The 72089-nt window shown below is 35.4% G+C and overlaps 3 protein-coding genes across 3 annotated transcripts; 2 read left to right on the forward strand and 1 right to left on the reverse strand.

Annotated features, from left to right (window-relative positions):
* The first annotated feature begins 4811 nt into the window (after positions 1-4811).
* On the forward strand, positions 4812-8339 carry LOC128246063 (P-selectin-like). Its single transcript, XM_052964269.1, has 3 exons — positions 4812-4909; positions 5197-5382; positions 8020-8339. The coding sequence occupies exons 1-3, from the start codon at positions 4825-4827 to the stop codon at positions 8337-8339; spliced, it is 591 nt and encodes a 196-aa protein (XP_052820229.1). The 5' UTR covers positions 4812-4824.
* Positions 8340-26198: 17859 nt separating this feature from the next.
* Positions 26199-30328, reverse strand: LOC128203525 (tenascin-R-like). The gene is made up of 2 exons (XM_052904971.1): positions 30032-30328; positions 26199-26887 (listed from the first exon to the last, which is right to left on the reverse strand). Exons 1-2 carry the CDS (start codon positions 30231-30233, stop codon positions 26739-26741), a joined length of 351 nt encoding a protein of 116 aa, XP_052760931.1. The 5' UTR covers positions 30234-30328; the 3' UTR covers positions 26199-26738.
* A 5712-nt stretch (positions 30329-36040) lies between these two features.
* Positions 36041-58462, forward strand: LOC128245657 (paired box protein Pax-7-like). The gene is made up of 7 exons (XM_052963866.1): positions 36041-36496; positions 41694-42221; positions 54775-54962; positions 55305-55461; positions 55968-56110; positions 56413-56602; positions 57190-58462. Exons 1-7 carry the CDS (start codon positions 36361-36363, stop codon positions 57315-57317), a joined length of 1470 nt encoding a protein of 489 aa, XP_052819826.1. The 5' UTR covers positions 36041-36360; the 3' UTR covers positions 57318-58462.
* The last annotated feature ends 13627 nt before the right edge of the window (positions 58463-72089 follow it).

A 72089-nucleotide genomic window follows, 5' to 3' on the forward strand; every position in this document is an offset into this window, starting at 1 on the left:
TATACTTTTTAATGAGTTTTAAATAACCATGATTGTTTGGAATGAACCTGACAATGCCTAGCTGAACATGAGCCAAAGGAGCGTTAAGCGAAGAATGTTCAACATTACACTTTTCGCTAAAGTTCCCTCAGTCGAATTTTCGGGTTCTATTTTCGCCTACTCAGGACAAAAGCTCCAACTATCGAAATAGCACACATTGTAGGGCTCGTGGCCTAGTTCATCCCTGCACTTTTCGTTATGGTCCCCTTACTCGAATTTTCGGGTCAGTGCGTCCCCAAAATGGCTTTTACAGCAGCAAATTTCGATTTTCGAGCTCTATTTTCGCCTACTCAGGACAAAAGCTCCAACTATCGAAATAGCACACATTGTAGGGCTCGTGGCCTAGTTCATCCCTGCACTTTTCGTTATGGTCCCCTTACTCGAATTTTCGGGTCAGTGCGTCCCCAAAATGGCTTTTACAGCAGCAAATTTCGATTTTCGAGCTCTATTTTCGCCTACTCAGGACAAAAGCTCCAACTATCGAAATAGCACACATTGTAGGGCTCGTGGCCTAGTTCATCCCTGCACTTTTTGTTATGGTCCCCTTACTCGAATTTTCGGGTCAGTGCGTCCCCAAAATGGCTTTTACAGCAGCAAATTTCGATTTTCGAGCTCTATTTTCGCCTACTCAGGACAAAAGCTCCAACTATCGAAATAGCACACATTGTAGGGCTCGTGGCCTAGTTCATCCCTGCACTTTTCGTTATGGTCCCCTTACTCGAATTTTCGGGTCAGTGCGTCCCCAAAATGGCTTTTACAGCAGCAAATTTCGATTTTCGAGCTCTATTTTCGCCTACTCAGGACAAAAGCTCCAACTATCGAAATAGCACACATTGTAGGGCTCGTGGCCTAGTTCATCCCTGCACTTTTCGTCCGCATGGTATTTGAACATTTATCATACCTACTCGTAATGGTAGTCAAATCTTAGGCATTGTAGTTTCCTTACTATCAATAAAGATTACGTTTAGTTGGTATGGTCCCGTTGGCCCGAGAAATTGTTCTTTCGCAAGAAAATAACTGTGTTGGTGGACCGCTTATCAAAAAGACCAGAAGTAATCAAAAGTTTACCAAACATTAAGCTAAAACAGTAAAATCTCATTTTTTCTTACCACTATTTATATTCCTACAAACAGCTGGAAAGCATACAATGATTAACTAAAGTAGTATATAGTTCATATAAATCATTATATTCATATTTAAAAAATGTAGCAGCTAGCTGCCTGCAGCTAGCTGCCAGCAGCATATCAACTTGCTGCTGGCAGCTTGCTGCTATGCTGTTGTGCTGCTAACTTCACGCACATAAGAAGGAAGTATATCATGGCTCTGACTCGCACTTGTAAGAGAATATGTGAGTTATCCGGGCCGCTTAGCTTAGCCGCATTCCCATTTGAGACTGTGATATCTTAATAAAGGTTTCCATGGCCTTGTAAAACACAGCCCTTTCTGCAGGGGTGTATAAACTGTTGGGGTTGGATAGCAAATGCTTGCTTGAAATACTTATTCTGCTTAACATTGTTGTACTGAATATCATTGATGACCAATGATTTACTTTATTTATTAGGGTGTGTTTGGTGTCTGCCTCTAATCCATAATGTCGTTGGCTGGACCTGCGGGAACTGTCTCGTAGCCTTTTAGTATGTGATTTGTACCAAGGAAATCCTTTTTACAATCACGATAAAATATGTTCATATAAATACATGCTTCTTTGAGTTATAAGTTATTACGGATACTTTCAACTTCTTTCTCCCTAGCCGATAACCTGGGTACAGTGGCATCCTAATGAACCGGATGGAATCGTGGACCAGCTTTGTACTCGGATAACTAGAAGCTTCGTCTTTAGGACCATGCACTGTGAACGTACTTACGACGTCCTTTGTGAAACAGGAGGTGTTGTATACAAATATACTTTGTATAACTTCTAGCATTGGATCCTAGTAATAGTAAGACTAGAGTGCTAAAGTAATAAAGGATGAACATACATAAGCGTTCGGTTGGGCATACACGTTGTTTAAATTCATATCTTGATCTCTCTTTGACACGGTTCTTGTGCCAAGTGTTTGTCTTAATAAAAGACATGCATTTGTTTTGAAGCCTGAATCGAATATGTAGCTGCTATATAACAAATTAAACACTTATTTCACAGATGTCTGCGAAGAACTGTTCGAATCATCGACATTTTCAGTCAACTTTACTCATCGCTCCGAACATGGAACGGCGACCTACTCATGTAAGCCGGGATACGCCCACACTGGTGGTGACCTAGTTAGGTCTTGTGAACGTCTTTCTTACTTAATGTGGAGTGGCGACGCCCCGACGTGTGAATTTGCTTGTGGTAACTCTCAGATACAGACTTGTCACCAGTGCAACCCGGCACCAGATGTTTGTGAAAGTTTTGACGTGGCTTTGGATATTGAGGAACAATGCCACAATTTGTTGGCCCACGACAATACCAGCTTGGTGACATATGATTCAGCTTTGCGAACATGTTCCGGATTAAACTGCAGGACGAACATTGATTTCTTTGCAGAACCATTATGGATGGCCAGGAAAACTTGCAATTCAGGTATAATAATGGTAAACATAGAACTTTCATTTAATACATTTACTTTGTTCATGAATTTTATCAATTAGACTTACTGATAAAGCAATCTTGAGTCGTGTTTAAAATGTTTTTTTTTGACAGCATGCAGTTCATTCAATATTGGTTGTTCATACTTTTATGCTAGTTGATATCAGAATAATCGAACGTGAAAATTATGGAATTAGTGTGGACATTGCTTGGTCTTAAACCTCATACTTGTTAACCTTTCTCTTTTTTAGATTGCGTGCGCTTCACATTGTCTAGCATTTCAAGCAAGGACATTTCTTCAACTCCAGACACCATGTTTGAACCGTGTGGTATCAGTGAATGTTTGATTTCTTGCTTCGACAAACCTAACTGTTATCTTCTTACTTACGACACTTTTTCATACGAGTGTCGTATTTTTACTGCATGTGACATCAACAGTTGTTCACGAAGGAGCTCTGACACGGCAACCATTTATTATAGAACTTGTACAGCAGGTAAATGATATAATCTCAAATAAATGTTGTTATCAGTAAAATTTAAACTAAAAAGAACTAGATAAGACAGAATGTTTTTTTTCCCGTTAAATGCAGCTTAACCTTCATCTTAAAAATAATAGTCTGAAACCATTCTGATATACACACTACATGTTTCTAGAGTTTCCAGGATTGATTAACAGCCATGAAGATCATATATTTGTTTGATTTATTTGCAGTTTGTGACGAAATTGTCAATGCGTACTCTTATGACGTTGTTGTGGACAGTGATAGAAGTCCAGGGTCTACCGCGAACTATACGTGCGCACCAGGATTCGAAAATGTCACCGCATCACACCGCGTTTGTCTTGACACCCTGTTCTGGAACGGTTCAGAGCCAGCATGCGCCCGTTCGAACTGTTATCCCATTGTATACATACAAGAATGCCATAACTGCGGATCGGATGCTTCTACATGCGTGTTTGAAACAGCTTGGAATGTTGCTTTATCCGAGTGTAGGGCTTCTGTGGACGGGAACGGTGTTGTGTCAGCGTACTATGACACAACGACTTTGGACTGTTTGAAGTTTACTTGCAATAGCAATATGTTTTTCGATAATACTGCAGTATTGTTTCGGTCAAATTGTAATGACGGTAAGAATGATCAAATAAAAAAGAAGATCTTTTGATAAGATATATACCTTACTAAATAGCATATATTTACATTAAGCGGCATACTGTTTTTGGTCATTATGCAATGCACAAACAACTTGTTATACATTTGATGTTTCATATTGGTATACATTAAATATGTGACATAGCTGATATACCGTGACTGATTAATATGTGTTTATCCGTAAAACTATTGAACTTTGAAACGTTTCAGATTGTACAAATTTCACAATGTCAACAGTTTCATCACAAAGGGTTTCAGACAGCATACCAGAAAACCGGACATTCTATACGTCGTCGATCGGGGAATGCTTTGCCGCATGTTTTGACCTGTATCAGTGTTATACTTTCTTCTACAATTCTGCGCTTGGTCTTTGCAAAATCTACACGGATTGTGGAACTACTTGTAGCACAGTGAATGACGCCAACTCTGTACTGTATGTCAGGACTTGTAATATAGGTATTGTCAACAATTAATATTGATAATTAAAAAGTGTATGCAGTCGAAATTAATAAGCACAGGTGGTTAAATTAAGCTAGTTACAACCCTTTTCGAAGATGTCGGTGAAAGTAACGTTCACTAATAACTGCTCTGATATTGCTCTTAACTTGCTCTAATGTATCTTACTTTTTCATAATTGCCTGCATGAATATAGTTTGAAACGGCTTTGTTAAGACATATTTTCAATATACTCGTATAACCTATTTTAAACTATATGTTTTTATTAAAAGTCAGCATTTCATAGCTATGTAGTATTACGTTATGTATGTTTGTTATCCAAGTCGGAGTTTATGTTATGCTTTTTGTTAACATATACCCGACTTTAAATAAATAATTTTGTATCTTGTATTTCTCTTAAACGGGATTTATGTTTAAATGTTTGGCTACTGAGCTTGTTTCTATAGTTTTTCAAATAGATATCAAAATATAAAATCATCTGTTACAAGTCATAACATGCATCATACCGCAGAATGCTACGAGTTATTGAACACCAGTGCATGGCTTGTATACACGCCTTTACCTCGACTTCCGGGTGTCGTAGCTGAGTACGAATGCGCGCTTGGGTACGACATGGATGGTAACGAAACACATGTTTACCGCACCTGTCAGCCAGATTTAGGTTGGAATGGCACGGAGCCAGTGTGCATTCCAAAGGGTATGTCACTGTTGTGTCATAAAATAATTAATTCCTTTTTCCCCAATGAGTTTAGTAGGCTTTCAAAACAATTAAGGATAATATAAGATGAAACAAGTCTATCACGAAAATTATTATTTATTATTAAGAATAAAGAAAACAAATATATAAAAAGAGTTTTTCTAGATTTGCCCCTTTTGAGTGTGTTTTTTTAAAAAAAGTACTACGAATACCTAGTATATCCTTTTTATAATCCTATTTATGCTGCCATCTGCCTTTTACATTATGTCATTTTTATTTTTCTAAAGACTGTGGCCCTCTTAGTCCTCCGACCAACGGCGTTGTTTCCCATTCTGGAGGAGTGAGTGGAAACACAACATTCGGTGCCATGGCAACGTATACCTGTAACTATGGATACGAACAATCGCATTACTTGACTCGGACCTGTACAAGTAATTCGACATGGTCAAGTACGGAGCCGCTTTGCAGTTTAAGTAAGTATACTAAAATTAATTCACTCATGTTATTTCAAAGACGTATTTAACACAATGTACTGATAAGAAGAACAAAAAGCTTGTAACATAAATTGGGTATGAAAACATTCTTTAAATAAACTGAGCAAACTTCTCTGGTACTTGAATATCAGCATAGTCACGGTATTTCTTTTATAGTTAATGTTCAACTACAACAAAAAATAATAACTTCAAAGGAAGTTAATTGACATTGGCTTTGTTTGTTTTAGTAAAAATGTTTCAAACAACTACTTCATGATAAGCAAATACAATGTGATCTTGGCTTATTAATTCTTTAAACTCAGAAACTGTAAACAACAAGTTGCGTATCAATTGAGAATAAAGATATAACTTATTAAATAAAAGGGTACTTTGAATTCGTTAATGAATATTGTTTAAATAAGCAGAACCTTATATCAGCTGTGTAGGGGAAGATCAAAGATAAACATGATCGTTCGGTTCCCTTGATATTTGGGCCAGTATTAAGCAAATTACTTATCCTTAGGAATCGTTGCTGAAAACAATTACACTATTTCAAAAGTCTACTTCTTTTGAGTTAAAGAAATTTATATTGGCTATAAATTACATTTATTTCTCTCAACAAAAAGCAGTCGTTTCCAACACATCCGATTGGACAGAATGAAACTGTATAGTAAAAATTATTTTGATAAAAAAAGTACATGCAAAAGTACATGTAGGCATTTTCGAAAATTGTTACTAACAATAAGAGGCTCCATGAGGTTATAAGTATCTTCCATGGCCGAGAGTGTACGATTCATCCCGCTAGGGTCGGGATGAACCTATCTTACACGAGCGGCTATGGTAAATGCTTTTTCTCCCATCTCAGTTAAACAAAATAAAGTAAAATTGTATCGTTCTGTTGGAACTCTTTTGTGCGTAGTGAAAATAAATGGTAGTCATGGATATTCGCGCAATCAGAATATGTTAACAGTCAAATCATTCTTGAAATAGTTCTGAGTAGATTGCAGCATTATTTCTTGAATGGAGCGTGAAAACTTTTTATGGTGCCATTTGCAATGAGAAATAATTAGGATTCTAAATATTGCTACGGGTATGTGTTTAATCTTTGCTCGTTGGCGAGATAAGAATTTCCAGCATGGTCAAATTTCTGGATCTACTTATCTGAGGTTGGAGAAAGACGTTTTGCGTCATGCGGATTTTATAAATCAAGAAATGTTACTCAATACTTCGTCAATTTAACGAATAAATGCCATTTTCAATTCATGAACAAAGATTCGATCAAACTAATGTTTTACATGAAATCAGTTGAAAGTAGCATCTTTGTAGTAATTAACATCCAATTTAATCTAAATATACTATATACATGTATATGCTTTATGCGTTTCTTTAGTGTATATAGATTTTGTTGGCTTCATCAATAGTGCCTAGGGCCATAATTACGAACAGTCTCATGGCCGAGTCTACCTCAGGCTTAGAAAAGCATTTTTATGAAGGAATAAAAGTCAATAATTTCTTCCATTTCTTTTACAAAACAATAAGTAAATAATAGTAAAACATTCCAATAGCAATATATCTGAGCTAATTTTATAATCAATGCTTTGAGAGAAGGAAATTGTTATATTGAGTCTTGAGTCTAAAATCAGACTTGAGACTGTTCGTAATCACTGCCACTGAATCTACTCTGAATTTGACACTCAATAATTTCTCTGGTATGTAAGAGACTAAAGCCATGTTTTGAACAAAGTACACGGTACGCTGAAACTCACAATTTGGCATTACGAAGAACGCATACTCGCAATATAATTTGTTGGGAATAAATTCGGTAGGCAAGGGGGGAGGGGGATACATACTGTTTTTTTCTTCTATAATTCAAGTGACCAAATCGATAATGTTCTTAAAGACATAAAATATAGACGCAGATAGAACATGTTCGTTGTGTACAACGCATTTGATCTTACTTACTGATGTATCACATCGCATATTATACATGTATCTTTTGCCGTTTTTGCGTATTTTTCAAATTAGAAATAAACTGGGTTTGTCTTCTTAATGAAAACCAGTTAATTTAAAAATAGCGTCGGTATACTGTACTGTATCTGTACTAATAATGTGACTTTTACATGCTAAATATACACTCTGTAATGCAAACTAGGAACAATTATGCGATATTGAATGCATTTGCCGATTTTGCGACAATCTGCAGTCTAGTCCCTTTAAAGAAGTTTTCATTCAATGCAGCGAGTTACTCTTTGTTGAAACCAACCATGTAATTATTATCGAAATCAATATGGTCAACCCTATTTAAATAATTCTATAATAATTAAATATTATTAACATATGGTCGAATCCCGTTTCGAAGGTGTATTGACATTGAGAAATACTTCGAGATAACGAACAATGCACATAACCAGAATACATGTAATGTATAATGTATATGTTTAGTTATCAATTTATAGTTTGTATTGAAATTATTTGTCTTTTATAGTGGGAACGACCACACAATGACCTGACTTCCCGCTCCGCAGAATGACCTGTATCTTTAATGCAAATTACTCACGGACGGGCCTCAGTCAGGACGATAACCTCCCGCGTATAGTATCGATTCTTATCATAAATGAAATTATTTGTCTCTTATAGTTGGACCGACCACAAAACGACCTAACTCCCCGCTCTACATCATGCCCTGCATCTGCTACAATAATTACTCATGGACGGGCCTCAGTCAGGACGAAATAACCCAACTCCTCATTCGGGAGACGACTATCCAGAAAAAGAACACCTCGCGCTACCTCGCTCGACTCTCGTGCCGCGAAGATCCGCGGAGTTCTTCCACAGTCGTTGGCGTCGTTGGGACCGCTATAATTGGCGGTATTTTCCTTATGATATTTCTCGCCGACGTCCCGACCCTCTACAAGCATATCCGAGAGGCGATTAGAAAGGTCAAGGGACATTCATAGCACAACATATATGAGGCAGTGTTCTCTATCGAAAGCAGTCCTGTATGGTCATTGTTTGATGTTATTTGTATGATTGTATCGGCGTTTGCTATGTTTGTGATGCCCTATGTAGTCATTGTGTAACTATTTAGTTGGTGTCCTGTATTGTCCTTGTTTGTTGCTATTTAAATAATCGTACTAACATTTGCTTGGAAAGTTATAACCTGTGTGGTTCTGTTTGTAGTTGTCTTTATACTGGTATCCACGTTTGCTAAAGAGTTGATGACATGTGTGGGTCTGATTATTGTTGTTTGTATACTGGTATCCACGTTTGATGTAGAGTTGATGACATGTGTGGTTCTGATTATTGTTGTTTGCATACTGGTATCCACGTTTGATGTAGAGTTGATGACATGTGTTGTTCTGATTATTGTTGTTTGTATACTGGTATTCACGTTTGATGTAGAGTTGATGTCATGTGTGGTTCTGATTATTGTTGTTTGTATACTGGTATTCACGTTTGATGTAGAGTTGATGTTATGTGTGGTTCAGATTATTGTTGTTTGTATACTGGTATTCACGTTTGATGTAGAGTTGATGACATGTGTTGTTCTGATTATTGTTGTTTGTATACTGGTATTCACGTTTGATGTAGAGTTGATGTCATGTGTGGTTCTGATTATTGTTGTTTGTATACTTGTATTCACGTTTGATGTAGAGTTGATGTCATGTGTGGTTCTGATTATTGTTGTTTGTATACTGGTATTCACGTTTGATGTAGAGTTGATGTCATGTGTGGTTCTGATTATTGTTGTTTGTATACTTGTATTCACGTTTGATGTAGAGTTGATGTCATGTGTGGTTCTGATTATTGTTGTTTGTATACTGGTATTCACGTTTGATGTAGAGTTGATGTCATGTGTGGTTCTGATTATTGTTGTATGTATACTTGTATTCACGTTTGATGTAGAGTTGATGTCATGTGTGGTTCTGATTATTGTTGTTTGTATACTTGTATTCACGTTTGATGTAGAGTTGATGTCCATCATGGTGCCTGTTTGGTACTGTTTGTATAATTGTATCGACTCTTGCTGTAGAGTTGATGTCCATCATGGTGCCTGTTTGGTACTGTTTGTATAATTGTATCGACTGTTGCTGTAGAGTTGATGTCCATCATGGTGCCTGTTTGGTACTGTTTGTATAATTGTATCGACTCTTGCTGTAGAGTCGATGTCCATCATGGTGCCTGTTTGGTACTGTTTGTATACTGGTATTCACGTTTGATGTAGAGTTGATGTCCATCATGGTGCCTGTTTGGTACTGTTTGTATAATTGTATCGACTCTTGCTGTAGAGTCGATGTCCATCATGGTGCCTGTTTGGTACTGTTTGTATACTGGTATTCACGTTTGATGTAGAGTTGATGTCCGTCATGGTGCCTGTTTGGTACTGTTTGTATAATTGTATCGACTCTTGCTGTAGAGTCGATGTCCATTATGGTGCCTGTTTGGTACTGTTTGTATAATTGTATCGACTCTTGCTGTGGAGTTGATGTCCAGTATGGTTTTTCGTTTGCTGTTTGAATAATTGTATCGACGTTTACTTTAGAGTTGACGACAAGTATGGTTCTTATTTGCTACTGTTTGAACAATTGTATCGCCGTTTGCTTTTGAGTTGATGTCCTGTGTGGACCTTGTTTATTGTTGTCTGTATAATTGTATCGACGCTTGCTGTGGAGTTGATGTCCTGTGTGGACCTTGTTTATTGTTGTCTGTATAATTGAATCGACTCTTGCTGTGGAGCTGATGTCCTGTGTGAACCTTGTTTATTGTTGTCTGTATAATTGTATCGACGCTTGCTGTGGAGTTGATGTCCTGTGTGGACCTTGTTTATTGTTGTCTGTATAATTGTATCGACGCTTGCTGTGGAGTTGATGTGCTGTGTGGACCTTGTTTATTGTTGTCTGTATAATTGTATCGACGCTTGCTGTGGAGTTGATGTCCTATGTGGACCTTGTTTATTGTTGTCTGTTTAATTATATCGACGTTTGCTATGGAGTTGATGTCCTATGTGGACCTTGTTTATTGTTGTCTGTATAATTGTATCGACGTTTGCTGTGGAGTTGATGTCCTATGTGGACCTTGTTTATTGTTGTCTGTATAATTGTATCGACGTTTGCTGTGGAGTTGATGTCCTATGTGGACCTTGTTTATTGTTGTCTGTATAATTGTATCGACGTTTGCTGTGGAGTTGATGTCCTGTGTGGACCTTGTTTATTGTTGTCTGTATAATTGTATCGACGTTTGCTGTGGAGTTGATGTCCTATGTGGACCTTGTTTATTGTTGTCTGTATAATTGTATCGACGTTTGCTGTGGAGTTGATGTCCTGTGTGGACCTTGTTTATTGTTGTCTGTATAATTGTATCGACGTTTGCTGTGGAGTTGATGTCCTATGTGGACCTTGTTTATTGTTGTCTGTATAATTGTATCGACGTTTGCTGTGGAGTTGATGTCCTATGTGGACCTTGTTTATTGTTGTCTGTATAATTATATCGACGCTTGTTGTGGAGTTGATGTCCTGTGTGGACCTTGTTTATTGTTGTCTGTATAATTGTATCGACGTTTGCTGTGGAGTTGATGTCCTATGTGGACCTTGTTTATTGTTGTCTGTATGATTGTATCGACGTTTGCTGTGGAGTTGATGTCCTATGTGGACCTTGTTTATTGTTGTCTGTATGATTGTATCGACGTTTGCTGTGGAGTTGATGTCCTATGTAGACCTTTTTGCTGTTTTTATATTTGTATCTACGTTTGCTGTGGAGTTAATGTTCTGTGCGGACCTTATTTATTGCTGTCTGCATAATTGAATCGACGTTTGCTGTGGAGTTGATGTCCTGCGTGGACCTTGGTGTTTGCAGTTTGTATCATGGTAACGACGCTTGCTGTGGTGTTGATGTCCTGTGTGGACCTGGTTAATTGCTGTCTCTATAATTTTATCGACGCTCGCTGTGGTGTTGATGTCCTGTGTGGACCTTGTTTATTGCTGTCTGTATAATAGTATCGACGTTTGCTGTGGAGTTGATTTCCAGTATGTACCTTGATTATTGCTATCTGTATAATTGTATCGACGTTTGCTGTGGAATTTATGTCCTGTGTGGACCTTGTTTATTACTGTCTGTATAACAGTATCGCCGTTTGTTGTGGGGTTGATGTCATGTGTGGACCTTGTTAATTGCTTCTTGAATAAATATATCGAGGTTTGCTGTGGTGTTGATGTCCTGAGTTATCATTGTTTTTGTTGATTTTGAATGGCTAATGTCGTGCAAGCACGTCTTTCGGTTTTCGAAAGTCCAATGTCCTATGCCATATATTGTCCTATGCTTACTCCACAAATCATTACAACAGTTCGCATTAATTATTATATGCGTTTTAGTATGAAGTAATATTTCATTTCTGGTGATGTGGTGTCAAAAATGTGGTCCAAATTCAATGGACTTGATCAAAATGTTTGATTCCATGAATGCTCGTTTAAGTATGATATAAGTTCATGTGCAGCAGAAAACTAGATGCAATGCGTGAAATTAAGCTGTCGGTGCTCACTCAGTGAAATATATCACGTTCTTACACTTAAACAAACAAGTATCCTATATCGAATAGAACAATTGACGTTCGTTTAAAATGTAAAAACCAATGTGACACACGTTTGAACACCTAACATCGGTGATAGGGGGCGTTGACACCAACCGCTAGAATGTGAAGATTTGTTCATAGCAGAAACCCATTTATTGACACGAATAAGTTTGTTGGTCCAAACAATATCAAATTTAATGCCTTACTTGTAAATGAATCAAGCGATTGTCCAAATATAGTTTTACCAATTGTATAAAGCATTAAAGGGGCTAAACACCGGATGATATAAATACAAGAAAAGAGGAAAATTGTTAAAAACTTACAAAATTAACATTGTTGTGTACAACGTATTGAATATTACTTACTGGTGATTTCATATCCTTACAACACATGCATTTTTCCAGTGTTTGAGCTTTTTTGCGCATTTTTCGGTTAAAAAACAAGGGTTGTCTAACACGTACATTCCTGTAATTTTAAAATCAGCCTCGGTATATTTATCTGTACTCATGAACAGATATGATTTAAACTTGGAAAGCATTATGCGATGTTCAAAGCGGGGAAGCACAGATGAGACCGCAACCTGAGTGTTGCGTTTATTATTTAAACCACGTAAAATGATGAATTAATATTATTGGCCTCCTACTGGCCAGAATTGACAACGCTATGCTTGTTTTGAGGAAATACAGTATTTTCCGATTTTGGACCATCTGGTGTCTATAGTTCCTTTAAGCATATGATCTCGATGAAGTTTGCTTTGTATATTAATTTGTAAATTGCTTATTTATATCTTTGAAATAGAGTCGTTCTTATTATGCATTTCTTTGCTCGGATGTGAAGCGGAATAATAGTTTGAGTTTACTGGATTCGACTAATCCAGTTCGGTCGAACTCGACGAGACCGACGTGAAGTATTCGAGCCATGATACATTTGAGCCAAACGGAATTGTATCAATACACCTCTCAGAAATCAAATCTTGCTGCATCTTATCTACAGAAAAGAAGATTATTTATATATTTCCCGTACCATTCTGTTACAAAACCCGAACACATCTCGTACTTTTTTATTTATTTTTAATTCATTAAATCACTAAATATATTTAATATTGATAGTACGATACAATGGATAACAGTCATATGTGTATAGTGATTGAATAAGTTTCAAAAGTACTGTCAGAAGACTCAAGCCAGTAGCCTGTTGGTTTCCCGGTTAGCGCAGTAGTTAGCGCACTAGCTTTTCACCAAGGCGACCCGCCGGGTTCGATTCCCGGCCTTGGCGCATGTGAGTTTGGTTAGTGGTCACCAAGCCGGACAAGTGGGTTTTCTCCAGGAAAACAGGTTTCCCCCACAACACAAGACCACGCTCTCGCGCAACATCGTGCCAACGAGAGTGACTTAGTATAAGTTATCATTAGTCGGCGCCCAGAAGGGCGCCGACTATATTTGATATTACTTTAGAAATATTCCAACTTAGGGACTAGTTCATAAATTGCAGAACAATGCTTTCAATAGTTTCCATGTTGCATGTTATAAAACTTTTCACTTTAATTGATAATGAAACCTAAAATTATGATAGCCCTGCTTATCATTTTGAAAATTTTGATTTTAAATACCAACTCAATCATAACAACTCGGCCATCTCCGAGATAGATACAGGCCGGGTTGTTCCGATCGATATCAAATAGATGATGGTTACATGGTACTATTAAAATATCCTTTATGTTTGTAAACCTCCTACGCAGTAATCTCCCTTGGTGACAGCAAAAATGCCGAGTTTTGAAAAATTAACCTTGAGCTTAATTGTTTGTTTTGAAAATGTCATTCAAAAGAATGAACTCCAGATAATTCCCCTTTGATGTATAGTATTTTTTTTATCCCCGTTCTATATACTCATATGAGTGAAATGTGTTACAAAAACTTATACAAAATATAAAGCATGGAATTCACATAACATGCCTGTACAAATAAAAGGTGAATTTCATGCTATTGAAATATATGTATTAGATTCTATTTCATCCGAAGAAACGGATGTATATTTATGTTATAATTCAGTTTTAACCGGAGGATTAGCTTGGGGAAAACCCCCAGAATACCTATAATTCCGGGCTTAAACTATTGTGACAATATTATTAACCATAATGTCCTTCGAGCATATGTACACCCAACATTAAACAAAATATCATTGAAATAATCACCATTTTTGGTTATCTGCCTGCACGTTTTTCTTCTAATTTCATTGCGCCGACTTGATGCTATGCATCAACTTTTTTCTTGTAACTTTCTGCGCTATCCTTGTTAAATATATAATGTTTAAACTAAGCCAGTAGACAAATCTCTACCGTGATCTTGTTCGGTGAGACACTGGCCGTAAGTTCAATGTAAACCTCCAATTAATAAAAAAAATGAAAACAACAAACATACATTGTAATTCATATCAATCAATGGCCTGGCTGGGGCAAATTGGAATATAGACCAATTTCTGCTTTGGTATTTATTTTATTCAAGTTGCAAAAGGTGCATTTCGACGAATAAATAGAGCCTTTGTAGTCATCTAATTATTTTTGGTATGAACATAACTACCATGACATTTGTCTTCCTAAAGTCGGCACTTTACCTATTTAAATGAACAAATAGGTTAACGATACGCTAACCGAATGAAAAAGTAACCTTCACTGCTCACTCTTCAGTATGATCGCAGATTTGGACGTTTCTTTTGTTTGTTTGTTTTTGTGTTTTGTTTTGTTTTGAAAACGAAGAGTTTGGAGCAACGTCGAAGTAAATTTTAAAAACTGCTTTTACGCAACATCAGATACCTACTTCGCTGAATATATACTTTTATACAGAGAAGCAGCTGTACCAATGTTTATCAGATATCTCATACCCGATAAAAGACGTCATTTGCTACGACAAAAGCCTATGGCGTCTAACATAACATTATTTGTATAAGTTATAATCAAAGATTTTTTCTGAAATAAACAATAACGTCCTTTAAGATGAAAATAAACACAGGCTGTTCCAGTAAAAAACACAATAATATAACAAAATGTCCAACTGCGCATTTTAATGAAAGTCACATTCGCGAAGTACAATATTCCATAAAATAAAAAAAAAATCGGTATTTGTCTCCGATCATTTAGATTTTGGTCAGATGTACTTCATAAAGAATTAGAATCGGCCTTTATATAATATAGATATAAAAGCTTTAAAAAGCTTGAAAAGCTCTTTGGATTTGCGAGGATGGTGTGTCGAATGGTTGAACAGAAAACATACCATAATAAAACATCAAAAAGAAAAATCACCGACTATTAATTTACGTTCACACTTGATTTTCTGTAAGGCAAAATATTTATTGGCGCCGCACTGAAGTGCGCGCCTATTATGGAATGGGAGTTTGTTTTAGTTAGTGGTAGGAGCGGTTTTTAAGTTGGTTGACAGTTGGGTTTTACTGTTATTTTATAATGATTAAAAGATGCAAATGGGTGGCGATTGCATGGGTGTTAAAAATGATATTTATTGTTGAATAGATAGTCTTCAATTTATCTTCAAAACATTATTTCGGAAGAACGACAAATAAGTTTAATAACTGTTCCCGATTCGTTTACGTTTTCCGATTGGTTAACTGAAATATCTGAAATATCATGTGCCGGAAATGCAAAATGTGTGGACCGGTAATTATGTGAATGGGAATACTTATGTTTTATGTTGTTTTGTTATGTTTACTGCATTGATAAACCATGAGGTAATCTTTTTTCTTTAATCTTATTGATATTGGAATTAAATGTTTACCTAACTTTATTTGTTAATGTGTTGAAGAGGACATTAGTAAAATTGTATTACGATTGTCCCCGAGTTGTAACACATACCGCATGTTGCTATTTCTAGAACCAGAAGATATTTCCCCGCTATTCATAGGTCAATAATGGAATTTCTACATCGTAGTAGTTGGAAACTCGGGTGTTTTTTCTCATGAATATACGTTTAAAAAAAGTAAACACTAAACGTGCACACTGACAGTTGATTACGATACACCTAACAATTTGAGTCATTACAGTAAAACAAGGATTATAAGTGAATTATATGCGTAAGAGAAGATTTTCTGTCGAAAAACAAATGTCAACAATCAGCATGGAACTGGGATATTCGCCTCAAAGGGCTATGTATGTAAGTATCCTTGAGTAGTTTTGTACGTTGATGTGTTCAAAAATGTTTGTTTTTTTTAATTTATCTTTGGAATTCTTTAATCATTTTTATTTGCTAAATGTTAAGACAGCGTGTTAATATTTTTACATACATGTACTATAATTATATATTATTATAAATACACATGTTACATCTACTTATGCACCAGTCAATTGAACCCCCCCCCCCCGCATTCACCGGACACTGCAGGGCCACCTGAAAGGTAAAAACACGGCCCATTTCCACGGCTATCCCCGGCATAACCCCGGACCTGGGGGGCCATGGTTACAATTGACAACAATTGGTGCATTATGTACATGTTACATATTTTTTAATGTACTTATGGACACTATTTATGTATATGATATGAGTATGTAATCTTTTATTTGATTGTTTTATCTTAGAAAAATGATGTGTTTTGGTATGTGACCTATTTTTAACATACCATAATACATGAACGTACCCATTAGTTGTTTACAAACTGCATATTTTCAAAATAAACCTGTAAGAAAAAACGTAAATGGTTTCGGGCTGGATTAGCCACGACAGCTTTGACACTAGCGACATTCATTTGCTTGGTGTAGGTCTCGTTAAAACCCCGTACTGTTGTGAATCATTATCAACCGTATGCACAACAACTACACATTTGTGCCTACCAACCCTTACTCTTGGCTAAAACGGATATTAGTGCAGAATGTAAAATTGATACATGTGCATTTGTCTTTCACGGTCGTAGTTTCTGCCGGTTGATAATCAGAAGTCTAATTTCTTTCAGGTAGAAAAATATCTGAATATTACTAAGTCAACAAATTGGGGTTATGAAGAATTCCAGCCTGCATTAAATACTATCTTGGATCATTGAGACAGATTTGACATCCATGTCATCCACAAGGCAGTCACATCTGATAGAGATGATGTGAGTATTTCATAAAAAACATATTTGAGTTGGTGTTTGTTGTTTTATAAACTCACTGTATTCAATAATCAAGTGGCGGTGGTGGTGGTGGTGGTGGTGGTGGTGGTGGTGGTGATGATGATGATGATGATGATGATGAATTTTATTGATAAATTTAGTAATTTTCTTTATATATTATCTACATGTATGTATCAGCTTGTTATGTTTTTTTCAATAATGTCGAGAAATATTAAACTGTTTATATTTTATTTTGTATATGTATGGCAGTATTATTATCTTTACCAAGTTAGAAAGGCTTTAAAGTACATTTTTTTTTCCTTTACAGCACCAAACATTCTAGATGGGTAAAGAACCTGAAGGGGCATGAAAACCAAATCAGCATTGACTCAGCATTGAGTAGTTATCATCTGTGCACACACTACAAGTACAAACGCATGGGAACAGACCAACCTTCAAATGTTGAAGAGTGAAGACTTATTGTGAAAAATTCTAAATGTAAGGATCCCATTGAAAAAATAAAACAAATAGACATCGATTACCTACAGAGACTGTTTACATGTTATAATAATGAAAAGACAAATTAGTTGAGAACTTTCACTCTGACATTTTTGGAGGGGCATTACCACCTACATGTACATAGTGTTCTTGTTTCTTTACATATTTTAATTTGAAAGTACATTCATTGTTTTTAAATCTGAATTCTGATTTAGTATCATACATAAAATTCATTTATTTGAATGATTACATTTAATGAATAAGTCCAATAAAGCTTTATGAATTTTTACAAGAAAATGGTTGATTTTTAAGCATTTTATTAGCTATAAAAATGTATGGTTACATGACATTATGTATATTTTCTTCAAAATTGAACGGTAAACTATCATAAATTGTCTTTTAAATTGTTCATTAGACATCATAGAAAATATTTAAAATGATTTCAGCAGGTTGTCTTATTATTTATTATTTTTTATGAATTTATAAAACTGCTTTATATTTTCAAACATCGAAATACTGCTCTGTTCAGAAGACTCACAAGATCAATCAAAATGATTTTTTTGCATGTGTATCAATAATGCTGTTCGGTTGAACTTATGTTTTCTGTTAACTGAAGTTTATTTCACCTGAAACTGTTGTGTTTATTTCATAAGCTCTGATAATGTGAAAAAAAATCAAATATAGACAAAATATTTACTTTGACACATAAATGACACTGGAATATGTTAAAGCTGCACTCTTACAGATATACTATTTTTACAACTTTTTTTATTTTTTTGTTTTGGAAAGAGCAAATTTTTGCGTTGATATCTGCAAATCAGTGATATAAGATTGCTGACAAAAAAAAACAGATCGTAGATTTTCATATTTCCGTTCAAAATTAATGTTTTATGGCTTAAACCGTTACTAACGGTTTAAGAACGGTTTAAGAACAATGCATAAAACATCGATTTTTGAACTTAAATATAAAAATCTGCAATATAAGTTTTTGTGAGCAGTCCTTTATAACTGTTTCCATGGATTTTCGCAAAAATTGGGTCGTTCCAAGACAAAAAATATAAAAGTTGTCAAAATGTCCAATCTGTGAGAGTGCATCTTTAAATGCGTTAACAGAAAACTAAAAACAAATATGCCGATTTTCTTACCTTGAAATCGAAGTCTTCATTAAAATAAATGCACCCGCATTTGTTTACGCTTACCTTGGAAATTATGCATGTGTAAAACGAGAAATAAAAATCTCCACAATTTTCTTTACAAACGCGCATTGCAATCAAAACCATCATATTCTTAACATGTTTTACAGTAACTATCGAATTATTATATTTTTTCTTGGATTATATATATTTTTTTTACAAATTAGTGAAACAGTTTAACTATGTATTAAGCGGATGGTTATAACGAATGGTAAACTCCGCGCCATGGGCGACAAATGCTTTAACCAACTATTTTTCTCTACACCATTTGCTCCCTTAATTTTTATAAAGGACTTGATCGCGAACACACAAACAAAATCGAAAAACTATAAAATAATGAAAAGGGGAAATTGCAATTATAAGGATTGATGCATAATTCTAGCGCCCTTCATGGTTTTGCAAAAGCGCGCCCGAACTTTCATACTGTATGAACTTCCGAAAGATGGATTCAATCCGTTAATAAAAAAGTAATATATCAAAACAATATCCATTTGTTATAAAACTATGGTCTTTACTTAATATTATTTTAGTCCATTTTCCTTCGAACTTGCTGTTACAATGACTTGCATTTAATACGCAAAACTAAACGGTGAAACAGCAACAGTAGGCACCAATATCTGACTTTACGTCTTTATTGTACGTGGTGTGGCGGGTCCGTTTTCTAGGTGAAAGACACTTGACTGCCATCCAAGAGTCGCATGTTCGATCTCCCGCCTCAGCACTATTAACTAGTGATGGGCAATCGGCTTGGATTTTCATAATCGATTAATCGGAGACCCTGATCGATCGATTATCCGATTAATCGGCTGTGATCGGAAAGTATCACAAAAGCACCATTTTCTGATGTATATATCAATAAGGACCTTAGTTTTCATGTGTATTTCATTTCTAATGCTTCAGTCAGAAAACAGGTATTATTTCTGGCATATTGAAAAATTCTAAAAAATAATTTAAAAAAATAAATATTCAAAGGTTTATGAAGTAAGAGAACATTTCATGGTGAGGTTTACTCTATAAGTTGACTAATAAATTAATATTATTAAAATATTATATTATTACATAATTATGTTATTTATAAAATAATACATAGTTGACCATGGCGTTGGTTGATAATTGCCCAAGTGCGAAGAATAATTGCCCGAGGGTAATTAATTTTCGCTGGGTCAATTATCAGCCATGTCTTATCCTGTATGATACATTTGTTTTGTCATTTGGACAAATTTGTCAATGACTTGAACCGGTTTTGAAAACTAAATTGAAAAAATGAGACATAACAAATTGGTTTTGGATTAGCATTAGCTATTAGAAATAACGAGTATGGAAATTAAAATAGCAAAAGGTTTTCTCACGTATTTTCGGAGTTGGACGGCAAACATTTCCATTCTTCAAATATTTCTTGTTTTTACATCGACTGATCTTGACGTTTATTTCAATATGTGAGCATAGCTGTGGTCGATGTCTGTTTACAACGGTCCACAACCTAACGTGAGACGAATGGATTCCCGGTGGCGTCATAAAAAAGTAGCCCCCTCCCCCCTCGCCACACCAAGGGTCCAAAAACTAGTGCAAAACCCCAGTGAACTTCTGTTTCGCAGTTCGCTCCAACATGTTACATTAATTAATCATATCTCTCATAGTACTTATTATTCCTTAAAATTGTGACCAATCGGTTTATCCCAGTAGTTTCCATTTGACTCATATCATTGAATACTTTGAAACCGTCAGTCAGATAAAATGTGGGTTTTTGTGAGTCGAGGCTGATTAATATTAATTTATTTCCTTAAACCTGACCACCAACATTACCTGTATATTTTTTCATCAATCGTCAGTGCAAATGTCTCTCTGTACATGTATATTTATTTGTACACTGATTTAAGAAAAACAATATAAACATAATTTTACAAATTATTCTCTGTAAGACCGATGACCCTAGACCATGAACCCAGTAGTACTGGTTTCGATGGTAATAGCAGCAGTCATTAGCTGCCTAAATATAATTACAATATACTAAACTAAATTAACTTTTGACATCATAACAAGAGAGCAATATGGTAGGAGGGACGTCTTTCACGCAGACCACACATACTGGGTTTGCCGTCATTACTGTACCTTGTTTAAATTTCGCGAGGAGTTTAATTTTTTATTTTACGTGAAACGATGAAGTCGCGAATTTAAAGGTGCACAATATTGTTTTACACGTGATAGACGCATATTTTTATGCATTATTATGATTAACTCATGTGACTGTAATTCTCAAAAGATAAAAGGCATAAGATTTGTCAACAGTTAAAGTGACTTTCTTATTCAAAATCAATACATACTCATGTAAAACAAACATAAATTTTGAGCGATAAACCTTAAACTACTTACTAAATAATGCATTTATAGAATATTTATTACTGATCACAAGATTGTACCCGTGTTTTTAATAGCTGGAAACGCAAAAATATTAAATGATTGGTGAATGCTAAAAGATTTACTGTAATCTACGATTGTCTCATAAGGTAGAAATAGCGTGTTTTCTGCACCTTTCTTTCAAATTAAACTCGGTATCTTTCATAAGAAACATTGTTTTCGACATGTATTCATCTGTATTTGTATATTAACTCAACTCAACTCAACTTATCTTTATTTCCACCGAAATCGATGATATGCATTATATGTACAAACAACTTAAATAACTGCTAATTACAATACAATACAATGTTTAAATACTGATGTATGCATGGTTAAACATGAACATTTGATTTAGACATGATATAATGTTTAATAGTTTACACATATTATATACCATGATATATATGAAAAGACAGTCCATATTCTTTACAACAACATTGCAGCGCATTATGTACTAATGCAATGATGGATGTATGTGTATGCACACCTTAAAAATACATGGCGTACACTGATATAATTCGGCACTGACAGTTCCCAAATATTCCCTTGTTAAAAAGCGCCAAGTTATCGCTTATATATTTTTTAAATCATATGATCTTTTGCTATGATCATTAACGTCAAATAAGGTAACCAAAATAATGCATTTAAATGCATCTATCAATGTTTACCTCAAGTGGGCCCCTTTTTTTAACTTATCATTTCGTTGAGCTGATTACCTAATGGTGTCGTGAAATTTAAAAGTGGCGTTGTGAAATTTAAAAGAAAGATCTAAAAAAATTGACCATTAAATCGCGAAAAATAATAACCTCGCGAAATTAAAGAGACCTACAGTACTTGGATCAGGCTGTTAAGCGCAGTCGGTGTAAAACTGGGGGGAAATTAATCTACGATGCAGTGTAAGCGTGACAAATGCGTTTAAAAGAATTTCCTTGTAGAACTAAAGAACCCAGTATGGCACACCCGTGAGCAGTATTCATGGTACTCCCATTCATAACTAGTCCCATTTTTCCCGTTTCAATAAACATCGATTTTTCGGGCCGATTCATAGAAGCGACGGCGCCAGTTTAACAAACGTCGTAAATGCAGTTAAAAGAAGACGTCAGAATTTAAACTATGGTGAATGCGCGGTTATTATAAAGTTTTCCGCTCGGTAGAGAATCATTTTCCGGTTTCACCACAGGCGCGCGTCTTTTGATGGCGTTCAGAACGGGAAGCGCTGCACTGAAAAGTTGGCACTGAAACATGGCAATGAGCTGGTAGTAATCATGTTCAAGGCAAAATTAGCGGGTGTTGCTATTGAATTACCGGATATATAAATTTATGAAGCAGCTCTTGAGAGTTGGAAACAATCGCTCCGACGGGCATATCATTCTGAGGACCACTCAACGAATATTCATTACGCCGATGCTGTACTCAATGAATCTCAACCGGTGGTTCCAACCGACAGGGAAAAGCGATTAAGTGATTTTGATTCACAAAAATATCCGTTATACAAACAACCACACTTGCGCAGAACGGATGCATTTAAAGGTGTGTTATTTTCTCTCAGACTTCACACAGTGCTGTCTTGACGAATTTAAGAGAACGCTCACTTCCGCTGCCAACCCTTTGCTCTTGCTTTGGTTATTGGCCGTCTGTGACCACATCGATGAACGACGAAGGATGACCACAGCTTACGTACGAGTATATATATGGACAACTGAAAATTAAGCAGTATTCTTTCTTGTCCTGTGAAGCCATATCAACGATTTCTTGTACAGTCGAGACTCGCTATGTCGAACACTGTAATCTCGATGTTTCGGTAATGTCGAACTTGTTCCGAATGTGTTGGGTATAATTGTACATATATTTTCGGTTATATTGAATGTTTGTTATCTCGAAGTATTTCACAAAGTCCCAACGACTACGACAAAGCAAGTTCTGTATTAATAATACAAACAATATTGTTTGTTTATCACATGAATTGTACAATCGATTGTTCGCGATTTCCTACATTCTGATAGAACAGAATAATTAATAAACTGAAGACCATAGACTTACATGGCCGAATATTGTACCAGGCGTTCACACTTGTCGAGTGAAATTTCGGAAAAAAATATATAGTCAACAAGATATGTGTCATCAAACATAATAGTTTTAATTATTTTGCAGTTTAATTCTTCGGACTTCTTCGAATTCTGTAGAGTTAAGAATATAGGTACGCTATATATCTAAATGCCAAGTGCCCGGATGTGGTCCAGGATGCACTCTCTATATTTATGATTGAGAATGCTACTTCAGATTGGTTTTCGTCTTAGTCTGACTAATGCACATACTTATTAGTTGTTACACTTAAAACACGACAGTACGATAGTACGATGATGAAAGTGCGTAATCACGATATTCAGAAGGTGAAAACGCGAAAGTACGATGGTGAAAACACGATAGTTTATCGCATTATCACCTTCGTTCTGTCACGTTTTCACCATTGTAGTTTCGCGTTTCAGATCAACACATTCATAGGCGATGGCCCTAATGGCATTCCGTATTTGACAGGCCAATACCTGCACTTAGAAGAAAATTATTTCATAAATATATGAGAGATAAGAGAAAATCTGCTGGACCTGAACTTTGTTTACAAAGACCATCATGCAACATAGATTCCTTGAAAAAATATAGGTGCCTTATTTCAAAATGGGTGAATTTTCTTAGGAAGAACGTGAACTATCTCTTTTATTGTTTAAAATAGTTGACTTTGAACTGATTTTAAGATACTACAAACTGTGAGTAGTATATGGTTCGTAATGTCCCGAAATATAGTACATTATAAAGTAAAAACAAACTGTGAGTTAAGTTATAAATCATTGTCTGAAAATATGGTATGTTATAAAGTTAAAATTATAAACAGTGAGTAAAATTATATATCATGGTCCGTAATGTCCCTAAATATGGTCCGTTATGTCCCCAAATCTGGTCCGTTATGTCTGGTCCGTATTGTCCATGGTCCGTAATGCCCTAGACCCCTATAGAACGGTTAAAATCTGTTCAGTTTAATTTCCTTTTTTCATGTACATGTACATAGTTGTTTTGTAACCATTCATTAGTGACTTACATATAGTGAACAGCAAGTTAGAGGCAAAATGTGTCAGGTTAATTGTATTTGGTTTTACTCGATTGATCAACCATTATACTCTAACTACTTGTAGATATATGTATCACTTTAACTTAATGTTATCAGATTAAACGAAACCCTAATTTACTGAAGTGGTTTGCGTGGGAGCGTATACCGTATGTACAGGTGGCATGAATATGTAGTGGGTTTCCTCGGGGTAATCCGGTGTCCTCACGTAACAATGTGTGTGGAGTTGGCTCAGCCATCGGCAAGCGACAATCGACATTCGATATTATATAGAAAATCTTCAATGTCGAGCTGGAATGTCGAGCTGGACGGAATTCTAGGTCGACATTCGATATTATTTAGAATATCTTCAATGTCGAGCTGGAATGTCGAGCTGGACGGAATTCTAGGTCGACATTCGATATTATTTAGAAAATCTTCAATGTCGAGCTGGAATGTCGAGCTGGACGGAATTCTAGGTCGACATTCGATATTATATAGAAAATCTTCAATGTCGAGCTGGAATGTCGAGCTGGACGGAATTCTAGCTCGACATTCGATATTATATAGGAAGTATTCAATGTCGAGCTGGAATGTCGAGCTGGACGGAATTCTAGGTCGACATTCGATATTATATAGAAAATCTTCAATGTCGAGCTGGAATGTCGAGCTGGACGGAATTCTAGGTCGGCATTCGATATTATATAGAAAATCTTCAATGTCGAGCTGGAATGTCGAGCTGGACGGAATTCTAGGTCGACATTCGATATTATATAGAAAATCTTCAATGTCGAGCTGGAATGTCGAGCTGGACGGAATTTTAGGTCGACATTCGATATTATATAGGAAGTATTCAATGTCGAGCTGGAATGTCGAGCTGGACGAAATTCTAGCTCGACATTCGATATTATAAAGCAAATATTAAATGTCGAGCTGGAATGTCGAGCTGGACTCTCTCGCGTAACATCATCATTTTCAAGTACTAAATAAAGCGACTCAAAACGCACAGAATGCACCAGATTGCAAATCAATAGATGTGTTACAACTAGAATACTGACAGATAGAACTTATTTGCTCTAACATCGTCTTTGAAGACCACAATATTCTATATCGTTAATAATGGCTTTCAGCGATTTCGTTGTTGCGTGATTGGTCGATTGAAATGATCACGTGATGCTATCAATGTGTTGTTATAATGTCAAAATATCCGTCTCTGTTGCATTTATCCTTGTGGCCTAGTGGTAATGGCGTTGTTGCGTGATTGGTCGATTGAAATGATCACGTGATGCTATCAATGTGTTGTTATAATGTCAAAATATCCGTCTCTGTTGCATTTATCCTTGTGGCCTAGTGGTAATGGTGTCGGTTTTCTATTTTTCTTGACTTTACCAGAGTGTGTTCACACCCCACTTTTTTTATCCTGCAATTGTATTTTTTATGCAATTTCGATATCATAGAGTAATATAACGAAAACAGTATGTATGTTATGTATGTTTGTTATTCATGTCGGAAAATAGCTCATTGAGCTAACGTTTCTTGTTAACACATACCCGACTTTAAATAAAGATTCTTGTATCTTGTATCTTGTACAGTTAGTGTTCTCAGATGCCTTACCAAGAAAGCTAATTTTGGTCCGCAAACATGGGCGAGTCCCTTAGAATACGCATGATAAAGACATTGTTTATAACCGGGGGGGGGGCTTAATTAAATGTTGACGTTAAATGGGGCATAACTGAGGTTACGTAACCTTTTGACTCGCGCCCCCCCTCAGAACTGAAAGTTATTTGGTTTAAAGCATGCCAGGAGGGTTTGGTGTATTCCCACATGAGAATTTCTAGTTCAAAATGTTACATTTTGTGCGTATTGTATAATTTATATATTACAATACTCATGTATTGATATAAAAAAGTCAACTTTGAAGATTTCAGGATTGGCATACGGGAGAGCGTGTGATAACAGTAAGAGACGAAATTCAAAACAAATTCTCGAACAGTTTATTGACTTTAAACCAGTTAATCAGTGTTTTGAGGCATTAATTTATGGTATGAAAAGCCAAAATGTATTCATTGGCTTATATTTATGACAAACACTTCTTAGTACGAACTTTGTTTAAATACGCTTACCAAGATAATAAATCCTTTTAAACTTTTTTAAGTGTTATACAATTCTTGAATTGGTTTGTTAATGAATCAAGTAGCTCAAACCACAAAACGTGTACTTTAATCAAAGTTAATTGATATCTTCTTTGTGTTTTTATGTTGGTCCTGATTTCTCGAAACTTCTTTAGCTATATAGACTTAAGTAGCATATTTTGTTTATCAATATTTCTTACTTTAACCTGATTTTGTTACAAAAGATAATAGTCCTTCGTGATTATCAGACAAATATCTTCAATTGACTTTAATAAACAGTCTAAAAACTTTAAAAAAAGAGTACAAAAATCACAAATTATATAAAAACGAAAAATGTAATTAGCTTTAACTTAAGAAGTTTCGTAAAATCGGTCCTGGCTTTCTGTCTACGGCATTCTTCTAATCTTCATCTCGACAGATTTCAGGGACTTGTTGTAGGTGCTGAAGGTTAACCAGTTGAGGCCCGTCCCGTAGGCGTCGTTCCCATATTCTCCATTGAGGTTCGACTGATGGCAGGACTTGTGCCACCATGCACCTAGAACAGTGAAAGTAAACGTCAATTCAAGCCTATCAATAACACTGTGTGTATACCACGTGATACATTGCGTCATAAATGTTACGTCGGAAGGCAATATTTGGCTTCGAATGAAGACTTTAAACAAAGATAAATTTCCTGTTTGTTCACCATTTTAAATGAAACATAGCGCAGTCTACGCCGCTTATGGACCCCACCTTCGGTCTTTCAGCAGAGTTTGATTGAGAGTGTAGTTTCTTAAACCACTTCGACAAACCTTTTCACAATACGGCCGTCTGACGGAACAGTCAAAACATTATTTTGGAAACAGGTTTGTCGAAGTGTTTGATGAAACTATTCACCTTAACAAACTCCGGTAATAAAACGAAGACAGGACTCTAAAAGCGGCATAGACTGACCTATGTTTCATTTAAAATGGTGTAGTAAAAGAAAAGTTATCTTTGATTTAGGTCTTCATTTTAAGCAAAATGTTGCCTTCTGACGTAACATTTATGACGTAAATTATCACGTGGTATACACACACTAAATAAGGCAAAACAATGAGGTCGGGTGTGTAAGCTATTGATTTTTATGTTTTTGAGCATAGAGCACAGATAAAATGTAACCCTGGTTAGAGATTGCCTGGTTTTTTTTCCGTGCATCAGTATATAGCACTGTAACACGGAACCTCCACTTAATTTCCCTCCCGGTGGACGATTAGCGTTTTTAAGCATAGTGCACAGACATAATGTAACACTGGTTAGAGATTGCCTGGTTCTTTCACGTGCATCAGTATATAGCACTGTAACACGGGACCTCCACTTAATTTCCCTCCCGGACGACCCTTGGATTGACAGTCAAGTGTGTTACCACTAGACCACGGATCCGCAACAAAGAACCCCGGACACTATCTCTATATAGAGACCAACATTTTTTTATTTATTTTCATTTTTTTTTATTTTACTGTGTAAACTTCCGATATATTTTATAGTCCAAAGCATCCACGCAATAAAAATTGAAGCAATTTTTTTATAGTGTGATGTGTTTGTGTTTTAATATTGTGTGTAGACTTAATGGAATATGTAGCGTGCAGTAGCTGCAATACAATGTAGACCACTATAGAACTCGAACCTAAATTCATAATAAAACATAGTTTTAATGTAATAGCATTTCTAGGTACATAAGTTCATTAAACTAAGTGTTCTGTATTTATGATAACATATTGTAAATTCTTAAACTTAACATCCTCCCGCGCATCAAGGTCTGTTTTGTCAAACTATTTTGTCGATTCAACGAACTTATAATCGAAAAAGACTGCATATAGTCATGAATATATCTTCTTATTTGCAAAAACCTTTTAACCAGTGAATTGTTAAGTGAAGCGTAACAAACTTTAGTAAAATCGGAAAAAGAATAAAGGACTTGGCCTTGAAATAAATTTAAGTTAAATAAAAATGGCCATTAACGATTTGCTCAAGCGGCACTTAAAGTAAAAATGTGATTTAATGTAGATATGGAAGGGTATTGAAGCAAAATTTACATCTTGCGTTTTAACATGTATGTTTTGCTTTTTTAACATTTATATCTTGCTCTGACAATTATATCTTTCTTTTTTACTTGTTAATATTGCCGTTTCGTATCCTTTATAGGATACGAAACGGCAATATTTACAAGTAAAAAAGAAAGATGTAATCAAAAGAGAGTTACCATTTCGTTATGCACAAGTCAATAGTAACCACGGCCCCCAGGTACGGAGAATAGCGGGGATAGCGGCGGAAATGGTTGTGTTTTATCTTCCAGGTGGCCCGGCAGTGCCGAGTAAATGCGGTGGTTTCGTTTTCGCGCCGAAAATAGCGGGAAATGGGCCTTACCCAGGAAGTCTCCGGGTCGCGGTGGCATTTGGGGATTTTACCAGCAGTTTGTCTCCGCTGGGCGCGGATTTTACCCGGGATTGGCTGGACCGAAAATCAAAGTCCCCGGCGTCATAAATACTACGTCGGAAGGCATAACAAAGATAACTTCGCTATTTATTCACCATTTTAACTGAAACATAGCGCAGTTTACACCGCTTACGGAGCCCCGCCTTCGGTCATTTACCAGAATTTGATTGCGAGTTTAGTTTCTTAAAACACTTCGACAAACCTTTTCACAATACGGCCATCTGACGGAGCATTGTCAAAACATTGTTTTGGTAACAGGTTTGTCGAAGTGTTTGATGAAACTAATGACCTCATCAAATTTCGGATATAAAACAAATGCGGGGCTCTTTAAGCGGCATAGACTGCCATGTGTTTAATTTAAAATGGTGTTGTAAATGAATAGTTATCTTTGATTTAAGTCTTCATTTTAAGCAAAGTTTTGCCTTCCGACGTAGCATATATGACGTAATTTATCACGTGGTATACACACACTGATGACGTAAATTATTACGTGGTAAACACACACTGAATATATACGGACAAAGTTTTTGAGTAAAGTCGCGATGTAAAATGTGTTACATTTTTAATACAGAACTTTTTTGTAGTACTCTCATCCATTAGAATACTAGTACCTCGGCCATTTTCCTTCGAAAAAAACTGTGGATGAATGCCGGTGCATAAGTAGGAGTAGTTCGAACATTAAGATATAATATTATTAATTAATTGTAGTTTTTAAAGCGTATTGTGTATAATAACTAAGTTCAAATTGGTTAACGGCAAAGTTTTTAATTGAATAAATTATTCAGATTTATAAAACGTAAGTTGAAATTACGACACGATCTACTTGATGCAATGTTAGGTATGCTGACATTTTAAACCGTCCGATTTGTACCCTCATATGTTATCACATTCGAAACACCTCGGCCATTTTCCATCGAAAACAACCTCGGATGTATATGGACGGTTTGCAATTTCATTAATCTTTACATTTAACTACGCTGCAAGTAGATTGAATAGTAAGTTAAACTTAGCAGTTAAACTTATTGATTTTACTCTTGGGAATCTTAATTATGTTTGCACTTACACACTTCACTGGCAATCATTTTCAACTTAGTAATACAAGTACATGTTAACACTACTATTATTTAAAATGTTTTAAAACCTTTTCTTCTGATGTACCGGCATACATCCGAGGTTGTTTTCGATAGAAAAAGGCCGAGTAGTTCCGAACGGTGTTTTCACTTACCTTTGTACACAGCTGCACAGTTGGTCGAATGAGCGTCGTTATCTCGGTCGTAGGTAGAGAAAGGTTGACCGCTGTGGTAAGACAAACTGTCCCCGGCTGTTCCTTCGTACCCATCAACGGTCAGCTCATATTTTGACTTCAAATTTCCCAGCTCGAATACCTGATAGGTGGCGTACGCTGTTGTGCCGTTGGGATGCGTCATGTCGATTCTCAGCTCGTACCAGCCTTGGCGAGATAAGTAATGGATCTGCTGAAGTCCCAGCCAGACGTTGGAATAAGGACTCCCAAAGCCTTTCTGGTAGGTTTTCCAGTCGAAGTAGAAATTTGTTTCCGATACTCGGCGTTGAATGACGGTCCACCCGCCACCCGTTGTATCCATGTCACATCGGACGGAGAAAGGTGATGTTCCGTCCGGTCGGATCGTGTAGACTCCTGTTGTGGCACTATTCTGGCTCATCTCCTTGATGTCGTCGCAATCCTTCGGCGTTGGAAGCCATGCTGGTTGTCCAAGTGCTCCTTCAAGACAGACACCCAGAACTACAAAAATAAACCTCATTTTGGCGATATGTAATTTCGTGCGTCCGTATCACTCTGCTTTTATGAAATCAATGTGCTCTTCGGTTGAATACCTAAATGGTCTGATTGCCTGACTCGGATCAATGGCTTATAACCGTTATATGCGAACAGGATACAATTTGACTGAGTGCTCATGAGCCCATTAAAACACAGAAAACGTATGGTTGTTAAAGAAGTGACGCGGAACGATGACACATGTTATCAAATATATCGTTTGTGAAATAAACAATCATTTGAAAATAAGCTTATATGACTAATTTATAAGTATCCTGTTTATAGTCAAGCTACCCCATAATTCACATATACTGCACGATTTTTTAAATACTGGATGCCGATTGGAGTTGGGGGGTTTTCAGGATATTCTTGCTAATTCTTACTAATTGCAAAATTCTCCATCTTTAACTATCTTAGCTTTTAAATGATGATTATATGCGCCGTAGATTGGTAATTTAAAATGACAATTTCGTATAACCAGCATGCGCGATTATGATATTTTATACAGTTTTACTTGATCGTGCGTATTTCATTACTTAAAGTGACACTCTTATTCAAAATCAATACTTACACATCTATAACGAACATCAAATTTGACTGATAAACCTTTAACAACTTACTAAAAAAAAGCCTTTAGGGAAAATATTAATTCCTGATAACAAGATTATTACCGTGTATTTAATAGCATAAAGCGCAAAAAAATATTAAATGATTGGTGAATGCTAAAATATTTACTATGATATACTTTCGTCTCATGAGGTAGAAATACCGTGTTTTGTGCTCGTTTCTTTCAAATTAAACTCGTTATCCTTGACAAGAACCATTGTTTTCGACATTTATTCATCCTTTTTTGGAACATCAAAACAATTCTATTAATTGTGGTAAATCTTTTTGAGAGTAAGAGCAGTGTGTGTATACCACGTGATAATTTGCGTCATAAATGCTACGTCGGAAGGCAATAATTTGCTTCGAATGAAGGCTTTAAACAAAGATAACTTTACTATTTCTTGATTATTTTAGATGAAACATAGCGCAGTCCACGCCTCTTATGGAGCCGCGCCTTCTGTCTTTAACCAGAGTTTGATTGAGAGTTTAGTTTCTTCAAACACTTCGAAAAACCTTTTCACAATACGGCCGTCTAACGGAGCACTTTCAAAACATTGTTATGGAAACAGGTTTGTCGAAGTGTTTGATGAAACTAATCACCTTCACCTTATCAAACTTCGGTAATAAAACGAAGGCGGGGCTCTTTAAGCGACAGAGACTGCCCTTTGTTTTATCTAAAATGGTGTAGTAAAATGAATGTTATCTTTGATTTAAGTCCTTCCAACGTAGCATATATGACGTAATTTATCACGTGGTATACACAAACTGAAGAGTGCATCTTTAAAATATCGACGTAGTCCTTTCAAATATCACCGTGATTATAATATTTAATACATATGTAAGTCTGTAAGTTAAACCTTTGCCGCCATATGTATGTATTATGTTGTTGTGTAACATTGTTATCATGTTGATCATGTTTATGAATAATGCTAACTTTAAATTTGTTATGCTGATTGTTATATTGCTATATAATTATGTATTTGTATGTATGTAAATATTGCTTTAGAGGGCCCCAAGGAAGATTAGTTTACACTAATTGGGTTACCCTCTGTAAATAAAGACTTTCATTCATTCATTCATTCATTCATTCATTCATTCAATAGACAAACTCTTCCTTTTTTAGAATTGTGTTAAAGCATACAATACATACATTTGAAAATAATAATTGCATGTGTACAAAAATATAAGCATTCCTTCCATTGCACGACCCCAAACTTGTTATATGAACCTTTTCATCGAATTGCATCGCTACCAACAGCTGAAACCTCGTTATGAATGTACTTGATTCGCTGAATACTGCGTCCGGAATCTGTGTGAGCCCTGACGGAGTTTTGTGTCGGATGAAATTATGATCAACCTTCGCCTTCCTTTCTCCGAAGGTACTTAATCATACAAAATAAATGTCCTTAAATTATATTCTATAGTCAATTGACCAATTGCACGAGCAATAACACTGATTACTAGTGGTTCACGAGCCAAAACATTTTGTGATGTGTACCAGTACTTAACATTTAAGTTGCACTCTCACAGATTTACCGGTTTTACAACTTTTTTTATCTTTTGTCTTGTAATGGTCACGTTTTTCTGTAAATATCTTCAAACCAGTGATAAAAGACTGCTGACAAAAGATCAGATCGCAGATATTCATATTTCCGTTCGAAAAAAAACGGTTTAAGAAAAATGCATAAAACATCAATTTTTGAACTTAAATATAAAAATCTGCGATCTATTATTTGTCAGCAGTCTTATATGACTGGTTTTCATGCTTTTTCGAATAAATTGGCTCGTTCCAAGACAAAAAATAAAAAAGTTGTCAAAACGTTCAATCGGTGAGAGTACAGCTTTAAAAAATAATACAAAAAAGTTACGCTTCTTTTAAGAAAAACACTCTTATTCAAAATCAATACATACACATGTATAACTAACATAGAATTTGGGTTATAAACCTTCAACTACTTACTTAATAATGCATTTATGGAAAATATTTATTACTGATAACAAGATTGTAACCGAGTATTTAATAGCTGAAAACGCAAAAAATATATAATGATTGGTGAGTGCTAAAAGATTTACTGTGATCTACTATCGTTTCATAAGGTAGAAACACCATGATTTCTGCACCTTTCTTTCAAATTAAACTCGGTCCTTCATAAAAACCATTATTTTCGACATATTTTCATCTTTTTTTTGATATATCAAAACGATTGTATAGATTGTAGTAAATCTTATTTGGGAGTAAGAGCGCATCTTTAAAGCTGCACTCCCACAGATATACCATTTTTACAACTTTTTTCTTTTTTGTCTTGAGAAGAGAAACTTTTTGCGTAAATATCTGCAAACCAATGATATAAGATTGCTGACAAAAAATCAGAGGGTAGATTTTGCCGTTCGAATGTTAATGTTTTATGGCTTAAACCAAATGCATAAAACATCAATTTTTGAACTTAAATATAAAAATCTGCGATCTTAGTTCTTGTCAGCAGTCTTAAATAACTGTTGTTGTTTTTTTAACTTAAATATAAATATCTGCGATCTTAGTTCTTGTCAGCAGTCTTAAATAACTGTTGTTGTTTTTTAACTTAAATATAAATATCTGCGATCTTAGTTCTTGTCAGCAGTCTTAAATAACTGTTTTTCATAGATTTTCGCAAAAAGTGGCTCTTTCCAAGACAAAAAAAACAGTTGTCAAAACGTTTAATCCGCGAGAGTGCATGTTAAATACGACGTGTACAAATGTTGGCTCTAACCCGACCGACCCTATGTTTGCCTCTTGACTCTACAGTGTTTTGCCGTAGTGTGGATTTTTTGTTATTTCCTTAAACATGTGCATTTTTTTGTTAACATTTGACCATTTTATATTTTAATTTTTCTACAAAAGTCACATATACCCAGAAATAGGTCGGTTTGGTACAGAATCCCGGTCCTCCAAAAATAAGATATGCCTACTTACCTACCCCATTTTATTGAGATGTTAGTGGAAATAAGTAACTTTTCGGTTGGCCTTACTATGCAAATATCAAACCGAATAAAGAATGCTAGATCTGTGATTTTAAGTTTATAGTTTTATAGTTCATCGCTATAATCTAGTCACTTAGCGCCTATGGTGAATATGTCCTCTTATTCGTTACTGAGTCGAATCATTTATTTGGCCGTGACGTCAATTATCTACTAACTGAAGCGGTTATATTTCAAGTATTACAAAATCAACAAATTTATTACTGCGTTTGCTGACGCATATAAAATGCTATTAAAATAAATTGTTATTATTATAATCATTATTATTATTTTCATTAACGTTTTATTATTATTATTATTATTATTATTATTATTATTATTATTATTATTATTATTATTATTATTATTGTTGTTGTTGTTGTTGTTGTTTTATTACTACTATCATCATCATCATCAGCAGCAGCAGTAGCAGCAGCAGCAGCAGCAGCAGCAGCAGGAGTAGGAGTAGCAGCAGCAGCAGCAGCAGCAGGAGTAGTAGTAGTAGTAGTAGTAGTAGTAGTAGTAGTAGTAGTAGTAGTAGTAGTAGTAGTAGTAGTAGTAGTAGTAGTAGTAGTAGTAGTAGTAGTAATAGTAGTAGTAGTAGTAGTAGTAGTAGTAGTAGTAGTAGTAGTAGTAGTAGTAGTAGTAGTAGTAGTAGTAGTAGTAGTAGTAGTAGTAGTAGTAGTAGTAGTAGTAGTAGTAGTAGTAGTAGTAGTAGCAGTAAAAGTATCAGCAGCAGCACCAGCAGCAGCAGTAGCAGCAGCAGCAGCAGCAGTAGTAGTAGTAGTAAACCTTTTTACGCCTGGTTCCAATGCAAGAAATAACCGGAAAAAAAGAAAAAGGGTAACGATCAGCCAAAAAAAATGTGTGTAACAAATATGGGCGGGTGGGGAAGTTGGGAAAACTGAAACAAACAAATTTGATCATGTGTTGTTGTCTTTAATTGTGTTTATATAACACTGTTAACTTATTTCTACAATGTGTTCCATCTTTTTTTAAATCTATGATTGAATATCTAAAATCATCCATAAAGCAGATAAAAAAAACATATCGGAACATTAAGCCCCATTTATCAAATGGATAGTTTAATTTAATCTCCGGAAATGTTAAAGTCATTTTCAAACATAAAACACGACAAATGATTATGACTCTAATTCCTTGTAAGCTTCAATTGACATCTTCAAAACAACATTTTATTGCAAAGATTTAACATCGCTTTAATATTCGATGGCCATTCAATGCAGATGTTGAACTTTGATTGTTATTATCTATTTAACATATTTCAAATAACCATTTTAAAGTATTTATTCTCTCGCCGTTTTATTTTAATGTTTAGTTGCAGAACGAGTGTTAATATCTTCTAATGCGTAAATAATTCAAATATCTGCCGTCGCGCGCAGAAAATTATTCGCAAAATTTCAAAAACTTGAACATCAAACGGTTCTCAGAGCACAACATCTACATAATTGTCCTCCTTTTCATATTTTTCTCCTGCGATCGCTTTCACCATAGCAGATTTGAACACCCGTAAGCAGTAAAGGTCGCATTTTCTGCTTAATATGGACTTGTAATGATAATTTGTTAACCGCGCCCCCTACTTCACGAAAATTACCGATGATTCACGGCGATAACCGATTAACGCGCCGTAAACTTGTTTTCCGTCAAGATTGACAGCCGAAGTTCCGCCTACCAGCATTGGTAAAATTCTCCAGCATCAAATTGAAGCTGAGCAGTCCGCGGCGTCATATTCATGCCCGAGGGCGCTTGAAAAAACCTCATTATCTTCTTTGTGATCAAGATCACATCACGTGACAAAGCCTTAACCAACTATGATTAAGAATTACACATATTTTAATGAATCTTTAATACATGCAGATACCTTTCTATGCCTTATTTAAAAAGCAACCAATACCGTTTAGTAACCCAGTTTAAACTTCGAAATATCACACCACAGTATCAAATTCTTATCCCATTCGCATCAGTGATAAGCACATAAATATTGATACCAGTCATTAAACGGACACTTACATATCGTCAAGAATTAATAAGGACTAATTATTAATTCGTAAACGAATCACGGATAATTATATTGTCGTTATCAATTTCACACCTAAGGTTCAAATAACTGATAAGCCGCGACAAGTGAACTCTACTTATTAATGCATCTAATTAGTGCACCAGGAAACTTCAAAGGGACATCAAAAAGGCCGCCGGAGACGCCAACAAGGATGCTGAACCCAGTATTTCCCTACCACCTTGCGGGGCTCGGGCTCATGACCAGCTTTCCAATAGAAGGTAACAAACGGGCTACATATGCTATTGCATTGAATATAGAGACTGCATTGAGAAATACGTTTGCCTTCTGACTTGTTGACTGTCGGAAGTATTTTACATGGCATTGTGTGTGGTCAGCTGAGCCACAAAACTCTTTTATGTCTCAAAACTTTACCGTTTTTTTCAATTTTTCACTAAGAAACGGGCGATTTAAAGTCACTCTTATACGCCCTATGCACTATTCTCTAAACGTAACCTATGACAGAAGCAAATTTAAAGCAAAACCTGGGTATGTTGTCTAGTGGTGTTGTGTTTCTCTTTGATTGTGTAGGCTTTCATCCGTATGTCTTTCAACGATTATTTAAATATTTTCTTGTTGGGTTCATGTGTTTAACGGTGTTAAGTCTGAGTTCAGATTCTAGGCTTAAAAATAAAACCTTTATTTTACTTTATTAAAATTTTCATTTAGGAGAAAATTGAAGGTAAATTGATGTATATATTAGCCCAGCAACGTTTCACATTAGGTTTAAATAATGTTGTGTAATTGTTCTTTAAATATTTTATGTTATTTCTGAGTCTGAATTCTAGAATAAGTCTTAAGATCGTTTGTAAAAAACAATATTTAGGTTTCGTTGTTTAAGGTGCCACTTAACATATACGCTATTGAAATATGTCGTTGAAAATTGTATTCCATAATAAATAACACATCATTTTTTTCCTTGTCACTTATGAATGTTGGGTTTTGAAATTTTGTATCTAAATATGTCATACACATATGTTCATCCTGACAATTCTTTTACTTGACATTTTACTTGATTTCTTTGTCGTTAGAACAAAAACGGAATTCATTTATAAGATCAAGTGCATTTTTTTTTCGACAATGTCGTTCTGTCAAATAGGATCCTTTGTATTTTAAATCGTTTTTAAATAACAATACATAGACATTGTTTGGGTAAACAAATTTGATTAAACCAGGATAACACTATGCAATGGCATACCAAAATGAAGATAAATACATAAAAGAAGTCGACAAGATAGTACATACAATCTGTGAGTAGGATTTCTATTGGTCCTAGATATAATAGACGCTTCCATAGGAAGAATGAAGAGTGATCCTATTCGAAAATGCAATTACACAAAAAACACACGTTTAATGTACATATAAGAAAGAGTCTATTTTATCTATCATGTTTGCTGTATCAAATATGTAAACTCTAGATTTAATTTGATATTTGATAATTAAATGTTGTTGTTTTTTTCCACTGGAGCGATTGCGATAGTTACGAGTAAGTTGCTTTAAGACACAGTCGTGACAAACTAAGTATTGCATTTCAGTTTGTACGTCATATATACCTGAAATACCATGGTATTCGAACTAATATCTGATTATAGTTTATTCTTAATGATAATGAGGTATCGGCGACAACCCCGGTACCCTATTTCGCTGGGAAAACACTATTTAATAAAACAGAGCGTAAAAGTGTACCGGAGGTTTCGTGCAAAGTTATGATTAGTGCTGCAATCGCAGAATAACTAGATGAAGCCTTGCTCTGGCTAAAGTCGTTTGTTTTCGTTTGTGAAGTATTTGTATGTAGAAGTATACGTATGTCGAAGTATAAATATTTTCAAAGTATATGTATTTCGAAGTATGTATGTCGAAGTATATATATATATGTCGAAGCAAATTGGATTTTTGTTTTGTAATTAAACATAAGATTCGGGTCAAATCGCCTGTCAAATCTCTCATTTTCTTTAATAATCCAATATCCAAGTTTAAACCTGTAACAATATTTGAAAAGAGGTATTTTTAAAAAGTTTTATTTCATTATGTTTTTTAAACGCTTTGTAACTTAAGTAACTATAATTCAAATGTTCTAAGTATAACCTTAATAATCAGTTTTATAAGGAATGTAACAAAAGTAGTTTTTTTTAATATTATATGTGTGTTATATGTATGTATGTGTACATTGGTTGCGCCATAGTTTAAGCATGTGTGCCTGAGAAGAATGCGTAGGCTTGTAAAAGTCCTGCGGAATAGTTAATTGGTTTTGTTCATTTATATTCGTCCATAAAGCACAGACTTCCGAAATACACCATATAGCAACACCATTCTAATACTCGGTACATTTCAATTTCCCGCCAATTTCATCTCACTGACCACTTTCATTGGCCGCTATAATGACCAGCACACTTTTCTCACATAAATTCAGCCCGAAATCAACATAAATCACGAGAACTTTTCCCAACCTGTTAAATTGTGTCATTAGCAATTAAACCAGTATTTGAAGTGATCTGCCCAGTTTGAGATTAATGAGCGAAAAGTTATCAAAATGAGCGGAAAGTAATCAAAATGAGCGGAAAGTTATCTCGGGTCTTTCATCCAGCCCTCCCGTAGACATACGAGAGCCCAAAAACAGGGCCGGGTCAAACTTTAAAGTCTTGACCGGGATGATAAATGGTTATGATCTCATCAAATTGCTGTTGGTGTTCATGTCGTGTAGAGAGTGAAATTTTACGACGTCGACGAAGAACAAAATCTGCATTGAAATAATATTAATTTGATTTAAAATGTTAAGCAATTTGAATTATTGATTTTAAACTATTTTCAAAGGAAATTAAACAAATGATCTTTATTGATTCATTCCAACAAAATTTCCTATAATTTGAACGATTTTATTGCCACACTAAATTCTACAATACTAGTATATACATGAATGTATTTAATTAATGAAATGTATATATTCGAAAATGTTATATTCACACGTTAATAAATGTATACATAAAGTTTATCATATCAACATCTTTTTCCAAAAAAACTTGCAAAAAGGTTAAATCCAATTCCTTTCTTACGCTATTTCGTTTTGTCTTCTTTTAATAAAAATAACACTTTGTATTTTAACACATAAAATGTTATATGTGTTTACCTTTAAATAAGACAGTCGCTTTTTCTTATTATAATGCAATTTAATCGTGAAAATACGGTATACATAATTCAGACGGACACACAGTCAGTTAATTTCGACTTATACAATGAACATGGTCAAAAACACATAAATATGTTGATAATGATCAATGTCAACGTGATCGAATGCATAGAGTTATAAACTCTGTAATACAAATCGGGTATATATACAAAGAAAAACGCACCAAAATTTAAAGTAAGTTAATACGTTACAACAAATTCGGTAATAAATCTTGGTATAAACTATCTAAATTAAATGAAGGATGATTTTTTTATTATATTAAGTTCTAACATTAATTATAGCTGATCTTACTTTTAAGATAACCTTTAACAACCAGACAAAGCTTAATATGCTTACTTCTATTATTTGATTGCTACAATTGTAAATATTGAACAACATACGCGTTTATATGATATCATTATTTAATATATTTTTCTTTCTAACATCATTAAGTCGGAAACACACAGACAAAATGAAGTTTATCTTCAATATCATTCGAATCACAACATAGACAATAAACATCTTTGGTTTAGTACAATATTTTTTTCTATAAAACAATTATATTCCAAACATGTATTACTGTACAATGAAACGCGGATCCCACAAATTAACAAATAAATCAAGACCGGCCCTCCCTCGTGGGTGCTAAATTTCTCGGACAATCAATTAGCAATCGGAACACCTCTGTTTTCTTAGAAATCAAAAGGATACCGGTATTACACAGATTGTACAGGTTGTTCGTTAGAGCCGGGAAATACATCTGACTGTACCGTTTGATGGCGTCATTTAATGGCCCTTACCAATTAATGGGCACATTACCCGACTGAACACAACCTGTTGAGTTTGTTTTGTAATGGGAAGTTCAAAGGGGCTATCACATTGGCCAATATGGTCAAGCAACGGTAAAAGATGATGTTATAATTAAAACAAAAACTAGGTAGTAGTTAATATATTTTCTTCGGAGCCTTCCAGGTTTCAATTTAATCCTGTTTTTTTTTGTTTTGACTTTCTTGGCAATAAAGCACTTGTCAGAAATAGAAAATGAGCTAGTTATTCAACAGTTTTAATAAACTCACAAGAATAGAAGATAAAGTCGGGTATGTTATAATTAAAAGCAATCTTAAATGATATGATGTCATTATTTCCTCTTTCAATAATATACATAGTGGGAACTTCTAGAGCCCGTAAAAAATGTTGGTTTGAAAGTGGTATGGAAAAAATACACAAAGATAACCAAAAAATAAACAAGAAAATATTAATATTCTCATAACTGTTTTTTACACAGACATACATTAATTTAAAAATTAATGTTACTTAATAGTTATTAGTTCAACAAATTAATTTAATTCATTAATAGGGAAAATACACAAAAATACATCAAATATAGAACTATTCTAAAAAAAGGTCTCTGCCAATCAAATTACACGTGTGAATGTTGATTGTGTTAATAACATGCATATAACTTGGAAGCACTCAAAAGCGAAAAAATCTCCCAAAACGACGTATCATGAAATTTTATTAGTTTTTTTCCCGTCAAACCGCAATTATGGGGCGAATCCATTGCTTTGACGTTTTCAATTATTTATATCATTGATATCTAAACATAAGCATACACTTTTGAAACAAATCAAAACCAGGGTAATTTGAAAATGAAATAAAGAGTTTAGTTTATTATCCGGCACAGACGAAGGTTACATAACTGCCGGCGATAATTTCCGGTACCCGCCTACTTTTGTTTCAGAGCTTGAATAATTGGTCGCCTCATTTGCATACTAATAAGCCCCGAATTTATTCCGGACACAGTCTCGGTATTTTTAATAGTAACCGCGATTTAGCCTTTGTGACACAAGGTACCTGTAACTGTAAGAATTAATTAGTGCCGGGAAATAAACGTATAATTTTGATTAAACATGGAATTTAACATGGATTACCAACAGTATTCTACGCTTGAAACTGAAGCATTATTTAAAGGTATTCTGCATTGTCATTTAGTTGAGCTCTATCTCAACTTAGGGATATTATTAGTTTATTTAAAGATATTGATAATTGTTTAAGTATAGTAGGAAAAATGCGTTTTTGCATACATATTAAAACGTTGAATTGAAAACGTAAATATTTGCAGGAATACATTTAATTTATTTCTAAGATAAGGTAAATACTATAAAATAGTTTTATGAACTTCTAATTAATTGCTAAAAATATTTCAAACAAATTAAAAACTCGTTTCTGTTTAACCGGTAGTTACTTCTTTGCAGGTCAAGGACGTGTTAACCAGTTAGGAGGGGTATTCATCAATGGACGGCCGCTCCCGAACCACATCCGGTTGAAGATTGTTGAACTTGCCGCTCAGGGTGTCCGTCCGTGCGTGATCAGCCGCCAGTTGCGAGTCTCTCATGGATGCGTCTCAAAGATCCTACAGCGCTACCAAGAAACTGGAAGTATCCGCCCGGGCGTCATCGGTGGCTCCAAGCCGCGAGTCGCCACTCCGGACGTTGAGAGGAAAATCGAGCAATACAAACGGGACAACCCTGGAATCTTCAGCTGGGAGATTCGAGACCGTCTCCTGAAAGAGGGACATTGTGATCGGAGCAGCGTCCCTAGCGTGAGCTCCATTAGCCGCGTCCTCCGCGCCAAGTTCAATATTAAGGGCTCAGATGGGGATTCCGGAAGTGAGGGACCGGATGAGAGCGACAGTGAGCGAGTGGAGTACAGGGGGAATAACCACAACATTGAAGGCATTTTGGGGGATTCGAAAATATCGCCAAAACCGGAAGCCGATGATGGTGAGTGAAATATTTGTTCGATGCATATTTAATGCCTCGATTATTAAATAAAAAAATCTTCTGAGCTTTAGTGTAGCTATGTCAGTTTTAAACAAATGGAATTGTGGAATTCTTTTATTTTCCGCTTGAACGTGCCCGATAGCTGGCGCTAATTTTATATTTAGAAATTAGTCGAAAAACATATACGAAAACTAAATCATTTAAAAAAGAACAATACGAAAATGAGTGATAGTCTTGTAAAAAAATGAAAAATAAATTAATTTAAGTGACTAAGTGAAAAAATGCTGAAAAAGAGATTTCGTGTGTTTTTTAGAGAACCGTAATCTAGGGTCAATGTATTTTCATAAAGAAATATATTTTACTCATGTTTTTTTTTTATCTAATACTTGTAGTTTGGTAATGAAGCTTTAAATAATTATATATTGTAGCTCCAATACTATGATTTTACTTAAGTTGTATTCATTTTTCCCTTAATGGAAGAACATGATCCGATTAGGTTTACTCAGCTACAGCGAGTTGTGTTCATATTCATGAATTAAACATATAAATAACGCCTCTGGAATCCATTCCAAACGAAAACCGTCGACAACAAGTCAATATTTTCCAATATTCTTTTACTAAAACACATCCAAAAGTTGAGAAAAAAGGTCAAAGTTATGAATTTTGATTATAATGACACAGATATACAGCCGCTTTATAAAACCAGCTAAGTACGCAATGGTGCAGTCAATAAGGTCACTGACTACACACCCAAATGTACCGAGTTCGAATTCTGAGTTCGTATTCACTAATGCATTGAATCTGAGTTTGAGAATCAAGACTCATATAACGTAATTGCAATTTTTCATTTTATTGAACTTTTTTATTGGAAGAGAAATCATGGTAAAACCGGTTATATATATTGCAAATACAATGCTTAACAATTATTTACACTTTTTCGGTAAAAGTAGCTACATTAAAGACAATAAATGACATCTTAAAATTTACTTTCCATGGTCCGAGTCTAAAACTCGGGCTGAAGGCGTAAGTGCATACGGATAGGAGCCTGCTACCGATCAAAACATGTTTCTCTCCTTTCTTTCACGGGCTTATACATTTTTTAAAGATGCACTCTTACTCACAGATAAGTTTGATCCTAATAAATAATATTGTTTTATATTTCAAAACGGATCAATAAATGTCAAAAACAATTGTTCTTATGAAGGATACCGAGTTCAATTTGAAAGAAATGAGCATTAAACACGGTATTTCAACCTTATGAGACAATAGTAAACCACAGTAAATATTTTAGCAGTCACCAATCATTTAATATTTTTGCGCTTTCTGCTATTAAATACACGGTTACAATCTTGTTTTCAGTAATTAATAATTTCTATAAATACATTATTTATTAAGTAGTAAAAGGTTTATCAGTCAAAATTGATTTTTGTTATACATGTTTATGTATTCATTTTGAATAAGTGTGTCACTTAAACTAATTCTATTTTTTCCACCATTAAGAAACTATTGCAGTGTATACGGATGATTTGGCTAAAATATTATTAAAAGTATGGACTTTTCAGCTGTGTTGCGTGAAACGATATCAAACAGGGCAATCTTATATTGAACAGAACAGAATAGAATAGACAGTCTATAAGACTTGTACTAAAGTACATCGTCTAATTAATACAATTATAAAGTTATGTATGACCAGGGCGTTTTAGGACATTTTCTGCATACGTATTAACACGGACAACTTTCTGTGGAACTCTCAGTGATCAAACATTATTTTGGGGAGAAAAAACAACAGAAAGCGAGGACACTCATTGGAACTCATAAACTTGTACATTATCACTCGTCAACTACATAAAAAGAATAAAAAAAACAACGTTTTATTAATTTTATTCATAGACTAGAAGTGTTGTTTTTTTAAAACTTTTTGCTTACAATTATATGTATCACTAGCGGATTTAGAGGGGGTGCCAAATGCACCATTTGGGTCTTAAACTGTTTAAAATTGCAGGGGGAATACCCCCAAACCCAACCCCTGAGAACTTTTCAAACCAAATAAATTCCTGGTCTGAGGGGGGGGGCGCATGTCAAAAGAAGGTACCCCCACCCCCCCAAGTTACGACCCTCTTAATTCAAATCCTGAACCCGCCCCTGTATATATAATTTGTTCCATATGTTTCAATGGAAATTTCAAAACTCGAAGGGACGCTTACATTGAACGCTTATGAATCAATCCTTTAAATCAACTCTAAAATACTTATCACAGGAATCAAAATTGTTGTAATATTCAATTTAATTCACCACGCGAATATGTTACTTTACACAACTCTTTGAAGCCAAAAATCACAACATGGGCACGGACAGTTAGGAGATGGGTATCAACTTCATTAAACCAACCGCATCCCAATTCTTCCAAAAACTTTGAAGACATCGAGACCGCCATTTGTCAATCAAACCTTACATTTGGTTTGCTAATTGGTCTCAGGACTGGCCCCGGGTCCCTTAACCATATGGAACATATCGGTAGGAGTAATTCCTGTAACGAAGGCATGCTGGGGCCCATATTTGCTGACTGAATAATTACCAAGAATTGGATACCCGAACGGTATTCATAACACATTCTAAGTCATTATCTTACTCAAGATTTAAAAAAAAAAACGTTTTTCACAGGTGATTTGATAATACATTTTACATATATCTCAAAAATACTTCATTTTCATTACTGTTATTGAATATACATAATTTTATGTTGAAAACACTTATATATTTCTTTTAATTTGACTATGAAAACTTTAAGAAATCGTCCAGCAGATCTGTTAATGCATGATTCATAAATGGCAGTTGAATAAGCTTTTTAATACATATGTTTTTACATTGAGTATTTTTTTCATCACAATGCCGCATATAAAAAATTATATATATATGTTACGGTTAAGAATTTTACCCATTTTTTCCCGTGTTTCTCGACGGAAAATGATATTAAAAATTGCCTTGTGAATTAAATTAATTATATTAGTCGACCCCCCCCCCAAAAAAAAAAAAAAAAAAAATGTTATTTCTTCTAGAATTTTTTATACAAGCAGACGATAATATATGTATAAAAATCACCCGAAAACGTTATGTGTTTAAGCTTTAATATGTTTATGATTCAGAATAATACATTTTAATTAGTAGATTTAATTTTAGTAAACCTACAATACAGGACACGAAAGCAAAGGGAATAAAAACAATTATATGAATCACATAAAAACGGAAAACAGCTAACGTGATTTTTCAAAATATATAATTACGTTTTCTAAAATAGTTATCATTCAAAACAGCATCCTACTTGAAAACTATTGATTATTCTACTGCATTTATATATAAAAAAAATGTTCTAGTGAACAAGAAAAAAGGTTATTTTCTTAAATATTTATAAAGAGTGATGTTATGGACGCTTATTACAGGAGAACACATCAAATCAATCGATCAGTTTGTCATCGTTTTGTATGAAACAGTGTCTAGTAGTTGACACTTTAACTAGTGCTCATTTGATGAATTTGTAAAATTTAAATCAATTTTAAATACAGTTCTCTCATTCAGTCCAAGTTGCACTATTTAAAAATCGTAATTTCAGTTTCAATTTAAAAGTTATCATCCTATAAAGTTACTCGATTGCGGTCGGAAATAAAGTATTTAACCATTCAAATTCAACGGTGATTACTTTTTTCGTCAATGAATTCTGATCACACAATCAAATACTTGTCGGTGATAAAAACGAAACAAATTTATTCATCATGCTCAGTCATTTCAATTTTCTCCAAAATTAACTTTTTCGCCAAGGAATTTGACCGAATCTCGAGTGTTTGTTCTTCATTATAATATTACACCAATGATTGTAATGGTTTTCAGCTTTTTGGGCCAAGATTTCATTTGATTATACGGGCTTCTAAATTATTTCAAAATCTCGCGGGGAAGCAAATCTCGTCTGTCAGGAGATTTGATGGATCGTGTGCGTATTACGTCATCAATTTGGTGATGTAAAGAAAATCAATTTTCTCGTCAATTTCACTGTCAAGTTTGATGAGGTCAGGGCTGTTTAATCTCAAATCAAGCTGAAAATGTGAATAATAATACGAACCACTTCATTTGCAACAAAATAGTTTCTTTTCCTTAGTGTCACGTAACGGGTTAGATAAATATAATACAATGGCCCCGTGTCAAGTGGAGTTTAAGATATACGAAATGAATCACAATTGAACTAAAATAAGGGACTTAAATTTATTGTATTACTAAAATCACGAACGACCAGTTTCGTCTAAAGCATGAGGCTTTTTTCTGTACTTTTTAAAGTAAATGTCTACTATTAAAAATATTCTTATAAAATATAAGGTACGAGAATTCAAGTTTGATGTGTACTAGTATTTATGTTGTCTGTTTTCAATGTGAAAAAAAAATTCTGTTGTTTTCCATTGAATGGTTATATGTTATGCTTTCGATAAGAGCTGTTCCGATGGATGTATTATGACAAAAAATGTTCTGCAAGTTTTGTGAATTAAGTTGGTATTATATTTTATTACATTGCCATGATATTGACGAAACAATTTCGTCACATGGATACTAAGATCGCGATGTGTTCTGATTACATGTAGCACAAGTGATGAAATCCTTGTACTTTATATTAACAAAAAAATCAATCGAGTATTCGATTCCACTTCGTACGATACTACAAATTGTTTATACATTTGAAAATATTATATTAGCATTTTATCCTTTTGTATTACAAACATCTGCATGTCAGCCCCCCCCCCAAAAAAAAAATAAAAAAAAAAAAATAATAAAAATAAACAAAAAATCCCCTCTAAAACGCCTTCGGCCCTCATTGTTTTTGAAAATTATCATGACATGCTAAATATCCATCATTTTTCAATACTTAAATCTACATTTGGACCGCAGCTCCAAAAACCGTGACTGTCGTGTGCCATTCGAGGTACTAAGTCAGATAATTTCTTATCATAATGTTATCTCTATGTACAAATTTCTGTCAAATTAGGCAAATTGTTTGTGTTATCATTGCGAATACTTGCTAAATATGACACGTAGCTGATAAGATCGTAACGTTGATAGTAACGTAATGAGATCAGGTAACGGACACTACAACTATGAGGAATTTTCGTAATAATGATATAAACGTAAAGTGATTAGGTAACGGGTACTACAACGATTAGGAATTTAAGCAATTGTTTCTTACATGTATTATGCTCCGAGCATTATTTAGATATAATAACGATAATAATAAAAATAAAGAATAAAACATAATATAATTTTTATATTTATAATCCGTTTATAATCACTATTGATGTTATACTAATTTTTGTTATCATCGTTATTAGAATTATGATTAATATTATAAATATAATAATAATAATTATTATTATTATTATTATTATTATTATTATTATTATTATTATTATTATTAATTATATTAATAATAATAAAAATAATAATAATAATAATAGTCAAATGAGTTAAACATGATAATGCAATAATAAAAAATGCATCAACCTTCACCTTTAAAAACAATGAATCAAGATGTTATTAGATTTTAATGATTGCACTGTGTTGTTAAGCCAAAGAAAACATTATTGGAGTCCCATAAAACCTGCCAATTTACATTCATATTAATGTCATAAAAACCACTCTTTCTCCCAGCCCTAACGATTTGCAACCATGCCATTTTGTAACCCCAATTAATTCAGTGTGACCCTGGAGTCACTTCTAAGAGCAAACTTTAGCCCCTGTCCAGAGCATTAGCTTCAAACTTTGACCTCCCGGAAGTTAGCACCCAGCATGCACCGGATAAAATCTCTACCGTACCTTTGAAACCACTGCCCTACCTTATTTATTTCATCGCTGTAAAGTCAGGATTGGAGAAAGTGAACTGATTTAACTTAAGGACAAATCTGTTATTCAAAAAGAATTTGTTCGCCCCCTTCCTGCGTATATAATCCTGTTTTACATTATTTCAATTTTGTAGTCAGTTTTTATTATAATGTTGTACCCTTTTTAATCGTGTTTGGAAACATATGCGAAAAATAATTGAATTGATTTGTAAAGCTCATGATTGATAAGAAACGACAGAGTCTTTTTTAGTAAAACAAATTAAAAAATCAACAACAAGTTATTAGACTGTTTTCAATGCCCAATTTACATTGAGATCAATTTAGTATATCATATATCAAATCACGCAAACGCTTGTGGTATGCAAAGATATAACTTAAAACAAACACTATATGTACGTTATCCATGTTTTCAATGACAAATTTTACATTAAGATCAATTAAGTAGTAAAAATACATCATATATTAAATCACTCAAAAGCTAATGATATATACTGATTTGACATAAACAAATAATATATGTACATAATCCATGATTTCTTAGTGTATATTTTCATTATAAGAGTCCTCAAAAACTGGACAATAAACGTTTTAATACGTAGATAAAATTGTTAATTAATTGTGATTTGCTGCTATTAATTAAGTACAAGCTAAAATAGCAATTCTCCGGGAAATGATTACAACAATAATTAAACCAACGTTCCCTTTATGTTAGAAACTGTACCGCTTACAGCAACGGAAATTGTGCATTGTTTGCAAATTATATGGAAGACGAATTTCATACAATACGTAATTCTGCAACAGCTGGTTAGTAGGAGGATAGAAGCTTGCTGTTTAGCTTGTTAGCTTAGGATTAAATTGTGTACGAAATGATACAGATTCTAGAAATCATTACTCGATTAAACACAATGTTGACCAAATGAACTTTAACATTTAAATTCAATTGTAATGCACAGCGTGTTCTCGTTTTCAATGAAAACAATGACATCAACAACAACAATAACAACTTGTATGTTAATGATGGTGGGTATTATTGAAATAGCATTCCTTTCCTTTTTATGTTTTTTTTTCTTCTTATTAATTTCATAATTGTTGTTAAAGCTGCACTCTCACAGATTGAACGTTTTTACAACTTTTTATTTATTTTTGTCTTGGAACGAGCCAATTTTTGCGAAAATCCATGGAATCCAGTAATATAAGACTCCTGACGAAAAAGATCGCAGATTTTTATATTTAAGTTCAAAAAATGATGTTTTAGGCATTTCTCTTAAACCGTTAGTAACGGTTTAAGCCATAAAACATTAATTTCGAACGGAAATATGAAAATCTGCGTCAGCAATCTTACATCATTAGTTTGTAGATATTTACACAAAAATTTGCTCTTTCCAAGACAAAAAAAAATAAAAAAAGTTGTTAATATTGTAAATCTGTGAGAGTGCAGCTTTTATAATAATGATGACAATCATAATTATAATAATACTTATAATGATAATACTAAAATAATGCATATACAAGGACTGCTGGATGTTTTTCAGAGCAGTAACATTCAATTTTCCAAAACCATCGCAGTATGATTGTTAAGGAAAATAATGTTGTAATGTTGATAATGTTGCTGTGTGAAAGTTTAGGCTTAACACATTTCGACCCTTCCGATTGGTCAATTGTTTCATAATGGCCTCGATTTGACAGCAACCTGCTCGGCAGTAACTTTGATCCATCATTTTGATTGGCTCCCGCTGTGCTTTGAAAATCGGAACACCTCTGAGTGATTGATGACGTTTTAAAATCCTTAGCATGTAAAGATTATTTAAATGCATAGATTCCTTTAGAAAATATTGTCAACGAGAAAAGATCTAAAACATCTTATTCATAACTCCAACAGGGCTGTATATCGTAAGTTTACTTCGTGATTTATCATAGATTCGGTATAATATGTTCTTGTGAAATATTTCACGCATTCCCGTGCTGTTATAAAACCTTCGAGTTATATCGTAACTAACTAGTGTCTGATCCTTCGTCTAGTGGAAACACCCTTGACTGTCAATCCAGGGGTCGCAGGTTCGATTCCCCGCCGCAACACTACAAACATACTAATCGTCTTCCGGGGGAGACTTTAAATATGGGTCCCGTATGACAGTGCGTTACACTGTTGCACGTTAAAGAACCATGGAAGCTCTAACCAGGGTTACATTCTGTCTGTGCACAATGATCCAAAAAATCTTAATTAACTAACACTCTTACACGAGCACTCGCCGAATGTTTCTTGCCCGAGTGCGTGTATAAATAACCTTACACCCCCGTCGTAACTAATTAGCTCAGTGGAGCGTCCCCTTCGGGTGCAAAAGGTCCCAGGTTCAATACCCCCGCCTCATCCTTCAGTGATATCAATAGCTCCCTTGCTTAACGATCGGCATGCAAAAGATGAATGTTCTGGGAAATTTGGATAACGCAGAACTGGTTAAAGCCCAGGAATGTCTGTTTCGAGAAATGTTGCTCCGATATTTCAACCTTATGAGACTATAGTAAACTACAGTAAATATTTTAGCATTCACCAATCATTTAATATTTTTTTGCGATTTCTGCTATTAAATACACGGTTACAATCTTGTTATCAGTAATTATCAGTTATTATAAATACATTATTTACTAAGAAGTTTAAGGTTTATCAGTCAAAATTGATGTTTGTTATACATGTTTATGTATTGATTTTGAATAAATGTGTCACTTTAAAGAACCAAAAGGTATATTAGACAAGGGCTAGGGCTTCCCTTCCAGATCTCCTTGTTTCACACTCTGTTTTTCACTCTGCTGATATTAAGATGCGACTGAAAATTGTGATACCTTCTAACTAATTTGATAGTACACGACGGATTCAAGCAAAGAAAACAACCAACTAAATAACTAACTAGAACTAAACAGCATTTTGTACCACACAATGTTGTAACTAAAGGCAAGTAGCTTATTTAAGGTAGCTGATACACAAATAGGCGCGTTTTTGATGCATGGTGAAACCATATTATGTTTGTATCAACTAAAAGAATGTTATGAGTTTTGGTCCTTAAAAATGCCATACGCAATCAAAACTCGTTATGTCGAACTCTATGATCTCGATGTTCTGGTATCGTCGAACTTTTTTTTCGATTTTTTTTTTCGATTTAGTTTTACACTTTTTGTATTACGGTTATATCGATGGAACTTTATTTCGAAGTGTTTCCCGTGGTCCTAACTTCTTCGACATAGCGAATTTGGACTGTAGGTCATTTAAGTATTGATTTCAGTTGAAATTAAGCTAATTTAACTAATTTACAAACAAAAATGTGAAGTCAAGTCAGGTCCAGTGTACTAAGTAATGTACGGCCACTGGCCCATAAAGCAAAACAAGCTGTATCTGTATATACAGTCGAAACCCGATGGCTCGAACTCCAAAGGTCCGGAGAAAATGCATCGAGCCTCAGAAAATTCGAGCCAAGCGGGAATGCGTTTCTTCCGGAAAAAGAAATCGATCCTATACATTCAGTTCGAGCCAAGCAAGTTCGAGCCAACGGGGATAGGCTGTGGTGTACTAATGGTAAAAACAATCCTATCAAGTAAATACCTTGCTTTAAATGACTGGGTTCACCAGGGACCAATATGTAACTTTATGGTAATCTGAACTTTCAGAGAAATAGCTTCCATGTTGGTCAGATTCCTTATAGAATCATGATAAAATATACGGTCGTGACGGAACGTTAAAGGTTCAATTTACATCAATTTTATCATCCCAGGTTGAATAATAATTGGATGAAATCCATTGAAATATGTAAAGTGTGACGCCGTTTGTCATAATTCCTAAATTATAAAGTAAATATACGGGGATATGTACAAATGAAGCTTAAAATTAGCCGGAAAGGAATTATAATCCATCGATTTAACTGATCTTTTTAAGGTATCATCGTTACTCGGCGCCATCAAGTCTGGTGAAACCAGCTCACTTATGAAATTAAAGCTTAAAGTCAATTTTAATGTTTTGATGCGATTAGTCCCGCTTGGGCGCTACGCTAAGGCGTTTAGGACACCATACTTTATTTATTTATTTTTTTCCTATTTATTCATTTCAACATTAAGAATGCGACGTTCGATTTACGAACGCGAATAATCCGCGTAAAATAAAAAAGGTAAGAAACCGCCGTTCTGTAATTGACGAAATATTAAATAAAATATTAAATAGTGTCAACAGCGATGCATTGATGGTGGTCTTAAGACAGCTTAGTATTTAGATTTTTAAATGCTGTTGCGATATGGTAAGAGGTCGATTGAGTTTAATGAATAACGATTATTCAGCGATTATGAAATTAATTAAATCGCCTGCAGTGGAATAAATGAAGTCGGTCAATGCAATTTCCAACAGTTCCGTAATTGGTCTCTGCATATCATGAAAGTTTAAAATATAATGCGAAATGAATTAAAATACGATTCAATGTCTGGGCCTGTTTACAATATTCCATATGTTTTGCAAATTTTATTATAGAATCAATTAAATCTGAATTTATGTATGTCGCAAAACAGGCCCGATGTGATGGAAGTCGTAATTTATTTAGTGCCATTTTATACTTCCTAATATAAACATGTTTTGGTTGTGACTGCAATTCATGACTAGCAAACCATTGGCACCGGATTTTCAAACTCAATCATTTTTTAAAAAAATCAAAAAAAATCTTATAATTCCTTACTAAAAATTATAATACCGAATATGTAAAAAAATATTGAATTTTTTTTTTAGAAATATGCATTTTGTACTGTATAATATACTAACGTTAGTACATATCTAAAAAAAATAATATTTTTCAATATTTTTTTACATATTCGGTATTATAATTTTTAGTAAGGAATTATAAGATTTTTTTTGATTTTTTAAAAAAATGATTGAGTTTGAAAATCCGGTGCCAGTGTAGCAAACATTCTATTTAACGTTGCTCTAGTTGAGTTTACTAACCTACTAATTATCTTGAATAAAAGAATCCTTATTAACAGACAGACAGACAGACAGACAGACAGACAGACAGACAGACAGTTTATTGACTTGCACATAGTACATCGTCACAACACATACATATTATAATACAATTTGTCAACGTGTATGGGCAATGATAATAAACAATAATAAATACACATTATAACAAACAAATACTGTAGAAAAAAGAAAAAGAAAAAAGACAATAAATAATAAATGAGAAGGTGAACATGGTTTATAAATGAAATTAAGTATTGACATTTAGTAAGTTTGATCTTATTTTAAGAGATTCTTTAACAAAGATACAAAGTTTTATAAGTTCCGTTCTGTTAGTTGAATTTATTAACTGGATATATTTAAATACTGACGGCTTTACAAAATAGTATTTCTTTAAATATTTTCTTCTAAGAGCATCAAAGTGAGAACAGATGCATATAAAGTGAAATTCATCTTCTATATCCAAAGAATTACAGCATTGGCAATATCGTTCAGCTCTAGGTATGTTATTTCTGGCATATCTACCTGTTTGAATACGAAGCGGATGAACAGATAGACGTAATCGACTAAAGTAAAATCTTAAATTTCCTGGTAAAATATCTAAGTAAGTTTCATATGCAAAACATGATTTAACTGTTCTATATATATCCAATACGCTACTATTTTCAACTGTTCTGAACCAATCTTGTTTGAAAGTATCGTATAATCTACACTTGAAAGATTCAATAAACACAGCTACATCAATATTTAGAACATTATCAAAGACGTGGCTAAAGCCAAAATCATTTAACATTTTTTTAACATTATAAACCCAATTGCGACAACCTTTAACACAGCGCTGAAAATGGTGATTAAGGTGTTTAATGTATGGCCCCACTTTGGTCTATCCAGACTTGTTACCAAAACTGCCCGGTTATTGAGAGGGCCAGTTTAATTCTGAACAGTATTTAAAATACAAAGAAGCCAACATATATACACTTCCTTACCGTAATCACTGAAAATATCGCAAACATCAGAAATGGCAATGATTTTAATCGTTCATTCCAGTTGATTTTAAAAAAAGAACAAAAAGGCAAACAACTTAATTTTGTTCATGGTAGATCGCTAAACTAATTCTTCGGATTTTCAACATTCAAAATAAATATGAAATGCAGTAGAGAATACATGTCATTTTCGTAGCGTCGTAATAACTGTGAAATATGTTAAAAATGCACTCTTACTCCCAAATAAGAATTACCACAATTAATACAATTGTTTTAATATACCAAAAAGGATGAATATTTGTCGAAAACAATGGTTCTTATGATGGAAACCGAGTTTTATTAAAAACAAAGCTGCAGGCAACACGGTATTTCTTTCTTATGAGACGAAAGTTGATCGTACTAAATCTTTTACCACTCACCAATCGTTTAATATTTGTGCGTTTTAAGCTAGTAAAAACCCTGTTTCAATCTTGTTATCAGTAATTAATATTTTTTATTAATGCATTATTTAGTAAGTAGTTAAAGGTTTATCACTCCAAATTAATGTTTGTTATACATGAGCATGTATTGATTTTGAATACGATTGTCACTTGAATGGTTCCCAGGTTGAGTTGTATTTGCATTACAAATACTTGCAATCATATGCATTATAAATTTTTACAATGTATTATAATTTTTATTTTATTTAATTTTACTGTTTCTGAATTTTTCAGAGGATCACTCCGACTGTGACTCGGAGCCCGGAATCCAACTGAAGCGGAAACAACGGAGGAGCAGGACTACTTTTACCGCGGAGCAAATGGAGGAATTAGAACGCGCCTTTGAACGCACGCACTATCCGGATATTTATACGCGTGAGGAATTAGCGCAGATGACGAAACTTACGGAGGCAAGAGTACAGGTATTAAGCAAAATATCTCCTTTTTTATCTTACAAATAAAGTAGAAATGTACTAACCTCAGTTTTTTACAAACTTAAGATATTCCTAATTCTGAATTTGCAGCTTGTTTTTGTTTTCTGCTATGAAAAGTCATTGTTCATTTATGAAGTCTAAATACAAACATTATTCAACAGGAAGCGAATTAAAAACAATACAAACATAAACCAATTACCTGAATTCGCCGCATGATTTTTTTCGCGAATATAGGAAATTAAACCTTTAACAATACATTTTAAAAGTTCATTGATTTTAAATTCAAACCGTCCGTGATGGTCTATGACATATATGAACTATTTTATACAGGTATGGTTTAGTAACAGGCGTGCGCGTTGGCGGAAACAGATGGGTAGCGGCCAGATGTCGGCCCTTAACTCCCTCCTGCAGGTGCCTCCCTCTGCCGTGTCTTCCGGTCCCTACATGCTCCATGACTCCACACCGTACTCCTTTCCCGCAGCACAGGGTAACCATATCTTGACATAAGTTTATCCCAATGTGTCATTAAGTCTTTGAAAATGGGTCTATCTCGAAAATATTGAACATCTGGAATAGCTTGGTTTATGGTGTATCTCTTCTGGGGTTTCAATATACAACCGCAATCAATATCATGGTCATACATCATTGACTTCCTTCACTATGTTGGTCAGTTATTAATAACATGAAACGTGCAATCCGATTAGCTACATCATTCTTAAATCACATTTATACCAATATTGTATACCAGCCCTGCTTCTTAGGTTGCAGACATATACCTACAGGAGTAGTTCCCTAGTGTATTATCAGAGTACCGTGATAATTTTCGTTTATTTTATACAAATGTTGAACAGAATGAGACAAATTGACTTTAAGTTGGTAGTCTTCAGTTGTTTGATATATAAAACTCTTTGGGTTATTGCATAAGAAAAAAATCAAGCACACAATTATAAGTATAATGAAGCTTATTATATAAACATGTTCTTCATTTATCAGACGCCATATGGCACCGGTCCCCAATGTCGTCTGCCATGTCAGCTATGACGCACACGATGACGTCATCAAACCTGAAATCAGAACACAGCCACGCGCCGGCCTATCATAACATTATGGACAACTACTTCAGCCATGCAAGTCAGGTAGGATACATTTTCCATAAGTTACCTCAAACACAGTACAAACTTTCGTTAACCATAAAAAATTCCTCGCTCCCTTCGCTTTTCTAAATCATTAGGTTTTTACATAATATGTTCTTACTATTACATAATCTACGTTCCGCCTGACTCATAACTAATTTACATACAGTCGAAACTCGCTTTGTCGATAATTCGTTATCTCGAAGAACTTCCTGAGGTCCAAACGACTTCGACGTAGCTAATTTTGACTGAAATATGCTTTAACTATTTCATATACTAATTGTTCCCATGTTTATTCTTTGTAGATGCATTCCCTGGCAAGTCTTCAGACGAGCCTCCCTTCCACAGAGGGTTTTCCTCCTACATCTTCGTGGCCCAATCAAAACACGCCTAGCTCCACGCATGCGTTTAACGGATACTCGGCAGCCAGTCATATGCACCATTTTAATGACGTCACGAAAAACGCCATACCTTACAATTCACATCTTTGTTCAGGTAAATTTCTATTTTAAAGACGAATCGTAGATAAATGTACATTACAAATTTAACTAAGATAGAAGCAGTGAGCGAAAACGACCGCTGGAATAGGTTCCTTTATTTTGTTATACATTAACTAAACACGATTTATAGTCTATCGAATACTGTATGACGTCAAGGCCAAATCAATTAAATTGAATTAATCATGCAGGCCAATAACCGAAAATCCGTGCACGATGACTTGACTCTGATTCTTGGGTGATAAGCTATAATTTTAAAACCATAACATGAGAAATATAAATATATATTTTTTTAAATTGAATACTTTTATTAGTACAACACTGGAGTTCGTATCAAATCGAATTAATCGTATACGTAAATCGTTAAAAAGACCACAAATCGCTTTGCTGTTTATATGGCGTTGTTTTGTAATATGTTGTGATAAAGTCAGTGATAGATGTTGGTCTTTTCTTGCTTTTCGATCATTCAGTTTTCATATATATACTATTCGTAAAGAAAATTAATAGAAGTTACTAGGGTGACCATAAAATATATTAAAAACTAGAACAAACCAGTTTTAAAGCTTAATATGTTTCTACTTACAGTGAACAATGTGGACCGATATGTGGCAGACGAGAGTTTAGCTGCCCTCCGCCTTAAGTCACGTGAACATTCGGTAGCCCTCGGTTTGCTCGGCACTGGTGACAGCGGAAGAGTATCTGCTGGATTTTGACGTCATCATGTGACGTCATTTTGACCGAACTTCGTGTGTGTTAGTGAAATAAGTCATACTAAATCTGACTTAATGCGTTATTCTTCAGAAATACGGGCTGGCAGGCGTATGGCGATTTGCATCCACCTTTGATAGGGTAATGCCGGACGTGAGCAAACCGGATGAAAATCGGATCAGATTACGTTCAAAATGCTTGAATTGAACAAAAACCTGTATCTGATTTTGGCTTACCTACCATGACAGCCGTTTACAAACATACATCAAACCGAATGACACGAGGGAGTGAACTGTCTCATTTTTGAAAATCAAGCAACTATGTCTCATTTCGTACAGATGCACGAACAGTGGAGAAGTGGTGATATAAATACACGAGAATTAATCTTGGTAACGGTTTCTACGCATTGGTTTCGAGTTTGTCGTCAAGCATATGGTGATGTTTAAAGTATTTATAATAATCTTCTAATGTGCCAGGCGTATCCGATATAACGAACAATATCCGTAAGAATATGTACAGAGATCTGGGCCTGGTTTCACAAAAAAACAATAAAGCAAACTTAGCAAATGTTATTGGAGTGTTATAATTTTTGTCTAATCCAAGTATAGAATTTCGGGATTTTTTTCATGTCTAAGTTCCCGTAAATTGGACTATGCTTCTTATGATGTTAAATTTGATATAAATATAAAATAAATGTATGTGTTACCGTGAGAAAACGGACAACTTTCCAAGGTGTGTTACGTTTTATAGTTTTGGTTTGTTCTTAAAAGATAATTTTGCCTGATTGATCTTCGGATACATTTTTAATACGCTATCTTTTAAAGGAATAACCTAATACACCCGTACCTGTGTTTATTCAAAACAAACTGAAATGTATATATTGAAAGCTTAACACAGTCAGTATTGGTAATTAAAACACCATATATACTATGTCAAACAAGTGTGCCTTTATTACCATTATTATGTTTTGTATACATTTAAATTGTTTTTCTATCGTTTGATTTAATAACAACACGATGTCTGAGACGAAAGGCCTTAAAATCTACTGATTTAAAATTATGGATGTCATAATGTATAAATAATTAATATACGTTGTTTGTGTATTTGATTTATAACTGTTTGTAAATTAAAATATGATGTGTTGATCAATGTTGTTTGTTCATCTTGAAATTGTTTTTTTCTTCGCTTAGACATAACAATTCCTATAAAACCTTTAGGTTACCTTAAAAACCTTTAGGTTACCTTAAAGACCTTTAGGTTACGTTAAAAACCTTTAGGTTTCCTTAAAGACCCTTAGGTTACCTTAAATACCTTTAGGTTTCCTTAAATACCTTTAGGTTTCCTTAAAGACCTTTAGGTTTCCTTAAAGACCCTTAGGTTACCTTAAATACCTTTAGGTTACCTTAAAGACCTTTAGGTTTCCTTAAGTACCTTTAGGTTTCCTTAAAGACCCTTAGGTTACCTTAAATACCTTTAGGTTACCTTAAATACCTTTAGGTTTCCTTAAATACCTTTAGGTTTCCTTAAAAACCTTTAGGTTTCCTTAAAGACCCTTAGGTTACTTTAAATACCTTTAGGATACCTTAAAGACCTTTAGGTTACCTTAAAAACCTTTAGGTTTCCTTAAAGACCTTTAGATTACCTTAAAAACCTTTAGGTTTCCTTAAAGACCCTTAGGTTACCTTAAATACCTTTAGGTTTCCTTAAAGACCTTTAGGTTTTCTTAAGACCTTTAGGTTACCTTAAAGACCTTAATGCTCTCTTAAAGACCTTAAGATTACCTTAAAGACTTTTAGGTTTCCTTAAAAACCTTAAGGTTACCTTAAAGACCTTTAGGTTTAGGACAAATCAGGACTTTTTGTCCGTGCACAGTTATCATTTTCCATCCTTAAAATGGCTCGCTAATTGCTTTGGAACAAAAAATAGTTTTCCCAAAAGTGCACCTGAAAACACTTATTTTATAGTTATGCTATTCTTTGATGCTGAAATTGCAGAAAAATAGTACAATTAAAGTATTTAATATAGTATTAGTGGGGAACGGACCAACAGCGGTACAGTCAAGAAAAAAATACAAAACCGAAGCCTCATCTACTCGGCCACAAGGTCTGATGCAATACCTGTTGGATAGTTTAACCTTTATCGAATACATTGGTAACACCACGTGATAAAGTGATAAACCTAACACGCAACAACGCTTTGGAAAATCTCGTTGCTAACGTTTTTCAAAATGATGGTTTCCAATGACAATATTTGAGCAAATATCAGCATTTGTTGAAGGGTTCCAGATATCTGTCTCTTATTTTCAACACTCCTAATGATATGTCACATCTATTTCGTAATATTTTCTTTCGTAAAAAGTGCATTTTATAAACCATGAACGAATCCCTTTGAATGCTCGAGTCCAGTGAAACGAAAGTGACTTCATATTCACTCCTGCGAGAAAAGGTCAAGAATTAGCATCTAGTTAGGAGCAATAACACTAAATGGACAATCAGTTCAAACATCAATTCTAGACAATGTCAAGAACATTAAGTTCTCGAACTTATGTTTTTAGATTTAGCAGTTCTTCAATGTATTTCATGGTTTGGCCAGCTTGCTCAATTGTTGACCTTGGGGATGTAGCTGTTAAAAGGCGGGGGGGGGGGGGGGTGGGTGTCAGTTTTGAAATGACATGGGAGTACATGTCGGAAAAGTAGAGAATAGTTTGGTCGATCGATGCCGATGTGGACAGGCGAGTGAGAAAGAGTATATTTGCGAGCTTTATATGATGTACTAATACAAATCAAAGCACCTTTGAAGCCTTTAAAAGCGTATGATACAAACACGAGAATTCTTATATTTAAACAATCAACAACCAAACAAAAGTCAATCTTTAGACAGGGACTTTTGGGTCTTTTTTCATAGATAAAATGAAGTCGCTTTTTAGACTTTGGAATTTGGGCCGCGTAGAAATTAACTGTTTTTATTTCTATACAAAAGCTTATATTTGTTTAACTCGTGTTCACAAATAGGACGCTTTTATTATTTTCAGCATTAAAGTAAAAAGAGTTACACATAATTATGCATTTATCGTTCTGTATCTATCTATGGAATACCTAAATTGTGCCCATTTAAAGCGCAGAAAGGTTTTTAAACTTTCATACCACTTAGCCGACACCATGTGGCCAGCAATTTTATTTTTTTTCCGAAATATGGATGCCTGATTTTCAATGCACGTATATACGGCTGTGAACACAGTTTAAAAGGTATACCAGACTAATTCATGTAGAAAAGATATACCTCGTCATAATTGAGGCTTTTAATTCCACAGACCACCCAGTAAAATGCAACTGCCAAATTTAGTTGAAGTTTACCAACAAGCGTGAATCAATTTATCTCGCCAATTCTCATTCAGCGTTGCGTGACTAAATGCGTTAATTTCGAACGGTGAACGCGAAAAAGTTCCAAGAAGCATTGCATTATATGGCAGATAGAACCTTTTCGCTTTCAATACCCAATATGATATTCATAACGAATCTGCATCCCGCATCCAACTATCAATGGAGCTTATTAATAGGCATATCATACCCGAAACTCGGGGATATTCTCAACGTGTGGTAGAGTTAGTCGGTACAACACCTTAACAGAGCTTAATTCAACGTCCTCGGATTATTATTCATATCGTACTAACTCCACCGCAGTCGATTCATACCGATCCGAAGAGGAGATTTAAAAGTGAAAATGTCCATATAATTCCAATTAATTCCTCGAGAGTTTTTACAATGCGTTTGAAAAGGCCTCCGACTTGAATTTGTTCGAGCCGTTGAGTTTCAATGCGCGTTTAAGGGGCGAGTTTTCATCATATACAATAGAAACTGTCGTTCCTTTTTCGCCACTAATCAGAACTGGCGCCCGACAGCTTAGCTCACTCATTAATTCATGATTTTTTTTGTAAATAATTAATCAATTGCGCAGGAAAATATTATATGTTTGGCTAATTTCAACGAAGTTTATGCAATTGCCTATGCGCATGCATGGAACTGGCTGCATATATACCAAATGACACCGACCTTGCCTTGATTTAATTTAGCTTAACGGGAAGCACCAGCAAATTATTTGTTTTCATTTTTATAAATCTCATTAAATTGTGTTTGCCATTGCCATATTATTAATAAGCAAATATTTTAAATAAAATGAACATAATTCAATGTTAGCCAAATGTATGAGTTCCATGTTCTTTGGTGGTTTATTAGAACAGAACAGAACATTTATTTAGATACAAGCATATACAGCTTATGATCATCAAAACAATCATCATAGCATGCACAACAGGATAGATAAATTAACCTAATAACAAAAAAAATGATAACATATTGTTTAAAGAGAGCAATGACATCCAGTTTAAGTTAGACTGGAATGTTCAGTAAATAGTGTCTGATTTGCCTGTTTAAACAAACAAAACAACAATATGTAAGGGGATACTGAGAGGTTTATTGCTAACATCAACTAACTACAGCTCCAAACTAATTAGAAGCGCGCACATAACAATAATGAACCTGATCGGCGCAACTAATCAATAAATCATTATTGAAGCATTCACAATAGCATTTTACAACACACATAACACATTAATAGTAAATAATCAAAACAATATGAATGAATGAATGAGTGAATACATCGTCCGAGCAACTCTTTGCTAACGTTAAACCGTGAGCAATTGTTATCCCTAGACGATAATGTCAAAATTTTGGGTCTGGGAGGGTGGGAAATATTAAGCACCAGCTTGCTTCACGCGCGCTCACCACTAACAGGATGCGCAAGGAACTCTCAGAATCCCGCGTGGTCAAGGGTCGACACGGTCTGGTGCGCCCACGCTGCGCATATTGCTCGCTTGTTTAAATGAAATTAAGAAACTTAATTCTACATATAAAATATAGTCAGCATGTAATTTCTTTTTATTTTAAGTTCAGAAGAGTTATAAATGTTAACATACTTACTTAATATGAGACGATAAAAACTAGGCATATAATGATCTCATTATAGTTTATATCTATGACATATTGATACCAAATGGTATTCATCTTCAATGTTATTCAATGAACATATAGTTCACATCTCCTTTCGTGACGTGGAATGTTCCTATAACGGCCTAACGGCCTAAAGTGTGTTTAAATGTCATAAGTGACGTTAGTTATAAGTAACGGCAATTTCCAGTCACATCTAGATATCAGCAGAAATGAAAAAAGGAAGAGATACCAGGAATGCGGTACAGGATGCGATACCCTAGCTTTTTTAGAAAGGACCCCGTTCGTTGTTTAACGTGTCCCGTGTAAAGCACCGCTTTCATCGACACACCTTTCACGACATTGACAACATTTATTACATTCGGAATATTAACGGCAACATTAGGAACATACACTGCATTCGCGACATTCAAAACAACGATGAATACGATTATTCTAGAAAACAGACTCAACATTCGGAACTGCTCGATCATTTTACATCGAACTTGACATTCATTGGTAAACGTATCCTCGGCACCCCAGCGTATTCATAACCTACATCCTCGGCATCCCAGCGTATTCATAACCTACATCCTCGGCACCCCGGCGTATTCATAACCTACATCCTCGGCATCCCAGCGTATTCATAACCTACATCCTCGGCACCACGGCGTATTCATAACCTACATCCTCGGCAGCCCAGCGTATTCATAACCTACATCCTCGGCACCCCAGCGTATTCATAACCTACATCTTCGGCACCCCGGCGTATTCATAACATACATCCTCGGCACCCTAGCGTATTCATAACCTACATTTTCGGCAACCCAGCGTATTCATAACCTACATCATCGGCACCCCAGCATATTCATAACCTAAATCCTCGGCAACCCAGCGTATTCATAGCCTACATATTCTGCACCCCAGCGTATTCATAACCTACATCTTCGGCACCCCAGCGTATTCATAACCTACATCCTCGGCACCACGGCGTATTCATAACCTACATCCTCGGCACCCCAGCGTATTCATAACCTACATCCTCGGCACCCCAGCGTATTCATAACCTACATCCTCGGCACCCCAGCGTATTCATAACCTACATCCTCGGCACCCCAGCGTATTCATAACCTCATCATCGGCAACCCAGCTTATTCTCGGCACCCCAGCGTATTCATAACCTACATCTTCGACACCCGGCGTATTCATTACCTACATCATTGGCACCCCAGCGTATTCTCGGCACCCCAGTGTATTCATGACCTACAACCTCGGCACCCCAGCGTATTCATAACCTATGTGATGGGTTATGAATACGCTGGGTGCTGAGGATGTGGTAAACGTAACTATACGGATCCTGAACTGATACGGATTGTCATGTGATCCGCTTTCCCACAATGCTTTGTGCCGCGCATAGATTAAATTATAATACAATATTGCACATTTATCATTTAAAGATACTAGTTATAGAAAAGATACTTTTTTGAGATGTTCGATGCACCGAAGATGCACTCACGACCCGAGGTTGTGAATGTCGTGAATGTCGTGAATGTCGTAAATGACGCGAATGTCGTGAATGTCGTAAATAACGTGAATGTCGTGAATGTCACGAATGTCGTGAATGTCGCAAATGACGCGAATGTCGTAAATGTTGCGAATGTCGTGAATGTCGTGGATGTCTTGAATGTCGCGAATGTCGTAAATGTCGTGAATGTCGAAAATGTCGTGGATGTCGTAAATGTCGTGAATGTCGTGAATTTCGGTAATTTCGTGGATTTCTTGAATATCGCGAATGTCGTGAATGTCCTGACTGTTGCGAATGTCGTGAATGTCGTGAATGTTGCGAATGTAGTGACTGTTTCTAATGTCGTGAATGTTCCGACTGTTGCGAATGTCTTGAAGGTCGTGAATGTCGTGAATGTCTTGAATGTCGTTACTGCTGCGAATGTCGTGAATGTTGCGAATGTCGTGAATGTCGTAAATGTTGTGAATGTCGTAAATGTCGTAAATGTCGTGAATGTTGCGAATGTTGTGAATGTAGCGAAAGTCGCGATTGTCGTGAATGTCGTGAATGTTGCGAATGTCGTCGATAGCCCGAATGTCGTTTATACTGCACATGTTGTCAATGCCGTGAATTTCGCGAATGTTCAAGTGTAAATGTCAATGTATTGAATGTTTTGAACAAAAATGAAAGTCGTAAATATTGCGAATGTCTCGAATAATAGGAACCTTGAATGGCACGAGTAAGCGAAAAGACAATTGAACTTCTAAAAAAATCTCCAAAGTCAAAATGTCTTAACTTTTCTGGTATTTTTCCATGTCCAGTGTATTAAATCAACATGTGTTTTTAACGCACTAAATGAGTATTAATTGAATCAAACATTTTCAAAAATAATTCTAACAAAAAGTTGTAATGAAATTTCCACAGAAAAAAAGCAATGAAATCCAAGATTTTAGTAATGTTTTAGCACCACAAATGCATAACTGTTCAAAGAAACTTCAATTTTACGAAGGCAAATTTAAGGCCAATGTTAAGAGAAGTTTGCCCTCGTATACAAAATAAAAAAGTTCCTGAACATACTAAACAAACTTAAGAACTTTCTCTCCAAGTCTATAACAAAATCTTAATTTTCTATACATGGAATAAATAGCAAGTGCCAGAACATTTAAAACACATCGTGATAATACACCAGTCAATTGTAACCACGCCCCTCCCCCCAGGTCCGAGGGTATACCGGGGATATCTGGGGAAAGGGGCCGTGTTTTTACTTTCAAGGTTGCCCCGCAGTGCCGAGTGAATGCGGTGGTTTTGTCTTCGCGCCCAAAATAGCGGGGAATGGACGTTACCTAGGGTCCCTGGGGGTGCGAGGGCATTTGGTCGGGATTTTACCAGTAGTTCTTCCCCGCAGGGCGGTGATTTTACCCTGGCTTGGCTGGACCGAAAGTCAAAATTCCCGCTATACTCTGGACCTGGGGGCCGTGGTTACAATTGACTGGTACATTTTACAAATAATATATGGGTAAACATACAGTTTTTAATGGCTATTGATCACCTTATTAGGAAAACAGATTATTAAACAATGAAGTATTAAATCTAAAATACATACATGTTACAGCGCGACTATTGTGAATATTGTGATTTTTGCGAAAAGTCGTGAATATTGGAAAATCTTGTAAATGACGCGTAAGTAGTGGATGCTCTGAATTTTGCGAATATTGTCAATGTCGCGCGTTATGAATGTTGTATATGTCGCGAACATGGCGAATGTTGCGAATGTTGTTAAGAGCATAACAAATCCAATGTGTTAAAGATATGTCGATTGGCGTATGTTCAGCCATCTTCGCACACCTGTAATATTCTATCTCTTACAAGCATAATGTGTCTGTTAACGTAATAATGCACTTGTTTCCCGTTAGCTGTGTGTTTTCCATTTATTTGTTTTTGTATTGTTGTCTACTGCGAATGATCCAAAATAAATTTTGGAGGTTGGGTAGAATTTTGTACTGCAGATAGTATAAATTTTCTTTATTTCAACAAGTGAAAAAACAACAACAAAATGAAGCTGACTTAAAAATAAGCCGGTTATAATTTATATATTTACATAATATGTTATCTTATTACAGAAAGACAACCGTAACACTGATTTAGTGATACTATTTGAGGAGTACCTTCCCTTCCAATAGAAAGCAACAACGCAAATATAAGTCAGAATCATGCGCGATTGTATTTCTATTATTGTAAAGTACAGTTGAGGTCAGTTATATGGCAGACGATTAGTTAAACAGATTAGCAACCAAAATAGTGCTAATATAAAGTAAGTTAGTTTACTTAATCCCTTTCTCAGGTAATTTTTTGTAATTCGAATAAGCTCTAATCACAGGTTATGACCTGTTTAATTCAGTGGGATTTAAATCTCAACCATATTTGTGAAGCAATGTTTTGAAGGAAAGGAACCTTTTCTTTTTTTTTTCTATTTTTTGCGGAAAAAATGCGTTCCATTTCTGGCATCTTGGTTGCCTTGTGTTTTGTGTCATCCGCGCATGCGCAGTCACAGCCGACCGGATGTAGTTATGATGATGGTAAGATTTGTTTCATCTTTGGGGATGGGGATAGGTGTGGTAACATCTCAGTGAGATATTCTGGGTTGTTTTTGATTGAATACAAGAAAACACTAATTGAATAAAGTGATCTGTTGTTATTATAAATGTGCAAATAATAATTCTACGATTTAGATCCACTAGCAAAATAATAAGTGTTCTTTGGTTATAAGGGAGTTTTTACTGCCATTCTATGACTCTATATATTGTACATGTTCATCATCAGGTCTTTTCGAGTGCGACTACTCGACGCTCAGCTCCAATAGTCTGCTTCCGCTCCAGTCTTCCAGTTTCAGCCCGATCCCCCAGCGTCTGCGAATGACGGGCCTTCCGGCGTCACTGAACAGCGCCGTGTTTGACTCAGACTTCGCCAGTTTGAGTGCATGTAAGCTTGTATGGTAATTTGCTTGTGATAATGCCATGCCATATGAATTCTGTTTAAAGCGTCATCTGCCTCGTAAGGTAATGTTTTCGACCCCGAAACCAGTGTACTACGTTTAAAGCAAAAACAAAACAAAAGTTTAAATGCATTTATGAAGCTGATAAAATGAAAATAAAAGTTTTAACATGTTAATTCGATTGCCATATGTATTATTGAACCGACAAGTGTAAGTTTTAAACTGTCTGTAGCTTGCTTGCTATCTATGTATATGCATATATCAAGCATTGGAGGTTGTTGTAATGTAAGGTAATGTATTTCTTTAGACCTTGCGGTCAAGGGTAACCCGTGAAAGTGCAAGCACTTTTTCCAACGGGATCCTTTGTTTTTGCTGAAGGGACAGCACGCTGAAGAGACAGTGGTGGAATACAAGGAACTCCGGGTGCGATACCCCAGCTTGTTTTCGAAGAGACCCATTGGTTCTTTTACGTGCTCGGTGTAAAGCGACGATACACGGTGTACAACTTTCCTCGGTTAAACCAGTACTGAGTACACCACTTTTTCAAGCGCTACCATTTAAATGCCGAGCGCCAGGCAAGGGAGCTACTTGTACCATGACGCGGCCAGGGATCGAACCGACGACCTCCCGCTCCGTAGGCGGACGCCTAACCACTAGGCCACGGAGACGGTTTACCTCTTTTGGTTGATCTCTTCCAAAACAAAAAATCTTACCGTATAAATGCATTATCTTCAGCGGATTTCGACACAAACTACCCCGCTAGTCTGGAATTTGTCTGCGAGTATGGCGACCCTATGACGCTGGCTTCCGGTTTCCTTACGAATATGGATCATGTGGAACATCTGATCTTCAAGAACTGCGACCTTGGAAATATTCCCGCTAATGCCTTCAGGTCTGTTTTTTGTTGTTGTTTTTAGGGGGGGGGGGGGGAGGGGGAGCGGGGAGATATAGATTCTGCCCTGGTGCGGTATTCATAAATCATCTTAATACATTTCTTAACTTAAGTCAATTTTTCATAGCCTGATTAAAAAAATGTATAATTGTGTTTTTTACATAAAACTATATATTTAAATGAAATCAATGAAAATTAAGTATTTCAGGTATAATGAAGCGATTATATATCATATTATACGTGAGATACCAAACTTAAGAAAATGACTTAACTTAGGAAAGTATTCAAGATGCGTTTAAATACCGGGTCTGGATTATTAACCAATCGTGTGGCTAGATTTTCAATAAAAAAGTGTTTATTTCATGTAAATATAAAGTTGCACTCTCACAAATTGAACGTTTTGCCAACTTTTATTTTATTTTTTTTGTCTTGGAACAAGCCAATTTTGCCAACAAGCATGGAAACCAGTTTTATAAGACTGTTGACAAAAAATCAAATCGCAGATTTTCATATTAAAGTTAAAAAAATTATGCTTCATGCATTTTTCCTTAAACCGCTAGTAACGCTTATAGCCATAAAAGATTATTTTTCGAACGAAAATATGAATATCTGCGATCTGATCTTTTGTCAGCAGTCTTACATTACTGGTTTGCAGATATTCACGCAATAATTGACCCATTCCAAGACAAAAAGTAAAAAAATATATATGTCAAAACGGTAAATCTGTGTGAGTGCAGCTTTGATGATAGAAAGGTAAATGGAACATTGCCTCTGCCAATACAATTAGTGTTATTTGATATACTTTTTTATAAAAACATGAACTGAATATGGCAAACTAACTATCATTCTTCCTGTTAAAACTATTTACCGACTGTCTAATCGACGATCCAATGGTCTATCCGTCCAATAGATTATCCGAACGGCTGGCCATCTGAATAAGAGACCACCTGATATACAGACTATTCGACGAACAGACCACACGTTTGAGAGACCACGCCTTTGACAGACCAACCAACTGACAGGCAATCCGACCAACAAACCACCTCAATTACAAACCATCCGACTAACACACCACCCGACGATAATTCAATGTATTTGAAGGACTTACCCTAGCAGCCGACATTCAACCCAACCAACAAACATCCCAAGCGACAATTCAACTTCATTTTAAGACCAATCCACCAGCCGAAATACCATCCAACCAACAGGCCACCCATCCGGCAAATCACGTCATTAGAAGACATATTCAGCATCCGACAGACCATTCAACCAAGCGACAAATCAACGTCATTTTAAGACCAACCCACCAGCCGACAGACCATCCAACAAACAGGCCATCCGAGCGACAAAACTACGTCATTTTATTACTTACCCATCAAGCGACAGACCATCCAACTCACAGACCACCCATCCGACAAATCAATGTCCTTTTAAGACCAACCCAGCGACAGACCATCCAACCAACAGGCCACCCATCCGACAAATCAACGTCCTTTTAAGAATAACCTAGCGACAGACCATCCAACCAACAGACCACCCATCCGACAAATCAACGTCCTTTTAAGAAAAACCAAGCGACAGACCATCCAACCAACAGACCACCCATCCGACAAATCAACGTCATTTTCAGACCAACCCAGCGACAGACCATCCAACCAACAGCCCACCCATCCGACAAATCAACGTCCTTTTAAGACCAACCCAGCGACAGACCATCCAACCAACAGACCACCCATCCGACAAATCAATGTCCTTTATAAGACCAACCCAGCAACAGACCATCCAACCAACAGGCCACCCATCCGACAAATCAACGTCCTTTTAAGACTAACCCAGCGACAGACCATCCAACTAACAGACCACCCAATCGACAAATCAACGTCCTTTTAAGACCAACCCAGCGGCAGACCATCCAACCAACAGACCACCCATCCGACAAATCAACGTCCTTTTAAGACCAACCTAGCAAGCGACAGACCATTCAACCAACCGACCATCCATCCAACAAATCAACGTCCTTTTAAGACCAACCCAGCGGCACACCATCCAACCAACAGGCCATCCATCCGACAAATCAACGTCCTTTTAAGACCAACCTAGCATGCGACAGACCATCCAACTAACAGACTAGCCAAGCGACAAATCAACGTCCTTTCAGACCAACCCAGCGGCAGACCATCCAACCAACAGACACCCATCCGACAAATCAACGTCCTTTTAAGACCATCCTAGCAAGCGACATACCATTCAACCAACAGACCACCCATCCGACAAATCAACGTCCTTTTAAGACCAACCCAGCGACACACCATCCAACCAACAGGCCACCCATCCGACAAATCAACGTCCTTTTAAGACCAACCTAGTATGCGACAGACCATCCAACTAACAGACTAGCCAAGCGACAAATCAACGTCATTTCAGACCAACCCAGTATCCGACAGACTATCCAACGAACAGTCCATCCAAACGACAGGCAGCCCAAACTAGTGTAACCATTCTAAAATGTGTTTTTTTTCAAAACTTATTGTTTTCTTTACAAATAACATCTTTTAGTCCAAATTATTGTCAATTTATTCCAGCGGTGTTGGAGACATCGACCTTCTCGAGTTCGAAAACGGGACGGTCGGGAGTCCAAGTGATGACATGCTGGACGATATCAACATCCGGAGGAATACCTCTGCCTCGCCCGCGTTCCCGCGTCACCGGGGCGCATTTGTCATGCGCAACACGCAAGTGACAGGAACGTTTCCAGCGGGACTGTTTGCGCAACAGACGAACGTGTACGAAGTAGTTTTGAGGGTAGGTGTGACCCGTTTCGACATTTTGATATTATGTTGTTGTGTATTAATGGTCTATCATACAAACAAAGAAACAAAATACAAAATTCGTTTCTTTAATTCTGTCAGTCAAAACTGTGCTCTAGTTATCTTTCAATATTTAAGACAATAGAGTGCCAGTCATGTTCATTACGTAGAAGTAAAGTGAAAGTTAACACAAACGTTAAGCGACCTCGGATACAACTGGTATACGATTTGATTCCAGTTCCGTAGATTTCGTCGATATGAGTGAATGGTAACATTTTTTTGGTTGTTTTTCTTATAAACACTGTTCATTTAAACAGAACATCGGCATCACCAGTATTGACAGTGGCCTCTTCTCCGCCAATCCTCCAGTCCGCTTCCTAGATCTGAGCTACAACACGCTCACAGAACTTCCTAACGCCATCTTGTCTGACCCGGCCTCTCTCGGAGTCGTCCGTCTCTACGGCCTCGATATCGAATGCACGTGCGACAACCTCTGGTTTCTAGGTCACGTGAAGGAGAACTACCTCACGCTGGATGGAGATGTCGTCTGCTTGAATTCGGACGCCTACTGGAATGGTGAATTTTCTATATTTAGGTACAGTCCAACCTCATTGGCTCGAACTCCCAAGGACCATTGAAGATAGCTCGAGCCTCGAAAATATCGAGCCAAGCGAGGATGCTGACATTTAATATAAAGAAATCCGTCCTATACATCCAGTTCCAGCCAACGAGGCATTCGAGCTAAACGAGTTCGAGCCAGCGGGGTTCGACTGTACAATAAGTACACATGCTGAAGCATAGAATGTAATGGAATACTGGGGATATGAATCGTGACTGATTTCTGTCATCTCGTTCTGTCAGTGTTTGGCGAGTTGGCAAAGAACGACAAATACATGCTTACAACAGTCTTGCGTGCACCCCATCAATTTGTTACAGACTTACAGGGTTTGTACCCTAAGTTCTTAAATATGGCCAATGTTGGTATTCAATATTCAACTTATGAAAACTTTATGGGCGTACATCATTAATTGAATTCACTTTATTGGTCAGTTATAAATATCAAGTAATCCGAGTAGTTACATCTTTCTTAGATCCAATTAAGACCAATATTGAATAGTTTTTATATGTATATACATGTAGTAGACTGCGTGGATCAAAGTGCTTTGTCGCTGTGTTTTTTGTCTGCTTGACGTTTTGTTTTGGGTCACTAATTGGGTTTTACGGCTTTATTATTGCGCTAGAGAAACTTATATAACCGTGGATCTTTTAAGACCCTTTTGGAATTTTGTATTTCTTAAATGATCAGAAGATGATTGTCTTTGCTTTCCCTTTGTTATATGAATGCGAAATGATATAAAACATATTTGTTTTCAGGCAAGCTGGCATGGCGATTCTACTACGATACGTGTGCAGAGATAGTTACCGAATGTTCTTCAGGTAAACGTTACAAAATTCAGTCGTTTATGCTTACTGGTTAGGTGAGGGAAGAGGGGGTGGAATATCGGAGGCATGGAAACGTATGCGCTGTAACGCCTTATTTTTTCGCAAAGACAATACCAAAACTCGTAAAACACTATGAATTTTAGTCTTTCATTACAAA

The sequence above is a fragment of the Mya arenaria genome, chromosome 9 (genome assembly GCF_026914265.1).
Source record: "Mya arenaria isolate MELC-2E11 chromosome 9, ASM2691426v1".
NCBI classification, from domain to species: domain Eukaryota; kingdom Metazoa; phylum Mollusca; class Bivalvia; order Myida; family Myidae; genus Mya; species Mya arenaria.

Bases quoted from the DNA above. Each gene is read 5' to 3' on its own strand.
- LOC128246063 (XM_052964269.1), top strand. From the start codon at position 4,825: ATGGATGGTAACGAAACACATGTTTACCGCACCTGTCAGCCAGATTTA. The intron at 4,910-5,196 runs GTATGTCACTGT...ATTTTTCTAAAG, and splicing joins GCCAGTGTGCATTCCAAAGG to ACTGTGGCCCTCTTAGTCCT. The intron at 5,383-8,019 runs GTAAGTATACTA...TGTCTCTTATAG, and splicing joins GGAGCCGCTTTGCAGTTTAA to TTGGACCGACCACAAAACGA.
- LOC128203525 (XM_052904971.1), bottom strand. From the start codon at position 30,233: ATGACGCATCCCAACGGCACAACAGCGTACGCCACCTATCAGGTATTC. The intron at 26,888-30,031 runs GTAAGTGAAAAC...TCACTGTTCTAG, and splicing joins CTGTGCAGCTGTGTACAAAG to GTGCATGGTGGCACAAGTCC.
- LOC128245657 (XM_052963866.1), top strand. From the start codon at position 36,361: ATGCATCTAATTAGTGCACCAGGAAACTTCAAAGGGACATCAAAAAGG. The intron at 54,963-55,304 runs GTATTAAGCAAA...TATTTTATACAG, and splicing joins TTACGGAGGCAAGAGTACAG to GTATGGTTTAGTAACAGGCG. The intron at 56,603-57,189 runs GTAAATTTCTAT...TTCTACTTACAG, and splicing joins CAATTCACATCTTTGTTCAG to TGAACAATGTGGACCGATAT.